Genomic DNA, 72,089 nt, shown 5'->3' with positions numbered 1-72,089 from the left:
GGTAAAAAAATTCCAAATGGGGTGAAATGGCAAAAAAAAAAAATTCAACCACAGTTTTACGGGTTTTTTATTTGCGATGTTTAATGTACGATAAAAATGATCAGTTACTTTTATTCTATAGGTCAGTACGAATCCAGTGATACCTTACATGTATAGTTTTTCTTGCATTTTGGCAGTGACAAAAAAATTAAAAAGTGGGGGAAAAATCTGTTTTATTTTTTTGTCACCATATTTTGACCCTTATAACTTTTTTGTAATTATGTGTATGGAGCTGTATGGGGACTCATTATTTGTGGGGCGATCTGAACATTTCATTGATACCATTTTGGGTTGTGTATGACTTTTTGATAACTTTTTATTACATTTTTTGTAGAAATGGCTAATCAGCCATTTGGACGCTTTATTCTGTTTTGCTGTTTGCTGTATGGGGAATATATTTTAATATTTTTATACTATGGGCATATCGCGACACCCATGATGTGTATTTAAAAAATAAATAAATTATTTTATTTTAATTTTGGGGAAAGGGGGTGATTAGAATTTTTAGGTTTTATTTTTATTTTTAAAAACTATTTTTTTTTACACTTTTTTATAGTCCCCAAAGGGAACTATGACATGCAATCATTAGATTACCATTCTCATAGACTCCAATGCACTAGCATTGGAGTCTAAGAGAAAATTGCTTGTTTCCTATAGAGCCCCATAGGGCTCCATAGGAAATACTATGCAGCAGCCTCCTGTCATTCACAAAGACAGGGGTTGCTGCACACAAGCTCTGGCTCCTCCGATTGCCGCACGGGGGAGCCAGAGCACCACCAGAAGCGCGCGCTTTCGTTTTTTTTGCGTGCTCAGGTGCCGTGGTCAGGATTGACCACGGCATCTGAGGGGTTAAATGTCCGCAATCTGCATTACTGCCGGTTGCGGACATAAGTCATGGGTATTTGCTATAAGAAGCAGGCGGCCACCCGTGACAAGAGCGGGCGCCATCTTTAAAGACCCGGCCAGCGCCGTACCATTGGTACGGTGCTGGTCAGGAAGGGGTTAAAGGTCTGCACATGTGAAGACCGGAATACCGGATGCGTCACTAATACATTCCAATGGGAAAAAATGCCAGATTCGGTATTCCGGCAAGTTTTAAGGATTTTTGGCCGGAGAGAAAAGTCTGCGCATTGTGCATTGTTTTACTAACTCTGGTATGCGAACATCTAAGTGCAAGACCCATATTGTAATGGCTTCACACTAACAGCAGTACAGCATACGTCATATATGAAACATCAGGGAGGAGGATCCTCTTGGAACTCGAGTGAATAAGGCGTTAGCTGAGAGCTGGAGGATATGGGGGCATCTTAGTCAATCAAGAATGATATCCACATCTCTATCAGTGGATGGATCGAGGTATGGCCAGGATGGCAGGTACTACACAGGTTGGGCAGTGGCAAACATGACACTAAAAAGCAGAGTCCTTACCACCACACATGTCTGCCCAAGAAGCAGAGCTAAGGGCTCTGGAGATGGCTTGCAGATGCGCAGAGGAAAAAAGCAGCCAGATATACTCAAGGATGTATGATTTGTGCCCAGAGCAACGTCGGCAAGGTGGTTAAGGTACTCCAGAAACACACGTCTTGCCCTTTGTATCTGTTTCAATGCTTTCAGACTGCATTTAACTACCCAAGGTGGGCATGTATGAGTATGTATTGGTGTGTGATGACTTGTTTTCAGGATGGCCAGAAGCATACATGGTAGAAGATTATGGCCAAAGTTGTATGCAGGTATGAGGTACCTGAAACTATTAAAAGTGACATAGTTGTTAACTTCTAGTGATGAGCGGAAGGTGCCATATTCAATTTTGTGATATTTTGCAATTATTCGATTGAATATTCATCTTATATTCGTCAAAATCAAATATTTGTCATTATTCTATTTATCGCGAATAATATGTGATTTAAGTATTCGCGTATTGCGATTTTCTTTTAACTGTATAAGGCAACTTTCCTATTTGTTGGCTATGGCTAATATGTGTATTTTACGAATATTCACTACATTGCTATATATTCTTGTTTTAGAATATGACGAATATTCTAAAAAATGAAGTTATAGCAATATAGCGAATATTCGTAAAATACACCTATAGACTGCAATTTAGCTAATATAGTGCTATAATCTTTTTTTTTTATAGTCTAATTTTTTTGTCTCTTCTGAACTTCAGTCTTGGAAAAAATGTACACTATAAAAAAAAATACCCATTCCCCAATCCTGTCAGTTCCCACGCATGCCCGATAGAGACTTATGGGCATCGGCCTCAATCGGACCATCTGCGCATGCGCCGGCACCCTCCCAAGCCTGTAATTGAATGCGCCTGCTTCCGATCTCTCCTCCAAGGCACTCGTATCCAGCGCTTCAGAGCGCTGATGTCATCAGAAATTCAGATAGAAATTCAGATAGTTAATGTATGAGCCGCCCAGCGCAGTGAATAATAATGAGCTGGGCGGCGGTAGGAATCGACAATTGAGGCGCGGCTGGGGACAAAGGTAGGAGAAAAAACGCCCCTTGGGCATAAAGAAATGTGATTGACAGATGAATATAAAGTTGTTTTTACAAGGTTTACAATGCGGACAGGGGGTACTCTTATATCATTGGAAAACACTTTAATAGATCTATGACTGGATAGGAATAACTAAATATGTTTATAGGGCCTGTCAGTGTCCCCAAAGCATGATGCTGCCATCAACATGCTTCACTGTGGGTATGGTGTTCTTTTGGTGATGTGCAGTGTTGTTTTTGCGCCAAACATATCTTTTGGAATTATGGCCAAAAAGTTCAACCTTGGTTTTCATCAGACCATAACAACTTTTCCCACATGCTTTTGGGAGACTCCAGATGTGTTTTTGCAAAATGTAGCCTGGCTTGGATGTTTTTCTTCATAAGAAAAGGCTTTCGTCTTGCCACTCAACCCCATAGCCCAGACATATGAAGAATATGGGAGATTGTTGTCACATGTGCCACACAGCCAGTACTTGCCAGATATTCCTGCAGCTCCTTTAATGTGGCTGTAGGCCTTGGTAGCCTCCCAGACCAGTTTTCTTCTCGTCTTTTCATCAATTTTGGAGGGACGTCCAGTTCTTGGTAATGTCACTGTTGTGCCATATTTTCTCCACTTGATGATGACTGTCTTCACTGTGTTACATGGTATATCTAATGGCTTGGGAATTCTTTTGTACCCTTCTCCTGACTAATACCTTTTAACAATGAGATCCCTCTGATGCTTTGGAAGCTCTCTGTGGACCATGGCTTTTACTGTGGGATGCGACTAAGAAAATTTCAGGAAAGGCCAACTAGAGCAGCTGAACTTTATTAGGGGTTAAACAGAGGCACTTTATATGATGGCAGGTATATGCTGACTCCAATTTAACATGATTTTAAATGTGATTATAATTCTGAACACAGCTGCATCCCCAGTTAATTTTAGTTTTTTTGTTTTCTTCCCTCCACCTAAAAGATTTCAGTTTGTTTTTGCGCATCATTAATTGCCGAAAATTCACAAGCGCAAATATATTGGATCACTCTATCTGCAAATAAAGCTATTCTGATGTTCTGCCGTGCCAACCATTTTCTCCAGTCTCAGGAAACTTATACCAGCTTGTAAAATGTAGCATAAGTGACCCACGCCGGTATTTTGCGCACATTACGTGAATAATACATTGCTGATTTTCGCAATCAAGAATATAATATCGAATTCGCGAATATATGATAAATATTCTTCAAAATATTCGCGAAATATCGCGAATTCGAATATTGCCCCTGCCGCTCATCACTAATTATGTGATTAGTTTGCATTTGACTAAAATACACTCGAGTTTTTGCTTCACTTCCAGATTTTGATAAAGTACCAGAAACCCACCCACTTGTGTATGGAGATTGGGTGCTGGCAAAAAGACACGTTAGAAAAGTTCTCACACCCATGATGGTCCATTCCAAGTGTTGCTGACCACAAGCACATCAGTGAAGCTCAAAGGAAAACCTACTTGGATCTACGCCAGTCATTGCAAGAAAATGTTGAGTCTTGTGTGCTGTTGTTTCCCCTTGTGTGACTGCTGATCCTGACTCAAAGAATATGTATTTCAAATGAGATAGTAAAAATAGGTTTCTGAGCTGTGAAAAAGTTGTGTAAAAGGAAGAACAAAGCTGTTACAGCCCGATAGCTCCAGCCCAGTGACGCATGGATAGCATTGCCCAAAGATTTCCAGTATTAATAGTTCACAATAATCGAGAAGCCACCACTCAACATCGCCCCCATATATTCTGTGTTAGGGATGGCTGGCCAAGATTAGGAAACAGGCAATCTAGTATCGGCTGTGTCCTTAAACATTTTAGAAGATTCAAGTCCTACCCCAATGATATCCCTCACTCTGGGTGATAAAGAAGTAGTACCATTTTTGATTGATACTGGAGCAACCAAGACAGTTGTGTACAGCAAATATGTCCTCCCCTGACTAAATCTCCAAGAACACCACTCCTTGGGTAGAAGTGGATGGGAAAGTAGTACACTCCCGTTTTAACAGAACCCATCCATATTAGATTTGCCCTTACCCAAGAAGTGCTTGCCAGGTTTCTGGTCAGTGATAATGCCCCCTGTTGCCTCCTGGGTGCAGGCTTGCTTGCAAAAGAACGTGCCAGCATCTCATACCAGGAGCATGGTGCTGTGAAGCTCACAGGTGCCCTCAATGACTAAGAACTTTGTTTGTTGGCCGTTAGTGATAAAACTCCATGGTCCATGTTTGTGTCAGTACTCCCCACAAAAAGAGAATGAATCCCTGCTTGTGGGACCCATGGATGTTGGCAAGCTCCCAGTTCCTCCTGTGGAAGTGGAGATAAATCCTGGTGCCCCACTTCTCAGGAATATGCAGTATCTCTTGAGTATGGAACAGTCAGATGCCATATCTCAAACAGTCCGAAACTTTTTGAAAAAGGGGTTATCAAGGAGATTGCATCCCCTTCTAACACTCTTTTTTACCCTGTGAAAAAGAAAAGTGAGAGGGGCAAACCCACCCAGTACCAGATGGCGAGTACAATGTCTGCAATACTAACAAACTAACAAGGCAATATATGTGAGGTACTGAGTGTGCGTATATGAAGCTCCATAAAATGTTATTTGTTAATAAGTTCAAAGACTCATGTGTGTTAATTTATAGGAAATGTTTCTTTGTCTGTTCTACATTGTATGTTATGTCTATGTGGACCAGAAATGTGACCTTGTGTGTTGCCAAATTGAAAACTGACTAGTAGAGGAAGGTCACACCGCCAAGTTTACTGTGAGCGAAATCACCTCTACTGATGTGATGATGAGGCCAAATAAGAGTTAAATCAAGAATAAATTTAAAAAAAAGAATCGTCACAAAGATATAGGGAGGTGTGTGCTCTGGCTTTAGGCCTAAAAGGAGTGAAATTATCACAAAAAGTTTCTTATTGGAGTGAACACCGGACGATCGTCCTTGAATTTAGAACATTCTTTTCTAGATATTATAAAAAAAACAATGCAAACACCAGCATGAAAATAATTAAGTATACGAAATTAGGCTGGACAGAAATGTATGACAAATAGACAAGTAATTATTTTTACATGCCGTTGATACTACTCTCCAAGATGGTGCTAAGAGACCCTACCACAACCCCAGCGGCCATCTTAGCTAAGGTAACTTCTTCACCAGTGGCCATTTTAACTAATCCAATTTCCGGCCTGGCTGCCATCTTACCTCCTGCAAATTGCGGTCGGCCCAGTGGCCATATTAACTGAGGGAACTTCCTGCCTGGCAGCCATCTCAGTTACTGGCTAATCTAAGTAGGTTCAACAATCTGTCCCAATGTACCTGTTGGTTGTTTCACCACTTTGGAGACAACCTATCCTTATTGGATAGATTCCCTTGTAATTGAGTTATACAATGGCAAGTCAGATTCTCACCTATCTATCACTTACTGAGTTCAGTTCTCTATGTAGTGCTACTTAGATCTATGTGTATTTTTCCTGATATGGCTACAAGCACGAGAAAAGACACATAGATCTAAGTAGCACTACATAGAGTTCTGAACTCAGTAAGTGAAGGATACACATATACCTGTAATTAGGTATTACTGGTAGTATTGTTTAATTAGATGAAATGACTTAACGTCTATGTTTTTGTTTCCTTTACTAGGATTAAGTCAGCACTTGGAGGCAACTTCATCTCAATTCAAAACAGGTTGTTGTGGTTGGTGCGGATGTCCAGGACTCCAGGTCAAGTGAAGTACTCGGCCCCAGGGGTCCTGCCCTTCTGCTAGAATCACAAAAGGAAGGGATTGGGATAAAAATGGTCTCCAGACAGATTCAGTTCTTAGAGAGAGTGTTGTGCTGTGTGTGGTACTCCTTGTCCACACCACATGAGAGGAATGTATTCTTTGTTGACCGTGCCCTGATCACTGTCCCCATAGACACCCACATTGGTAGGGACAGCGTTAGGCCAATTGAAATGGCTTCAAAGGGGGGTACTGATAGAGATGTGGATATCATTATTGATTAACTAAGATGGCCCTTATATCCTCCAACTCTCAGCTAACGCCTTATTCACTCAAGTTCCAAGAGGAACCTCCTCCCTGATGTGTCATATATGATGTATGCTGTACTGCTGTTAGTGTGAAGCCATTACAAAATGGCTTTTGCACTTAGATGCTTACATAGTTCACATACCAGAGTTAGTAAAACAATGCACAATGCGCAGATGCCAAGTGTTATCTCTTTTCTTGTTTTGGTATTTTAGCCAATGTAACAATGCCACGAGCCTCAGGGGGGATGCCCCCTCTGATGTACATATATACTGCTTAACTTCCTGTAATAAATAAGAAAATGCTGTTACCCTTGCCTGGTGTCAGTGTGGGTTCTTCCATGCATGTAAAATCCTAGAATCAGAACAATTTGGAGCAGTAGAGCAAACGTAATTAGCTTTTTTTCCTGAAATTCGTATCAAAGTCAATTCATTTTGCTTTGATTAGCTTAACACTAGTTATGATATAAAATTTTACAAATTCTGATTTTTTAAGTTAAAGTGGACAGTAAATATTCTTTCCTTTATAAAGAGATTATTCCAATCCCAATATCCAAAAATAGCAATTAAAGTTCCTGTGGCTCAGTTTACAATTTTTCATCTACAAATTGATTTTTTTCAGGGTTGATTAATATTGACTTATAATCCAATATTGCAAGTGCTCTGGGATGGAGTTGAACACTCTCTAGAGAAAGCTAAACTTAGGGATAACGATCAATTTGTTCTTGGCAAATAGAATAATTGTTCAGTTCATAGTACAACCTGGGAAATGTATATGAATAATGAGCCTATGCATGTAGTTTTGTCTTCTTTATAAAGTATTGAGGGTTTATAATTAATGGCTTAAGGGATGATTAAATAGCAGGTGCATAGCAATAAGTCTAATATTTGTACTGTTCTACAGTACCTCCATATGGAAATTTATCTGAACATAGCTTCAGGGTAAATATTCTAATATTTTTTGTAAAATATAAGAAAAAGAACTGGATCACACGTCCTCCTCAATACTATGCCTTTATCTAATAACTGCTTCTTAGCATAATTAACATCGCTTCTCAGCGCAATTGATCGTATACCTACCCCTATGCTGCATGCTGTACATGAGGCATTAGTATATAATTTGATCAAAAAGCATAGGCCCACTCACCGCGACAAGGTTGCCTCTTTGAATGGGACCGTAGTAGACCGTCCGATCCCCTGAAGACGCCAGGTTAGCTGGCAAAACATGTTGAGGAGCAGTCATTGAGGGTGTTTTTAGAGCAGGGTTGTAGCCTATAGATATCGAGTGTATTCAGCATAATGGAGTGCATTCAGCCTAACACAAGTGTATTCAGCATAATAATGGAGTGTATTTAGTGTCAAGTGTATTTGGTCTAAACACAAGTGTATTCAGCATAAGAATAGGGGGGAGTCTGGAGCGAGTGCACAGCTTCCAGACCCTTATTGAATTACAGTCCAGATAGTGAACTAAGTATAAATTGATCCATTAATAGAAAATAGGCAACACAACTGATAGTTTTTAATTGGGTCGATTTGATGGTCAGTAATAACGATTCAGCTGTAATAAAAGTTACGTTTTATGGGAGTGAAAGGCATATGTTAAGAAACAGTCTTAGAACTATAGGCAAATTAAGCAATGCCTTAGACACACACAGGGGCACACACACACACAATCAGGGACAGACAGACAGACATACACACTCAGGGACAGACAGACACAAACACAAGGAACAGACAGACACACACAGGGACAGACAGACAGACATAGACAGGGACAGACAGACACACATAGGGGCACACACAGGGAGAGAAAGACACACACACACACACACACACACAGGGGTACACAAACACAGGGACAGATAGACAGACAGACACACACACAGGGACAGACAGAAACACACAGGGGCACACACACAGGGATAGACAGACACACACACACAGGGACAGACAGACACACACACACAGGGACAGACAGACACACACACACAGGGACAGACAGACAGACACACACACACACACACAGGGGTACACACACACAGGGACAGACACACACAGGTAAAAGACAGACACACACACAGACGCACACAGCTAGGCCTCACCATATTCCAGCCTTGCTCTTCTCTGTACAGGAACACAGCTCTCTGCTCCTCCGGTTCCTCCCCCACTGGGCACATGGGAGGATGACATGAGGAAGGTCCTTTAGCCTGGTAGGAAACTCCATCTCCAGTGCACGTGGCAAAAAGTGTCTGCATTGCTGGGGTAATCTGCCCTAGAATTCAGAACAGGCTGTTTAATGAAGAGCAGCTGCAGGAGTAAGCGGGCACAGAGGGCCCTTGCCCGGGTGTGGCGGGTGCTGACGCCGGCCCTGTATCTATCTATCTATCTATCTATCTATCTATCTATCTATCTATCTACACAAAGCAAAAAACGAAGGCAGCACTCCAATTAGTGAAGAAAGTGGAAGGTTTATTCACCCAACCAGCAGCAACGTTTCAGCTCTCTCTATGGAGCCTTTGTCCAGCTGGACAAAGGCTCCATAGAGAGAGCTGAAACGTTGCTGCTGGTTGGGTGAATAAACCTTCCACTTTCTTCACTAATTGGAGTGCTGCCTTCGTTTTTTGCTTTGTGTCAACAATTTGGACCTTGGTCACAGGTCTTATAAGGAGGACTTTTTGCACCCGTTTATATTTCATCTGGAGTGCTGCTTCTTTTCTTATCTATCTATCTATCTATCTATCTATCTATCTATCTATCTATCTATCCAGAGCCAGTTTTAGACAAAGTGTGGCCCTGGGCAAAATTGAAAGTGGGGCCCCAAATCCTGAAATATTGGACCAGAAGTCTGACAGGACTTTGTAGGCACGGACAGAGGTTGCAACCACAACAGCTGGTTGCAGAATGCCACATTATCTGTCTTTAGTCTTTCCACTGTAAGCTGCTGATCCTGCAGCCTCTTTGGGTATGTTCACACAGAGTATTTTCTGTACTTAAAAAAACCTAATGCAGAATCTGCATCAGTTTTTTTTATGTGTTTTTTTCTGATGCATTTTATAAACACTTTTTGATGCAGTAGCTGTGGATTTTCATTAATGCCCATTTTCAAAGGAAATTCTGGACATGGAACCCACATAAGGAATGGCCAGGGCACTTGGTGCAGTTTATAAGCAGAAAAAAAAGGAGTTGTCCCATCTGGGCCCCTGAATTGAAGGGAGAGCACAATGTGCATGCATGGTCATCCTCAATTATGCTAATAGTGCTCTGAAAATAGCTGATCACTGTCCATTCCATAGTAGTGAATGGAGATAATGCTGCAAATGCACACTGTTATGGGGGATCTGCGGATGACACTGTTATGGAGGATCTATGGATGACACTGTTATGGAGGATCTGTGGATGACACTGTTATGGAGGATCTGTGGATGACACTGTTATGGAAGATATGTGGATGACACTGTTATGGAGGATCTGTGGATGACACTCTATTATGGAGGATCTGTGGATGACACTCTATTATGGAGGACCTGTGGATGACACTGTTATGGAGGATCTGTGGATGACACTCTGTTATGGAGAATCTGTGGATGACACTGTTATGGGGGATCTGTGGATGACACTGTTATGGGGGATCTCTGGATGACACACTGTTATGGGGGAACTATGGATGACACTTATTGGGGATCTGTGGATGACACTTATGGGGGATCTGTGGCTGACACTGTTATAATGTGTGACATAGCTTTACAGATTCCTTTATTAGCAGCCCTGGTCTGCTCCCCCCAATTACTGGAAGGAAAATGACGATGCTAATTTGGACCTCAGATCTATACTCCAATGCCTCAGCCCCCCCCCCCCCCTAATTAACAATGCAGACCACCTAAACAATGCCATCTTCAATAGTTTAACTAGAGCCTTCTATGGCCCAGACAGTTCAATTACCAACATGTGGTAATTGAACACAGAACGGCCACGTCACAAGCACCACAAGCCACGTCACAAGCATGATGTTTGGTGGTGTTCTAAAAGTTTTGCAGACCTAGCTCATACTGGGGTCACAGGGAGCACACCGGACACAAGGAGCTCACACACAGCTCACAGAGGGGGCACACACCGGGATCAGAGTGGACACAGGGAGCACACATGGGGGACACAGGAGGCACAGGGAGCACACACAACTCGCACAGGGAGCGTGCACAGAAGCCACAGGGAGGACACACAGGTGACACAGGAAGAGCACACAGGGGGCACAGGGAGCACGCACAGGGGTCACACGGAGCGCACGCAGAGGTCGCGCGGAGTGCACTCAGGGAGCGCACGCAGGGGGCGCAGGGAGAGCACGCAGGGAGTGCACACAGGGATCACACACAGGGGGCACAGGGAGGGCACAGGAGGGGGCACAGGGAGCTCACAGAGGGAACTCACATATCAGTGACCATCAATACTTGAGGGCAGCGCAGGGCTGTTACAATAAGAGTGACCACCAGCAGCCCTGCACCCTCCTCCACAGACACTGCTTCATGCTTGGACGGACTTAGGTGCTTTCATAAGACAGGGTCCTGGGATCTCCTGCAGTCCAGCAGCTGAGGTCAGAGCCAGCAGAAGGCCCAGTTATCCCAGTCTGATGTTTGGGCCTTGCTGCCTGGACCAATTGCAGGCAATGGATGGGGCGGAGCTACTCAAATCAAAGACAAATACTGCAGTGCTCACCTGTATAATCCTTCAAAGGAAGCACGGAAGAAAGACCTGGACGTGGTCAAGCATAGATTCCAAAAATCATATTGATCCAGCTTCCCATAAAAGGTGATCTTAAAGAAGACCTTTCACTACAATAAAAAAAATCTAAATTAAGCATACAAACATGGAGAGCGGCGCCCAGGGATCTCCCTGCAATTACTATTATCCCTGGGCGCCGCTCCGTTCTTCCTGTATCTTCAGATTTTTGGCTCAACTGGGAGGAGCCTGCCGGCGTCTCCTTCTCCTAGCCTGGAGTGCTGGCCAATCACAGCGCTCAGCTCATAGCCTGAGAGAAAAAAAAACCTCTCGGGCTATGAGCTGAGCGCTGCGATTGGCCAGCGCTACAGTCTGGGAGAAGGAGACGTTGGCAGGCTCCTCCCAGGTGAGCCGAAAATCTGAAGATACCGGAGCCTATACCTGGAGAACGGAGCGGCGCCCAGGGATAATAGTAAGTGCAGGGAGATCCCTGGGCGCCGCTCTCCATGTCTGTATGCTTAGTTTAGATTTTTTATTGTAGTGAAAGGACATAAGGAGGTGATTTATTTTAATTTTTGTATGTCATGATGAAGGACCAATATTCAGGAGGTCCGAAACGCGTAGACTGCATAATTGTATATTTTTGCTGTCTGGATTTTATTTTTAACTAATAAAGATCCCCTTTAATGCTGTGCAGTGACCAAGGTCGGGGGTGGACAGCAGCAGACTTCTGCAGCATGTTAGAGTGCCAGTCACAGGGAGCATGTGGAGGAAAAAAGATTACCACCATCAGCCCATTTAACTTTCAAACAGCAGGGGGCCCCTTTTGGAAAGGGGGCCCTGGGCAATTGCCCTGTTTGCCCCTCCTCTCCCCATAACGCTGGCCCTCTATCTATCTATCTCTCTATCTATCTATCTATCTATTTATCTATCTAATATCTATCTTTCTATCTATCTATCTATCTATTTATTATCTATCTATCTATCTATCTATCTATCTATCTATCTATCTATCTATCTATCTATCTCATATATATCTAATATCTATCTATCTATCTATCTATCTATCTATCTATCTATCTATCTATCTATCTATATCTTTTTATCTTTTATCCATCCTTATATAGACTCTACTCTGCTAGGCATTCCCCTGTCTTTCAGACAGAAACCTTAATGAAGCAGAGATGCATGCAGCCTTTCTGTTGCATAGCAACAAAACAATCACTGAGATGATAAGACGTAGCGTGCCCAGAATGAAAAGTGCTGCAGCTAATCAAGAAATGAAGGCCAAATACAGCACCTAAAATCAGAACGCTACATTGTATTTACAAGGTGGGTCAGAAAGATGCATGCTTCAAGCACTGAGTGATTAACTCATTATGTCTCATTAAACATGCTCTAAAACACATGCAACAAAATAATAAGCCTGCCGCATGCAGAATTAGTTTGCATTCCTGCTCCTAATTACTGATGTAGGTGGTTTTCTGACCATTGATAGGGATGACACATTGCTATGACTTTAGTGTTTGATCACCTCCGCGGTGTGGCAGTCTGTACACCTGAGGGGCTGTAGCCTTGGCAAAGCTCTTTTCCTGAAAAGTGCTGCTCACCTTCAAAGCTCTTTGGAGGAATTTCAGCAGTGCCCCTTTCACCTGAATGGGACTTTGTTGCACTACAAGAGATAGCACTTGGTCAAGAGCAATGTTGCATGAAGCACGGATGACTTGACAAAGCTGGAGTGAGGAGTGAATGAGAATCCTGAACTGTTTTCAGTTTAGCTGATGATTACTGCCACAGATTTTCAATGTTGTGGATTGCACATGTATTTGATCTGAGCTTTTAAAGTGGAATTTAGATGCATATTTTGCTGTGGAATTGTCTTAAGGCTATTTTATCATACTTGATTATGCAAACTCCATTTAACCAACTATGAGCAACATCATACTCTGCATGATGCTCTAAGTATATCGCCTTGTTAACCTTACACAAACTCCCAAAAAAGTCACCAAAATGTTAAAAAAAAGGAATGATTTCTAGGTCCAAGGGACCTATGTACTCAAATCTATATTCTGCTTAAACCATTCCGACTGCCCATGGAGAGGACCGGTTAACTGGAAAGAGTCTTCAATGAGCTGCTGATCTGGACACAACGCTTTGTGGAGTGGAATATAGATAAGGCCTCTTTCACACGGCCGTTGCCCCGCCGTGGCCATATTGCTGCCTGCATATGGCGGGTCCACAATAAACAGGGCACTGGCCGTGTGCATTCCACATCACGGATGCGGACCCATTCACTTGAATGGGTCAGAAAATCCAGAGATGCGGTGCGGAAGGGAATGGAAGCACGGAATGGAACCCCACGGAAGCACTACAGAGTGCTTCAATAGGGTTCTGTTCCGTGGTTCCGTTGCACAAAAAAAATAGAACTTGTTCTATCATTTTGCGGAACGGACGGATTGTGGACCCCATTCAAGTGAATGGGCAATTTGCCGTCCACAGCACGGGCACAGCCAGCACATATTCGTGTGAAAGAGGTCTAAGTGGAAGTTCTTCACTATAGATGAGCTAATAGAAGCAGACGACGTGGAATTCAAACCGAATTTTAGGAAAAATTTGATTCGCACCAAAGCCGAATTTCATCGCACTTCGTGGTAACGAACCGCATTTTTTTCCTAAAATGGCTGCTGCACGTGTGAGGACATGGAGAAAGGAACTCTGGGAAGGCGGAATCACCCATAATGCCATGCATGCAGCCAGCCAGCCCAGTGATGTTACAGCACTATAAATAGCCTCTTGGATTCTGCCATTTACCAGTGTACTTAGTGCAAGGAGAGATGTCAGCAGGCGCTAGCGACAGTGTTAGAAAAAACTTAATTGTGCTAAAAAAATGATTTACAAGTGCAGGGAAAGATTATTCAAGGTGTAGGGAGGAATTATTCCACAGCACTTATGTAGAACAGGGTTCAGTAGGGGAGGTTACAGCCTGGGTAATAGGAACAATCCTATTACACCTTGCAACACTGACTGGGGATACAAATTGTCAGTATAAAGCTATGTAATACCAGCAAACCGTTCTTGTTATTGGGGTGTTACAGCCATTAACAGAGTTTATTACAAGGAAAAAAGGAAATATTTCTACAACTTATTTGCCCTTGTGCGGTGCAGTTATATGTTCTAACGCATTTTTTTTAGCTTGTATTAGTGGGGAAAAAAGGGATTATTAGCCGTTGTGTGGTGAAATGAGAAAATTAGAGCCCTTTTTGTCGTATATTAGTGGCAAAAGTAAAATATATTTGCCGTTCAGCGGTGCAGTTATATGTTCTGAAGCCTTTTGTGGAGTGTATAAGTGAAAAAAAGAAAAATATATTTGCCAGTCAGCGGTGCAGTTATATGTTCTAAATAATTTTTTCTCATGTATTAGTGGAAAAAGAAAAAATATATTTGCCGGTCAGTGGTGCAGTTATAAGTTCTAAAGCCTTTTGTGGCGTGTATTAGTAGAACAAAATATATATATTTGCCGGTCAGAGGTACAGTTATATGTTCTAAAGACCTTTTTTGCGTGTATTAGTGGGGGGGGGGGGGGGGGGGGGGGCTTATTAGCCATTGTGTGGTGAAGTGAGAAAATTACAGACTTTCTTTGGGGTTTTTTAATTTCCTTTTTATTTATTTATTTGATCTAACAGTATGTCAGACAGAAGTGCCAGGCCCTGCACAGAGGAGTGGCAGATGCCTAAATGTTTCTGGCGCAGGCACAAGTCGCAGCAGAGTAAGGGGGCATGGCAGCAGGAGTCAGTTCGAGAGGCCTGAGCTCCCATTGTCAGCTAGAGGTCGTGTCGTGACCAGCAATCCAGCAGTTCTTGAATGGTTGACTTGATCTGCGACTTCATTGCAAGGGACATCAGACACCCCAAGCCAAGAGTCAGTGGGTTCGTAAAACACGACCCTTAGTTGGTATAGCCCGGGATCGGGCCCTGTGCCCTCACCTGTCCTCAACTTGCCTCTGTCCTTTTCTGTTTCCTCAGCCAGAGAAGTATTGTATGCTGTGGGCTCAGCTCCACTATACAATGAGGACGAGCTACTAGAAGACATTCAGCAGCTACTGGCAGGCCAAGATGTGGAGGAGACATCCGCCGCTTCCTCCACTAGGTGGGCAAGTAGTGATGAGGAGAGTGGCGTGGATGCTGGTGTGAGCAGTCAGGCTCCTGACCCAGAGACGGTAATAGAGGACATCAGTGACGTGAAGACAGTACTCGATGATAATGATGTAGCTGATCGCACTTGGAAGCCAGGTGATGAAGGGGCTTCATCATCATCGGGAGAAGAGGGTGGCAGCTTGCCCGTGAGGCAGCGGCAGAGCCAGCAAGTCGCTAAAGTGGCCGGGAGTCAGCAGGGTGGCAGCAGTGGGAGGTCGGAAGCCAAACGTGCCCGGGGTAGACCACCCGCTTCGCAAGAGCCTACCTGCCCAGGAAGTAGCGGTGCATGGGTTCATGGAAACAGTGGTGCTAGCAGTCAGTCAGTGTGTAGTGTTGGGGGGAAAATCACCTACTCGGCGGTGTTGCAGTTTTTTGTTAAGCCGCCAGTGGAGGTGAACATGGCCATATGTAGAATCTGTGGGCAGAAGGTGAAGCGTGGCCAGAGTGCCAATGTTGGCACCACTGCCCTGCATCAACATATGCAGCATCACCATAAAGTGGTTTGGGAGAACCGTGGCTCCAATGTGGTGGTCCAGTCTACCGCAGCAACCGCTGCATCACCCAGTGGCATGCACCCGGTTTCAGGCAGTCAAGGATCCACCACCTCAGCCGAAGGGAGCTGTCTGTCCTTCCCATCATCTGCTTGTCCTGATGCTCCTGCTCCTTTCCATTCTACTCCTCATCAGTCATTCTGTCAGCAATCGATCACCGAAGCGATTGCCAAGTGAAAACAGTATGCGTGCACTAATCCAACGGCGCAGACGCTGAACCTGCTCCTGGCCAAGTTGCTCGTGCTGCAGTCCCTCCCTTTCCTTTACATGCACTTCAGCCACTCGTACACCGCAAAGCACACCCTCCTTGAACTGCAGCGGCAGAACGGCATCCCCCAACATAGGCTGATATGCCACGTTTCCACCCGTTGTAATTCCCCCCTCCATATGTTGGACCGACTATACGAACAGAGAAAGGCCATAAAGGATTTCTTAATAATCCAAGCGGACAGGAGTACTCCCCTGTGTAACTTCAATGTCAGCCAGTGGAAGCTCATGCATGACAATTGCCGTTTGCTCAGGCCCTTTAAGGAGGCCACGTTATTTGTCAGTCGCCAGGACTACGGGATGAACAATGTCATTCCACTGCTTCATGTCCGGGAACAGATGCTGGCAAATCTGGCTGGTCAGGGGACTGGAGACGTGGCGCCTAGATCTTACGGCCACGTGAGCCCTGTGGGGGCTGAACTGGAGGAGGAGGAGGACATTGGAGCGCAAGCAATGTGTAGCGAAATGGGTGGTTTTTCTACATAGGTGACAGGAGAGGAGGAGCAGGAGCAGCCAGAGGAGCTACAGGGCGATGAGCAAGATGAGGCAGAGGACCCAGACACACCGTGGCAGAATGCAGTGAAAATGGAGGCAGGGAGTCCCTCTGAGTCACTTGCACAAATGGCCCAATGCATGCTCACTTGCTTGCGTAGTGACAGCCAAACTATTACCATTCCGCAGAGGGACTTCTTGCTCTCCATGTTGTTGTAACCTCGCTACTGGTGCAAAATGGGGGCCTTTTTTACACCCGCTGAGAGGGAGGACAAACTGAACTACTATAGGGACATCCTATGCAGTCAGTTGGCCACTGCCTATCTGCACCATCGTCCATCCTCTCGCAGGTCTGACCGGGGGGGCCCTCTGCACTCACGTTCCACTGCCATGGCTGCTGGGGAGGGGTGGGGTGGCAGGAGCAGTACCCGCTCCATCAGCAGCAGCCTGAGTCTAGAGTCGCTGATAAGCAGCTTTCTTAACCTGCAAAGTGAATAAACTACTCACCAGCAGCTAGACGTAGAGCAGAACCTGAACCAGCAGGTGGTGGCATACTTGGAGTGCACCCTGCCAGCCATCATTGAAGATCCGCTGGACTATTGGGCAACCAAACTGGATTTGTGGACGCAAATGGCAGAGTTTGCCCTGGAAAAGCTGTTCTGCCGGGCAAGTAGTTTAGTGCGGCAGGGACATAGTTACCCCAAGAAGAACTTGCCTTTCCACCCAAAATGTGGAGAGACTGACCTTTGTCAAGATAAATGAGGCATGGATCAGCTAGGATTTCCACCCACCAATGCCTAATACATCAGACTAGAGGATCCATGGTGCCACACCAACACTTTGACAAAAAAGACCGGTTTCTTCTGGCTACCTGCCTCAGCTACTATTCTGATGCTGCCACCCGCCTGATCCCACTAGAGATGAGCGAATCAAATCAGACGAAGTGGAATTTGACCCGAATTTTAGGAAAAATTTGATTTGCAACGAATGCGAATTTCCTCGCGCTTCGTGGTAACGAATCGCAATTTTTTCTAAAATGGCAGCTACAATGGTGGCTACATGTGTGAGGACATGGTCATGGTACTCTGTGAAGGCGGGCTGACCCATAATGCCATGCATGCAGCCAATCAGCAGCCAGCCAGCCCTGTGATGTCACAGCCCTATAAATACAGAGGCCATCTTACAGTCAGACATTTTCAAAGGTTCTGAGTGCAGGGACAGACGTGAGAAGGCGCTAGGGACAGCAATTGGAAAAACCTCATTGTGAAAAAAACCCTGAAAAAACGATTTATAAGTGCAGGGAAAGGATCGGGAGGAATCATTTCACAGCATCTTAGTGCAGGAAGAGACGTCTGAAGTCGCTTGGGACAGTGCTAGAAAAACCTCATTGTGAAAAAAAAAGCGATTTACAAGTGCAGGAAAAGATTATTTGGGGATCCAAATCGCCATTATACAGCTCTGGCATTCTAGCAATTTGTTCTTGGGGTGCAAATGCTATGTTGAAAAGCCTTTAATGGCTTATATCTTTTCAAACAAGAAAATATATACGTAATTCACTTCTGCAGTTACAGTGAGGAACAGAAGTTTTTGAACACCCTGCAATTTTGAAAGTTGTCCCAATTAGAAATCATGGAGGGGTCTGAAATTCACATTGTAGGTGCATTCCCACTCTGAGAGACAGAATAAAAAATAAAAAATAAGGAAATTACATTGCATGATTTTTAAAGAATTTGTCTTGCACTGCTGAACATATGTATTTGAACAGCTGAGAAAATCAGTGTTAATATTTGGTACAGAAGCCTTTGTTTGCAATTACAGAGGTCAAACGTTTCCTGTAGTTCTTGACCAGGTTTGCACACACTGCAACAGGGATTTTGACCCACTCCTCCACACAGATATCCTCTAGATCTGTCAGGTTTCAGGGCTGTCACTGAGCAACACAGAATTTCAGCTCCCTCCAAAGATGTTCTATTGGATTTAGGTCTGGAGACTGGCTAGGCCACTCCAGAACCTTGATATGCTTCTTACAGAGCTACTCCTTGGTTATCCTGGCTGTGTGCTTCAGGTCGTTGTAATGTTAGAAGACCCAGCCACGACCCATCTTCAATGCTCTGACTGAGGGAAGGAGGTTGTTGCTCAAAATCTCACAATAAATGGTCCCATTCATCCTCTCCTTAATACAGTGCAGTCGTCCTGTCCCCTTCGCAGAAAAGCACCCCCAAAGCATGATGTTACCACCCCTATGCTTCACAGTAGGGATGGTGTTCTTGAGTTGCAACTTATCCTTCTTTTTCCTTTAAACACGACGAGTGAAGTTTATACCAAAAAGTTTTAACTTTGGTCTCATCTGACCACATGACTTTCTCCCATGCCTCCACTGCATCATCCAGATGGTCATTGGCAAACTTCAGAGGGGCCTGGACAGGTGATGACTTGAGCAGGGGAACCTTCCGTGCAATGCATGATTGGAAACCATGACGGCATAGTGTTCTACCGACAGTGACCTTTGAAACTGTGGTCCCAGCTCTCTTCATGTCATTGACCAGCTCCTCCCTTGTAGTTCTGGGTTGATTCTTCACCTTTCTTATTATCAGTGATACCCCACAAGGTGAGATCTTGGATGGAGCCCGTCCGAGGGAGACTGACAGTCGTCTTTAGCCTCTTTCATTTTCTAACAATTGCTCCAACAGTTGATCTATTTTCACCAAGCTGCTTGGCAAATGCCCCGTAGCCCTTTCCAGCCTTGTGGAGGTCCACAATTTGGTCTCTGGTGTCTTTTGACAGCTCCTTGGTCTTGCCCATGGTAGTAGTTGGTGTCTGACTGACTGTGGGGTGGACAGGGGTCTTTAAAGAGCTCAGACAGGGGCTACTAAGTTAGATTAATGAGTGGAGTAGAGGTGGACTTTTTAAAGGCACAGTAACAGGTCTTTGAGAGCCAGAATTCTTGCTGTTTCTCAGGTGTTTAAATACTTACGTTTAGCAGTGCAAGACAAATACATTCTTTAAAAATCATGCAATGTGATTTCCATTTTTTTATTTTTTTATTCTGTCTCTCAGAGTGGGAAAGCACCTACAATGTGAATTTCAGACCCCTCCATGATTTCTAAGTGGGAGAACTTGCAAAATTGCAGGGTGTTCAAATACTTCTGTTCCTCACTGCATATGTGTTTAAAGCATGCAGACAGAAAAAAATATATGCACTGCACTGGTGCACTTATCTGTGGCAAAAGCATTTAGTGGCCTATTTCATTATAGAAAGAAAAAAATATACGCACTTCACTGGTGCACTTATTTGTGGCAAAAGAGCTTAGTGGCCTATTTCAGTACAGAAAGAAAAAAATATACGCACTTCACTGGTGCACTTATTTGTAGCAAAAGCGTTTAGTGGCCTATTTCATTATAGAAATATGTATATATATACACACTTCACTGGTGAACTTATTTGTGTCAAAAGCGTTTAGTGGCCTATTTCATTGTAGAAAGAAAAAAAATATACATACTTCACTGGTGCACTTATTTGTGGCAAAAGCGTTTAGTGGCCTATTTCAGTACAGAAATAAAAATATATATGCACTTTACTGGTGCATTTATTTCTGCTGAAAGCGTTTACTGTCCTATTTCAGTACAAAAAGAAAAATATATTCTCAGTTAACGTCGGCGGTTGTATGTATTGAAAGCATGGCGGGGAGTCAACAGGGTGGCAGCAGTGGGAGGTCGGGAGCCAAATGTGCCCGGAATAGACCACCTGCTTTGCAGCAGCCTACCTACCCGGGAAGTAGTGGTAAATGGGTTTACAGGAGTAGCGGCGGTGTCAGTCAGTACGGTGGTTATATGTGTTATTTTGTATTTCCGTACAAAAATAATTTTTTTTTCTCAGTTCACTTTGGCGGTTATTTGTGTTGAAAGAGTTTAGTGGCCTATTTCAGTACAAAAAGAAAAATACATTCTCAGTTCACGTCGGCGGCGGTTATATGTCTTGAAAGCTTTTAGTGGCCTATTTTAGTACAAAAAGAAAAATATATTCTCAGGTCACGTCGGCGGCAGTTATATGTCTTGAAAGCATGGCTAGGAGTCAGCAGGGTGGCAGCAGTGAGTCAGCAGGGTGGCAGCAGTGGGAGGTCGGTAGCCGAACATGCCCGGGGTAGACCACCTGCTTCTCAGCAGCCTACCTGCCTGGGAAGAAGTAGTGCAGGGGTTCAAGGGAGTAGCGGCAGTAGTAGTCAGTCAGTGCGGCGGTTATATGTGTTATTTTGTATTTCATTACAAAAATAAAAATATATTCTCAGTCCATGTCGGCGGCAGTTATATGTCTTTTAAGCATGGCTGGGAGTCGACAGGGTCGCAGCAGTTAGTCAGCAGGGTGGCAGCAGTGGGAGGTCAGGAGACAAACGCGCCCGGGGTAGACCACCTGCTTCGCAGCAGCCTACCTGCCCGGGAAGTAGTGGTGCAGGGGTTCATGGGAGTAGTGGCGGTAGCAGTCAAGTCAGTGCAGCGGTTATATGTGTTATTTTGCATTTCAGTACAAAAATAAAAATATATTCTCAGTTCACTTCAGCGGTTATTTGTGTTGAAAGTGTTTAGTGGTCTATTTCAGTACAAAAAGAAAAATACATTCTCAGTTCATGTCGGCGGCGGTTATATGTCTTGAAAATGTTTAGTGGCCTTAGTACAAAAATAAAAATATATTCTCATTTCACGTCGGTGGCGGTTATATGTCTTGAAAGCATTTAGTGGCCTATTTCAGTACAAAAAGAAAAATATATTCTCAGTTCACTTCTGCAGTTATATGTGTTGTAAGCGTTTAGTGGCCTATTTCAGTACAGAAATAAAAATATATACGCACTTTACTGGTGCATTTATTTCTGGAAAAAGAGTTTAGTGGCCTATTTCAGTACAAAAAGGAAAAATATATACGCATTTCACTTCTTCAGTTACAGTGCCTTTTAAAAGTATTCACTCCCCTTGACTTTTTTCCTATTTTGTTACATTATAGCCTTAAATTCAATGTTTTGTTAATCTGAATTTTATGTGACGAATCAGAACACAGTAGTCTAAGTTGGTGAAGTGAAATGAGAAAAATATATAAATAAAACTATTGTTTAGAAATATAAAACAGAAAATTGTCATGTGCATATGTATTCACCCCTAGAGATGGTCTTGCGGTTCAACCGGGGGTCGGTTCGCGATTCGCCGAACATGCGAACATATGGCGATATTCGCACCCGCCATATTCTTTTACATTGTGAAGAATTTTGACCCATGACACATCCATCAGGTTGTACAGGACAGCCAATTGAAAAGTTTCAGCACATGGACATACCCCCTACCTTATAAATAGACCTTATCTGGCTGCCATTTTACATTCTGTCTTTTGTCAGTGTAGGGAGAGGTTGCTGTGTGGAGCAGGGACAGACTGTTAGGGACACAAATCGCTAGCTAATAAGTCCACAAAAGTCCTTTTAAGGACTGGTATAGGTGTACTATTAATTGGTGTGCAGTACATAGGGGTGTAATACACTTATACTTTCTAACATAGAAAGCATATTATAGAGGATTTGTATTGTGCAGCATTGTGACTGGTGAGCGGTTCTGCAGCGATACTACAACTACAAAGAGTGACAAACGCAATTAGAAAAAATAATTATAACTGGTGTGATATACCAGTCACTCCCCAAATCGACAGATTGAAGCGGGGTGTTATATACCAATATACTTTCTTTATAGTGTATTTGGGTACTGCAGCATTTGTTTGCTGTTTTGCTGCATTCCCTCTGCTACACACAGTGAAAAACGGTACTGTAAAAAATTATTATAACTGGTGTGATATACCAGTCGCCACCCGAAAAAACTGATTGAAGCGGGGTTTTATATACCAATATACTTTCTTTATAGTGTATTTGGGTACTGCAGCATTTGTTTGCTATTTTGCTGCGTTACCTCTGCTACACACAGTGACAAACGGTACTGGAAAAAATTATAATTGGTGTGATATACCAGTCGCCCCCCAAAACAATAGATTGAAGCGGGGTGTTATATATAAATATACTTTCATAATACAGGGTGGGCCATTTATATGGATACACCTTAATAAAATGGGAATGGTTGGTGATATTATCTTCCTGTTTGTTGCAACTTAGTATATGTGAGGGGGGAAACTTTTCAAGATGGGTGGTGACCATGGCGGCCATTTTGAAGTTGGCCATTTTGAATCCAACTTTAGTTTTTTCAATAGGAAGAGAGTCATGTGACACATCAAACTTATTGGGCATTTCACAAGAAATTCTAATTTCACAAGAAAAACAATGGTGTGCTTGGTTTTAACGTAACTTTATTCTTTCATGAGTTATTTACAAGTTTCTGGCCACTTATAAAATATGTTCAATGTGCTGCCCATTGTGTTGGATTGTCAATGCAACCCTCTTCTCCCACTCGTCACACACTGATAGCAACACCGCAGGAGAAATGCTAGCACAGGCTTCCAGTATCCGTAGTTTCAGGTGCTGCACATCTCGTATCTTCACAGCATAGACAATTGCCTTCAGATGACCCCAAAGATAAAAGTCTAAGGGGGTCAGATCGGGAGACCTTGGGGGCCATTCAACTGGCTAACGATGACCAATCCACTTTCCAGGAAACTGTTCATCTAGGAATGCTCGGACCTGACACCCATAATGTGGTGGTGCACCATCTTGCTGGAAAAACTCAGGGAACGTGCCAGCTTCAGTGCATAAAGAGGGGAACACATCATCATGTAGCAATTTCACATATCCAGTGGCCTTGAGATTTCCATTGATGAAGAATGGCCCCACTATTTTTGTACCCCATATACCACACCATACCATAAATTTTTTTGTTCCAACAGTCTTGGAGGGATCTATCCAATGTGGGTTAGTGTCAGACCAATAGCGGTGGTTTTGTTTGTTAACTTCACCATTCACATAAAAGTTTGCCTCATCACTGAACAAAATCTTCTGCGTAAACTGAGGGTCCTGTTCCAATTTTTGTTTTGCCCATTCTGCAAATTCAGTGCGCCGATCTGGGTCATCCTCGTTGAGATGCTGCAGTAGCTGGAGTTTGTAAGGGTGCCAGTTGTGAGTAGCTAATATCCGCCGAAGGGATTTTTGACTAATGCCACTCTCCCGTGACATGCGGCGAGTGCTACGCTGTGGGCTCTTGCTGAATAAAGCTAGGACAGCCACTGATGTTTCTTCATTAGAGACAGATTTCATGCGTACACATTTTAGCAAATCTAACACGAAACTTAGCAAGCAGTTTGCTAACTGTAGCATGGGAGATGGGTGGTCTCGTAGGGTGTCTTGCATTGAAATCTGCTGCAATGACCCGGTTACTGCGTTCACCAGACATCAACACATCTATCCGCTCCTCACGTGTTAACCTCGGCGACATGTCAATGGCTGTAAACAAAGAGAAACTTGTAAATAACTCATGAAAGAATAAAGTTACGCTAAAACCAAGCACACCATTGTTTTTCGTGTGAAAGTCCCAATAAGTTTGATGTGTCACATGACCCTCTTCCTATTGAAAATAAAATGGCCCACCCTGTAGTGTATTTGGGTACTGCAGCATTTGTTTGCTGTTTTGCTGCGTTCCCTCTGCTACACACAGTGACAAACGGTACTGGAAAAAATTATTATAACTAGTGTGATATACCAGACGCCCCCCAAAACGACAGATTGAAGGTGGGGTGTTAAATACCAATATACTTTCATAATAGTGTATTTGGGTACTGCAGCATTTGTTTGCTGTTTTGCTGCGTTCCCTCTGCTACACATAGTGACAAACGGTACTGGAAAATAAATATTATAACTGGTTTGAACAGAAAAACGCCTGTTGGCTAATTTTTGGGGCCTGTACTGTCCGACACTTACTTATTTATCCTGTGAACGGCTAATGTACCTCCAGCCACAGAATACAAAATTCTTTGCTGTCAGGTGAACGCCTGTTGGCTAATTTTTGGGGCCTGTACTGGCCGACACTTACTTATTTATCCTGTGAACGACTAATGTACCTCCAGCCACAGAATACAAAGTTCTTTGCTGTCAGGTGAACGCCTGTTGGCTAAATTTTGGGGCCTGTACTGGCCGACACTTTTTTATCCTGTAAATGCCTAATTCTGTTGACTGGAATTGAAAATCAACCCATTTTACAGACGTGTGAATGGACCCTATATGTATTTGACATGTATTTACCGGCTGCTGTCAGTTCTGGCTGATTTAGGCCGAGCTATTACACTAAAACAGAGCAATATTACAAAAACCAAAATACACGTTATAACTGTATAAACGATTTATATAACTTATTAGAAAAAAAATTATCATTTTTAAGGCAACTTTTCCAATAGCAGGAGCATCTCCTGCACCCCCTTCATGGCCTGGCGGTGCCTCTCCTCCATGGCCTTCATCCGCTCCTGAATGGCCCGCATATCCTGGCGGTGCTCCTTCTGCATTTTTGCCACTTTGGCCTTCAATGTCTTCAGTACTGTTGGAAAAAAAATATATGAATATTATTTTCAATTTTTATTAGCCCCTTAAGGACACGGACACATTTCACCTTAAGGACCAGGCCATTTTTTGCAAATCTGACTAGTGTCACTTTACGTGGTGATAACTTTAAAACGCTTTGACTTATCCAGGCCATTCTAAGATTTTTTTTTCGTCACATATTGTACTTCATGACACTGGTAAAATTGAGTAAAAAAAAAAAATCATTTTTATTTATAAAAAAATACCAAATTTACCAAAAAGTTTGAAAAATTAGCAAATTTCAATTTTCTACTTCTAGAATACATAGTGATACCTACAAAAATAATTATTACTTTACATTCCCCATATGTCTACTTCATGTTTGGATCATTTTTTTTTTTGGGGATGCTACAAGGCTTCGAAGTTTAGAAGAAAATTTTCAAAAACCCACTTTTTAAGGACCAGTTCAGGTCTGAAGACACTTTGTGAGGCTTACATAATAGAAACCACCCAAAAATTACCCCATTCTAGAAACTACACCCCTCAAGGTATTCAAAACTGATTTTACAAACTTTGTTAACCCTTTAGGTGTTCCACAAGAATTAATGGAAAATAGAGCTAAAATTTCAAATTTCACTTTTTGGGCAGATTTTCCATTTTTATAATTTTTTTCTGTCACAAAGCAAGGGTTAACAGCCAAACAAAACTCTATATTTATGGCTCTGATTCTATAGTTTACAGAAACACACCATATGTGGTCGTAAACTACTGTACGGGCACACGGCATTGCGCATAAGGAAAGGAATGCCATACAGTTTTTGGAAGGCAGATTTTGCTGGACTGGTTTTTTGACACCATGTCCCATTTGAGGCCCCCCTGATGCACCCCTAGAGTAGAAACTCCAAAAAAGTGACCCCATTTTAGAAACTACACTTCTCAAGGTATTCAAAACTGATTTTACAAACTTTGTTAACCCTTTAAATGTTCCACAAGAATTAATGGAAAATAGAGATAAAATTTCATTTTTTTTGCAGATTTTCCATTTTAATATTTTTTTTCCAGTTACAAAGCAAGGGTTAACAGCCAAACAAAACTCTATATTTATGGCTCTGATTCTTTAGTTTACAGAAACACCCCATATGTGGTCGTAAACTGCTGTACAGGCACATGGCAGGGCGCAGAAGGAAAGGAATGCCATATGGTTTTTGGAAGGCAGATTTTGCTGGACTGTTTTTTTTACACCATGCCCCATTTGAAGCCCCCTAATGCACCCCTAGAGTAGAAACTCCAAAAAAGTGACCCCATTTTAGAAACTATGGGATAGGGTGGCAGTTTTGTTGGTTTTAGGGTACATATGATTTTTTGTTGCTCTATATTACACTTTTTGTGAGGCAAGGTAACATGAAATAGCACCGTTTTTAATTTTTGTTATTTACAACATTCATCTGACAGGTTAGATCATGTGGTATTTTTACACTTTTTTATACGGACGTGACAATGCCAAATATGACTATTGGTTGCTTGTTTCTGTTTTACATAACAAAGCATTATTTTTTTATTTATTATTCTGTAGTGTCTCTACATTCTGAAAGCCATAGTTTATATTTTTTTTGGGCGACTGTCTTGTGTAGGGGGCAATTTTTTTTGGGATGAGATGACGGTTTGATTGGCACTATTTTCAGGTGCGTATGACTTTTTGATCGCTTGCTATTACACTTTTTGTGATGTAAGGTTTTAATTTATATTTTTTTACGGTATTCACCTGAGGGGTTAGGTCAAGTGATATTTTGATAGAGCAGGTGATTACGGACGCAGCAATACTTGTATACTTTTTATTTATTTATGTAAGTTTTACACAATGATTTCATTTTTGAAACAAAAAAAATCATGTTTTAGTGTCTCCATAGTCTGAGAGCCATAGTTTTTTCCGTTTTTGGGCGATTATCTTGGGTAGGGTATGATTTTTGCGGGATAAGATGAAGGTTTGATTGGCACTATTTTCGGGTGCGTATGACTTTTTGATTGCTTGCTATTACACTTTTTGTGATGTAAGGTGAAAAAAATGGCTTTTTTTACACCGTTTTATTTTTTTACGGTGTTCATCTGAGGGGTTAGGTCATGTGATATTTTTATAGAGCATGTTATTACGAACGCGGAGATACCGAATATATATATTTTTAAAAATTTACCGTACTTAAGTTTTACACAATAACAAAAAAAAAAATGATGTTTTAGTGTCTCCATATTCTGAGCCATATTTTTTTTTTTTTTTAGGCGATTGTCTTAGGTAGGGGCAAATCTTTTGCGGGATGAGGTGACGGTTATGTTAGTACTATTTTGGTGGGCATAGGCCTTTTTGATCGCTTGCTGTACTTTTAGTGATGTAAGGTGACCAAAAAATTGTTTATTTAGCAGAGTTTTTATTTTTTATTTTTTTACGGTGTTCATCTGAGGGGTTAGGTCATGTGATATGTTTATAGAGCCGGTCGATACGGACGCGGCGATACCTAATATGTCTACTTTATTTTTTTCTCTATTTTTTACCATTGTTTTTTACTTTATTTGGGGGAAATGCCTTTTTTTTTTTTTTTTTTACTTGATGAAACTTAACTTTTTTGGGGAAAACTTTATTTTTTCAACTTTTTTTTTCACTTTATTTTTTGTCCCACTTTGGGACTTCAACTTTTGGGGGTCTGATCCCCTTTACAATGCAATTTAATTCTGTATTGGAATACATTGGCTGTATGAGTAATACAGTGTGTATTTCTCATACAGCTTCCTGCCTGTGAGATCTAGGGGGCTGGATCTCACAGGCTCTTCATCGGAAGGCAGTGCTGATGCCTAAGGAAGGCATCGCGCTGCCTTCCATGCCATCGGGTCCCCATTACAGCCGCACGGGGACCCGAAGGGACAGCCGCCCGCCCGCCGCAGCAACCCGTAAACGCAGCAAACCGCGGGTCTGAATACACCTGCGGTTTGCGGCGGGGGGGGGGGAGCGCATTGTCCCAGGGTGCCTGCTTATTGATTTCAGCAGGCACCCAGTTCCGCTCACCGCCCGCCGCGGTCCCTGACGAAGCTTGGAGCGAAACCCGGGTTGGGCAGATTTGAAAAAAACCGCTTTGACTGCTTTGTTTTACCATATGTTTTGGTGGTGAAGAGACGTGGATAAAGGAGAGGCGTGGAGCTATACTATGTGCCTATATATCAAGCTGCGCTTGTGAGTATATAGACACAAGGAATTTCCGGTTGATCTGCAGTGCTTCACTATATGCAAATTTTCTGTTATCCCACAGGTGCCTTAGTGTGCTGATAGTGGGGACCTGATTTACTTGCCTGTGTCAAAAATCTTAGATGCCTCAAGATTGAAGAGGTTTGACCTCCTGAATAGGGAACATGCGGTCCCTCAAAAACGCATGGTCTGAACTGTGATTTTTACCCACTTCACAATACCGCTGCGTCAATTTTTGTCATACAGATTGAGACTTTTTTCTATAATTTTCTGTGATATTTATGATGATTATTTAGTTTATTAGTTTGTGATATTTTAGTACAGTATAATTTTATTTAGTTTGTTAGTTAGTGTATGTTGTCCTCTCATTGTTGGCCCCTTTAATGTCTATGTACATGTTATGGATACATAATCATATTGCTATGTGCACATATTTACCTTCCTGGCGGAGTCTCGTGATCGCCTCCTCTTCCTCCGAGTCCTGAGATTGGCCAGGGCTGGAGTGTCCAGCACTTTCCACTTCTACCTCTTTCACTTCTCCCACATCTGGTGGGGGTGGCTCAATAGGCTGAGAGGTTCCGGCCTCCTCCTCCTCTTTCTCCTCAACCTCCACCACCTCCACGGCCTCCGCTGATCGCCTTCTCTGAATGGAGGGAATAGGAACTTCTGTAATAACAGAATGTTCAGATTTTAGAGAAACAACTCAGAAATCTTAACAACATTAGATATAAAGAAATTCCAATATGGAGGGATCTATATATAATTACAGTGGCTGCCAGATTTATGATGCATAACTCAATAAAAAATGAACAGCATGCAAAAAGACATCCCCTCCACAGTGTCTTGATGAAACAATAGGGAGAGAGGAGACCCATGGGATTGGATTATCTCCTGAGTGTATTATAGGATGATCTACTTCTCTACACCAGAGTCTTCTTAATCCCATCACTAACACAATAGAACAAAGGGACAAATAAACTAACACATTCATTGGGAGTCTCAGAGCAGAGTTAACCCTTATTGCGTTTATGGATTTACACCATGCAACTTTAATGGAGAATAGGAAAGATGTGGCCTATAAACTCAACCAATAAATCATGGTTTATAGTTCACTCTAACCCAAATAAGTCAGAGTGGGGGTCTCCATAGTCCGGGGTCCATAGCCCGTAGGAAGGAGGCTAGCCCTCAGGCTTCTACTGCAGACCCAGTGATGGTTCAGTCCGTCACGTGTATATATATACACTGCTCAAAAAAATAAAGGGAACACAAAAATAACACATCCTAGATCTGAATTAATTAAATATTCTTCTGAAATACTTTGTTCTTTACATAGTTGAATGTGCTGACAACAAAATCACACAAAAATAAAAAAATGGAAATCAAATTTTTTAACCCATGGAGGTCTGGATTTGGAGTCACACTCAAAATTAAAGTGGAAAAACACACTACAGGCTGATCCAACTTTGATGTAATCTCCTTAAAACAAGCCAAATGAGGCTCAGTAGTGTGTGTGGCCTCCACGTGCCTGTATGAACTCCCTACAACGCCTGTGCATGCTCCCGATGAGGTGGCGGACAGTCTCCTAAGGGATCTCCTCCCAGACCTGGACTAAAGCATCTGCCAACTCCTGGACAGTCTGTGGTGCAACGTGACGTTGGTGGATAGAGCGAGACATGATGTCCCAGATGTGCTCAATTGGATTCAGGTCTGGGGAACGGGCGGGCCAGTCCATAGCATCAATGCCTTCGTCTTGCAGGAACTGCTGACACACTCCAGCCACATGAGGTCTAGCATTGTCTTGCATTAGGAGGAACCCAGGGCCAACCGCACCAGCATATGGTCTCACAAGGGGTCTGAGGATCTCATCTCGGTACCTAATGGCAGTCAGGCTACCTCTGGTGAGCACATGGAGGGCTGTGCGGCCCTCCAAAGAAATGCCACCCCACACCATTACTGACCTAATGCCAAACCGGTCATGCTGAAGGATGTTGCAGGCAGCAGAACGTTCTCCACGGCATCTCAAGACTCTGTCACGTCTGTCACATGTGCTCAGTGTGAACCTGCTTTCATCTGTGAAGAGCAAAGGGCGCCAGTGGCGAATTTGCCAATCTTGGTGTTCTCTGGCAAATGCCAAACGTCCTGCACGGTGTTGGGCTGTAAGCACAATCCCCACCTGTGGACGTCGGGCCCTCATATCACCCTCATGGAGTCTGTTTCTGACCGTTTGAGCAGACACATGCATATTTGTGGCCTGTTGGAGGTCATTTTGCAGGGCTCTGGCAGTGCTCCTCCTGTTCCTCCTTGCACAAAGGCGGAGATAGCGGTCCTGCCGCCTGGTACTTGCCCTCCTACGGCCTCCTCCACGTCTCCTGATGTACTGGTCTGTCTCCTGGTAGCGCCTCCATGCTCTGGACACTATGCTGACAGACACAGCAAACCTTCTTGCCACAGCTCGCATTGATGTGCCATCCTGGATAAGCTGCACTACCTGAGCCACTTGTGTGGGTTGTAGACTCCGTCTCATGCTACCACTAGAGTGAAAGCACCGCCAGCATTCAAAAGTGACCAAAACATCAGCCAGGAAGCATAGGAACTGAGAAGTGGTCTGTGGTGACCACCTGCAGAACCACTCCTTTATTGGGGGTGTCTTGCTAATTGCCTATAATTTCCACCTGTTGTCTATCCTATTTGCACAACAGCATGTGAAATTGATTGTCACTCAGTGTTGCTTCCTAAGTGGACAGTTTGATTTCACAGAAGTGTGATTGACTTGGAGTTACATTGTGTTGTTTAAGTGTTCCCTTTATTTTTTTGAGCAGTGTATATATATATATATATATATATATATATATACACAGTACAGACCAAAAGTTTGGACACACCTTCTCATTTCAAGTTTTCTTTATTTTCATGACTATGAAGGCATCAAAACTATGAATTAACACATGTGGAATTATATACATAACAAACAAGTGTGAATCAACTGAAAATATGTCATATTCTAGGTTCTTCAAAGTAGCCACCTTTTGCTTTGATTACTGCTTTGCACACTCTTGGCATTCTCTTGATGAGCTTCAAGAGGTAGTCCCCTGAAATGGTCTTCCAACAGTCTTGAAGGAGTTCCCAGAGATGCTTAGCACTTGTTGGCCCTTTTGCCTTCACTCTGCGGTCCAGCTCACCCCAAACCATCTCAATTGGGTTCAGGTCCGGTGACTGTGGAGGCCAGGTCATCTGGCGCAGCACCCCATCACTCTCCTTCATGGTCAAATAGCCCTTACTTTCAAAGTTTTCCCAATTTTTCAGCTGACTGACTGACTTTCATTTCTTAAAGTAATGATGGCCACTCGTTTTTCTTTACTTAGCTGCTTTTTTCTTGCCATAATACAAATTCTAACAGTCTATTCAGTAGGACTATCAGCGGTGTATCCACCTGACTTCTCCTCAACGCAACTGATGGTCCCAACCCCATTTATAAGGCAAGAAATCCCACTTATTAAACCTGACAGGGCACACCTGTGAAGCGAAAACCATTTCAGGGGACTACCTCTTGAAGCTCATCAAGAGAATGCCAAGAGTGTGCAAAGCAGTAATCAAAGCAAAAGGTGGCTACTTTGAAGAACCCAGAATATGACATATTTTCAGATGTTTCACACTTGTTTGTTATGTATATAATTCCACATGTGTTAATTCATAGTTTTGATGCCTTCAGTGTGAATCTACAATTTTCATAGTCATGAAAATAAAAAAAACTCTTTGAATGAGAAGGTGTGTCCAAACTTTTGGTCTGTACTGTATATATACACAATACAACCACATATAGGTTGAAATGTTGGATGTAATTTGGTTAATTTGGGGTAGAAGCCAATTTTCCCCACTTTAGGGGAATAAAAAATTCCTTCCTGACTCCAATCAGGCAATCACACTAACTCCCTGGATCAACAACCCCTCTCAAGTAGCTATAGCCTGTAATATTATTATGCTCCAGAAATACATCCAGGCCCCTCTTGAATTCCTTTATTGTACTCACCATCACCACCTCCTCAGGCAGAGAGTTCCATAGTCTCACTGCTCTTACCATAAAGAATCCTTTTCTATGTTTGTGTACAAATCTTCTTTCCTCCAGACGCAAAGGATGTCCCCTCGTCACAGTCCTGGGGATAAATAGATGACGGGATAGATCTCTGTACTGACCCCTGATATATTTATATATATTAATTAGATCTCCCCTCAGTCGTCTTTTTTCTAAAGTGAATAACCCTAATTTTGATAATCTTTCAGGGTACAAATCTGTTGTAAAGGGATTAAATACTTATTTGCATTACTGTATATACAGTCGTGGCCAAAAGTTTTGAGAATGACAAAAATATTAGTTTTCACAAAGTTTGCTGCTAAACTGCTTTTAGATCTTTGTTTCAGTTGTTTCTGTGATGTAGTGAAATATAATTACACGCACTTCATACGTTTCAAAGGCTTTTATCGACAATTACATGACATTTATGCAAAGAGTCAGTATTTGTAGTGTTGGCCCTTCTTTTTCAGGACCTCTGCAATTCGACTGGGCATGCTCTTAATCAACTTCTGGGCCAATTCCTGACTGATAGAAACCCATTCTTTCATAATCACTTCTTGGAATTTGTCAGAATTAGTAGGTTTTTGTTTGTCCACCCGCCTCTTGAGGATTGACCACAAGTTCTCAATGGGATTAAGATCTGGGGAGTTTCCAGGCCATGGACCCAAAATGTCATCGTTTTGGTCCCCGAGCCACTTAGTTATCACTTTTGCCTTATGGCACGGTGCTCCCTCGTGCTGGAAAATGCATTGTTCTTCACCAAACTGTTGTTGGATTGTTGGAAGAAGTTGCGGTTGGAGGGTGTTTTGGTACCATTCTTTATTCATGGCTGTGTTTTTTGGCAAAATTGTGAGTGATCCCACTCCCTTGGATGAGAAGCAACCCCACACATGAATGGTCTCAGGATGCTTTACTGTTGGCATGACACAGGACTGATGGTAGCGCTCACCTTTTCTTCTCCGGACAAGCCTTTTTCCAGATGCCCCAAACAATCGGAAAGAGGCTTCATCGGAGAATATGACTTTGCCCCAGTCCTCAGCAGTCCATTCACCATACTTTCTGCAGAAGTTCAATCTGTCCCTGATGTTTTTTTTGGAGAGAAGTGGCTTCTTTGCTGCCCTTCTTGACACCAGGCCATCTTCCAACAGTATTCGCCTCACTGTGCGTGCAGATGCGCTCACACCTGTCTGCTGCCATTCCTGAGCAAGCTCTGCACTGGTGGCACTCCGATCCCGCAGCTGAATCCTCTTTAGGAGACGATCCTGGCGCTTGCTCGACTTTCTTGGACGCCCTGAAGCCTTCTTAACAAGAATTGAACCTCTTTCCTTGAAGTTCTTGATGATCCTATAAATTGTTGATTGAGGTGCAATCTTAGTAGCCACAATATCCTTGCCTGTGAAGCCATTTTTATGCAACGCAATGATGGCTGCACGCGTTTCTTTTCAGGTCACCGTGGTTAACAATGGAAGAACAATGATTTCAAGCATCACCCTCCTTTTAACATGTCAAGTCTGCCATTTTAACCCAATCAGCCTGACATAATGATCTCCAGCCTTGTGCTCGTCAACATTCTCACCTGAGTTAACAAGACGATTACTGAAATGATCTCAGCAGGTCCTTTAATGACAGCAATGAAATGCAATGGAAAGTTTTTTTGGGGATTAAGTTAATTTTCATGGCAAAGAAGGACTATGCAATTCATCTGATCACTCTTCATAACATTCTGGAATATATGCAAATTGCTATTATAAAATTTTAAGCAGCAACTTTTCCAATTTCCAATATTTATGTAATTCTCAAAACTTTTGGCCACGACTGTACAGTACCTTTTAAATGAATTCACCCCCTTGACTTTTTGCTTATTTTGGTACATTACAGCCTTCTGTTAAAGGTTTTGTTAATCTGAATTTTATGTGATGGATCAGAACACAATAGTCTAAGTCGGTGAAGTGAAATGAGAAAAATATTTAAATAAAATTATTGTTTAGAAATAGAAAACCAAAAATTGCGCGGACACCTGGAGGTTCGGCCGAACTTGAAAAAAAAGTTTGGGTTCGGGACACGAACTTGACCCGAACTTGAACCCGAACCCGAACCTCATTAAAGTCAATGGGGACCCGAACTTTTGGCAACTAAAATGGCTCTAAAATAGCCCTGGAAAGAGCTAGAGGGCTGCAAAAGGCAGCAAAATGTGCTTAAGAGCATGGCAAATGCTCTGCAAACAAATGTGGATAGGGAAATGAATTAAAAAACATAAAATACCTTAAAAAAATAATAATTAGGAATGATGTAGGAGGAAGAGGTTGACGAGGCGGTGAATGGGTGGATGTGGCGGTGTAGGCTCACGTGGCGGTCTAGGTGGAAGCGGCGGTGAAGGAGGAATAGGTAGCCAACATAGATGTGTGTTATTTTGCATTTTTACATAGGGGTATCCCCCAAAATATTGGGACATATAAAAAAAAAAAAGGAATAAGTGCACTTGAGTACAAGGATGGATGGTTGTGGCTGTTAGAACTGTCTATTCTGCACAAGGTGCAGACAAGTCTTGTGGGATCCAGGCCTGGTTCATTTTAATGAACGTGAGCTTGTCCACGTTGGCTGTGGACAGGCGGCTGCGTCTGTCTGTAATGACGCCTCCTGCTTTCTAAATACACGTTCAGAGAGAACACTGGCTGCAGGGCAGGCCAGCACCTCCAAGGCATACAGGGCAAGCTCTGGCCATGTGGACAATTTGGAGACCCAGAAGTTGAATGGGGCAGAACCATCAGTCAGTACGTGTAGGCGTGTGCACAGATACTGTTCCACCATGTTGTTCAAATGCTGCCTCCTGCTAACACGCTCCATATCAGCAGTTGGGGCCGGTTGTTGCGGTGAGGTGACAAAGCTTTTCAACATGTCAGTTATGCTAACCCTGTCTTCTGAGGTGCTGGCGCTGACACAGCTGCGTTGGCAAACTCTTCCTCCTCCCCTACCTTCGCCTTGTGCTTCCACTTGTCCCCCGGCGTCAGTCGGGAATGCTCTCAGGAGCGCGTCTACCAGCGTGCGCCTGTAGTCGCGCATCTTCCGATCACGCTCCAGTGAGGGAATTAAAGACGTCACATTGTCTTTGTAACGGGGATCCAGCAGGGTGGCCACCCAGTAGTCAGCACACGTTAAAATGTGGGCAACTCTGCTGTCATTGCGCAGGAACTGCAGCATGTAATCGCTCATGTGTGCCAGGCTGCCCAGAGGTAAGGACAAGCTGTCTTCTGTGGGAGGCGTATCGTCTGCGTCCTCCGTATCCCCCCAGCCACGCACCAGTGATGGGCCCGAGCTGCGTTGGGTGCCACCCCTCTGTAAACATGCTTCATCCTCATCCTCCTCGTCCTCCAGTAGTGGGCCCTGGCTGGCCAAATTTGTACCTGGCCTCTGCTGTTGCAAAAAACCTCCCTCTGAGCCACTTCTAAAAGACTGGCCTGAAATGATCCCTCTTCCTCCTCCTCGTCCTAGGCCACATCCTCTTCCATCATCGCCCTAAGTGTTTTCTCAAGGAGACATAGAAGTGGTATTGTAATGCTGATAACAGCGTCATCGCCACTGGCCATGTTGGTGGAGTACTCGAAACAGTGCAACAGGGCACACAGGTCTCGCATGGAGGCCCAGTCATTGGTAGTGAAGTGGTGCTGTTCCGCAGTGCAACTCACCCGTGCGTGCTGCAGCTGAAACTCCACTATGGCCTGCTGCTGCTCACACAGTCTCTCCAGCATGTGCAAGGTGGAGTTCCACCTGATGGGCACATCGCATATGAGGCGGTGAGCGGGAAGGCCGAAGTTACGCTGTAGAGCAGACAGCCGAGCGGCGGCAGAATGAGAACGTCGGAGGCGCGCACAGACGGCCCGCACTTTATGCAGCAGCTCTGACATGTCGGGGTAGTTGTGAATGAATTTCTGCACCACCAAATTCAGCGCATGCGCCAGTTAAGGGATGTGCGTCAAACCGGCTAGTCCCAGAGCTGCAACGAGATTTTGCCCATTATCGCACACCACCAGGCCGGGCTTGAGGCTCACTGACAGCAACCACTCGTTGGTCTGTTGTTCTATACCCCGCCACAACTCCTGCGCGGTGTGGGGCCTGTCCCCCAAACACATCAGTTTAAGAACAGCCTGCTGACGTTTACCCCTGGCTGTGCTGAAGTTGGTGGTGAAGGTCTGTCGCTGACCGGATGAGGAGGTGGTAAAGGAGGAGGAGGAAGCCGAGTAGGAAGAGGAGGCAAAGAATGATGCCCTGCAATCCTTTGCGGCGGAAGGACGTGCGCCAAACAGCTCTCCGCCTGGGGCCCAGCCGCCACTACATTTACCCAGTGTGCAGTTAGGGAGATATAGCGTCCCTGGCAGTGCTTACTGGTCCACATATCTGTGGTTAGGTGGACCTTGCCACAGATGGCGTTGCGCAGTGCACACTTGATTTTATCCGATACTTGGTTGTGCAGGGAGGGCACGGCTCTCCTGGAGAAGTAGTGGCAGCTGGGAATGACGTACTGTGGGACAGCAAGCGAAATGAGCTGTTTGAAGCTGTCCGTCTCCACTAGCCTGAATGACAGCATTTCAAAGGCCAGTAGTTTAGAAATGCTGGCATTTAGGGCCAGGGATCGAGGGTGGCTAGGTGGGAATTTACGCTTTATCTCTAAGGTTTGTGAGATGGAGAGCTGAATGCATCTGTGTGACATGATGGAGATGCTTGGTGATGCAGGTGGTGGTGTTGGTGGCTCATCCTCTGTTTGCTGGGCGGCAGGTGCCACTGTTCCTCCAGAGGTGGAGGAAGAGGCCGAGGCAGCAGCAGAAGAGGGAGCAGGAGGGGCCTGAGCCCTTTCTTGGTTTTGAAGGTGCTTACTCCACTGCAGCCAGTGTCTCGCATGTAGATGCCTGGTCATGCAGGTTGTGCTAAGGTTCAGAACGTTAATGCCTCGCTTCAGGCTCTGATGGCACAGGGTGCAAACCACTCGGGTCTTGTCGTCAGCACATTGTGTGAAGAAGTGCCATGCCAGGGAACTCCTTGAAGCTGCCTTTGGTGTGTTCGGTCCCTGGTGGCGGTGGCCAGTAGCAGACGAACTGTTTTGGCGACGGCTGCTCTGCTTTTGCACCCTGCTCCCTCTTTTGCTACGCTGTTGGCTCGGTCTCACCACTGCCTCTTCCTCCGAACTCTGAAAGTCAGTGGCACAACCTTCATTCCATGTGGGGTCTAGGACCTCATCGTCCCCTGCATCGTCTTCCACCCAGTCTTACTCCCTGACCTCCTTTTCGGTCTGCACACTGCAGAAAGACGCAGCAGTTGGAACCTGTGTTTCGTCAGAGACGTGCTGAGGTGGTATTCCCATGTCCTCATCAGGAAACATAAGTGGTTGTGCATCAGTGCATTCTATGTCTTCCACCCCTGGGGAAGGGCTAGGTGGATGCCCTTGGGAAACCCTGCCAGCAGAGTCTTCAAACTGCATAAGAGACTGCTGCATGAATTGAGGCTCAGACAGGTTCCCCAATATGCACGGGGGTGATGTGACAGACTGATGGGCATAGGTTTCAGGCGCCACCTGTGCGCTTTCTGCAGAAGACTGGGTGGGAGATAATGTGAACCTGCTGGATCCTCTGTCGGCCACCCAATCGACTAGTGCCTGTACTTTCTCAGGCCTTTCCATCCTTAGAACGGCATTAGGCCCGACCAAATATCGCTGTAGATTCTGGCGGGTACTGGGACCTGAGGTAGTAGGTTCAGTAGGACGTGTAGCTGTGGCAGAACGGCCATGTCCTCTCCCTGCACCAGAGGCTCCACCAACACCACCACCACGACCATGACCGCGTCCCTTATTAGATGTTTGCCTCATAGTTAGCGTTCACCAAGCAAAGTAAAAAGTGGTTGAGTCTGTTAAAAATAATTATCCGCCAATAAAAACCCTGATGTAGGGTATTGCACTCTTTTTTTTTTTAACTCTTTATGACAGCGGCATTTGTGGCCTAGATTTCACAGTAACTTATGTACCTCTAATCCCAGATGTGCAGTATATCAGAGTTTTTTTTTTAACCCCAGTAAGCAAAAGCCGTATTTGTGGCCTAAATTTCACAGTAACTTATGCACCTCCCAGATGTGCAGTATATCAGAGGTTTTTTTTTTAACCCCAGTAAGGCTACTTTCACACTAGCGTTCGGGGCTCCGCTTGTGAGTTCCGTTTGAAGGGGCTCACAAGCGGCCCCGAACGGATCCGTCCAGCCCTAATGCATTCTGAATGGATGCGGATCCGCTCAGAATGCATCAGTCTGGCTCCGTTTGTCCTCCGCTCCGCTCAGCAGGCGGACACCTGAACGCAGCTTGCAGCGTTCGGGTGTCCGCCTGGCCGTGCGGAGGCAAACGGATCCGTCCAGACTTACAATGTAAGGCTACTTTCACACTAGCGTTCGGAGCGGATCCGTCTGATGTTTCATCAGACGGATCCGCTCCGATAATGCAGATGTTTGCATCCGTTCAGAACGGATCCGTCTGCATTATTACTTAGAAAATTTTCTAAGTCTGAAAGTAGCCTGAGCGGATCCGTTCAGACTTTACATTGAAAGTCAATGGGGAACGGATCCGCTTGAAGATTGAGCCATATGGTGTCATCTTCAAGCGGATCCGTCCCCATTGACTTCCATTATAAGTCTGGACGGATGCGTTCGCCTCCGCACGGCCAGGCGGACACCCGAACGCTGCAAGCAGCGTTCAGGTGTCCGCTCACTGAGCGGAGCGGAGGCTGAGCGCTGGCAGGCGGATGCATTCTCAGTGGATCCGCCTCCACTGAGAATGCATTAGGGCCAGACGGATGCGTTCGGGGCCGCTCGTGAGCCCCTTCAAACGGAGCGGACACCCGAACGCTAGTGTGAAAGTAGCCTAAGTCAATAGGGACGGATCCGTTTGAAGTTGACACAGTATGGCTCAATTTTCAAACGGATCCGTCTCCCATTGACTTTCAATGTAAAGTCAAAACGGATCCGTTTGCATTATCATGAACAATGCAAATGTTCATGGTAATGCAAATGTTCATGGTAATGCAAATGGATCCGTTCTGAACGGATCTAAGCGTTTGCATTATAGGTGCGGATCCGTCTGGGCACATACCAGACGGATCCGACCTAAACGCTAGTGTGAAAGTAGCCTAAGCAAAAGCCATATTTGTGGCCTAAATTTCACACTAACTTATGCACCTATAATCACAGATGTGCAGTATATAAAACACAGTGTTTTTTCCACTCCGGTATGCGAAAGCCGTATTTCTGGCCTAAATTGAACAGCCACTTATGCAGCGATAATCCTAGATGTGCACTATATGAAACAGAGTTTTTTTTTTAACCCCAGTGTCTCAAAGCAGTATTTCTGGACTTGCAGACATGCAGATATCCTGTGCTGGTGCACTATCTTTGCATAAAATGGCTGCCGATTATGTATTGACTAACTGAAGGAAAAAAAAATCATTTTCAGTAGTAGTTGGCTCAGGGCAGGCTTAAAACAATTGTGCACTGCACCCACAAAACACATTTGCTGTAGATCGCTGAGTAAAGAAACAGTTCTTAATAAGATTCCTTTCTGATCTCCCCCCCACAGCAGATGCAGCCTATCCCTACACTAATCCGAGCAGAGTGACGGGCGGCGCTACGTGACTGCTACGTGACTCCAGCTTAAATAGAGGCTGGGTCACATGCTGCAGTTGGCCAATCACAGCCATGCCAATAGTAGGCAGGGCTGTGATGGCCTCTTGGGGCAAGTAGTATGGTGCTTGTTGATTGGCTGCTTGTCAACCTTTCAAAAAGCGCCGTAAAAATCGCCGAACACCGAACTCGAACTTTTACGTAAATTTTCGGGTCCGGGTGCCGAAAAACCTAAAGTTCGGTACGAACCCGAACTTTACAGTTCGGGTTCGCTCGACTCTATATTCAACCCCTTTGTTCGGATGCCCATAAAAAGCTCTGGTGCTACCTATTACTTTCAGAAGTCACATAATTAGTAAAATGATGTCCACCTGTGTGCAATCTAAGTGTCACATGATCAGTCATTATATATACACACCTATTTTGAAAGGCCCCAAAGGCTGCAACACATAAGCAAGAGGCATCACTAACCAAACACTGCCATGACGACTAAGAAACTCTCCAAACAAGTAAGAGACAATGTTGTTAAGAAGTACAGGGTTAGACTATAAAAAATACTCAAATCTTTGATGATCCCCAGGAGAACCATCAAATCTATCATAACCAAATGGAAAGAACATGGCACAACATCAAACCTGCCAAGAGACAGCCGCCCACCAAAACAGGGCAAGGAGGGCATTAATCAGAGAGGCAGCACAGAGACCTAAGGTAACCCTGGAGGAGCTGCAGAGTTCCACAGCAGAGACTGCAGTATCTGTACATAGGATGACAATAAGCCGTACGCTCCATAGAGTTGGGCTTTATGGCAGAGTGGCCAGAAGAAAGCCATTACTTTCAGCTAAAAACAAAAATGGCACGTTGTGAGTTTGCGAAAAGGCATGTGGGAGACTCCCAAAATGTATGGAGGAAGGTGCTCTGGTCTGATGAGACTAAAGTTGAACTTTTCAGCCATCAAAAAAAACGCTATGTCTGGCGCAAACCCAACACATCACATCATCCAAAGAACACCATCCCCACAGTGAAACATGGTGGTGGTGGCATCATGCTGTGGGGATGTTTTTCAGCAGCCGGGACTGGGAAACTGGTCACAGTTGAGGGAAAGATGGATGGTGCTAAATACAGGGATATTCTTGAGCAAAACCTGTACCACTCTGTGCGTGATTTGAGGCTAGGACGGAGGTTCACCTTCCAGCAAGAAAATGACCCCAAATTCACTGCTAAAGCAGCACTTGAGTGGTTTAAGGGGAAACATGTAAATGTGTTGGAATGGCCTAGTCAAAGCTCAGACTTAAAGATTGCTGTTCACAAGCGCAAACCATCCAACTTGAAGGAGCTGGAGCAGTTTTGCAAGGAGGAATGGGAAAAAAATCTCAGTGGTAAGATGTGGCAAGCTCATACTGACTTATCCAAAGTGACTTGGAGCTATGACTGCTTCAAAAGGTGGCTCTACAAAGTATTGACTTTAGGGGGTGAATAGTTATGCACATTGACTTTTTCTGTTATTTTGTCTACTTCACTGGTGCATTTATTTCTGCTAAAAGCGTTTGCTGGCCTATTTCATTACAAAAAGAAAAATATATACGCATTTCACTTCTGCAGTTATTATTTCAGTATAAAAACAAAATATATAAAGCGTTCACTTTTAAAGTTATATGTGGTAAAACATTTAGTGGCGTATGTCGGTAGAAAAACTAAATATATTCAGCGTTCACTATTGCAGTTATATGTGGTAAAATCTTTATTGACGTATTTCGGTCGAAAAACAAAATGTATAGAGCGGTCAGCGCTGCGGTTATATGCGGTAAAATCTTTAGTAACGTATCTTGAAGAACTTAGCGACTCTTCCGGGCTCAAAGCAATCCTGACGCTTTGTCTTCTCATTGTCTGTAGCTACTATAGGCCTGTTCATGCCAGGCAGGTTCACCCAGAAGTATCTGGGTGGATGAGCAGCCAATACCGCACTTGCATCAATCTTGACAGGATTCGTCTCCAGGGGGAGAGAAATTGTTTTTTTTAATGCTTTCTCCATCATAACCACGTCGTCAAATAAACTTAAGACTGTCTTAGGCAACACTTAATTTTTATCATTAAACTTATTAAATATTGAATATTAAATTGAACCAAAACTTTATTAAAATTATAAGAAAGTAAACTTAAATTCGCCAATGTATTATCCCAATCTTCGAGGGAAATTTATGGACAATCAATTTGCCAAGCCTTTTGTGCCAAAGAACGTGTATTATTAAATCGTGTTTTAAGCAACACTTTATAAAGTTGAGAAATTTCAACCTTCTGTTCTGCCACTCTGTCATTGCGCAACTCTGTGGTCTCCTGATGCTGCTGCCACCTCCACACTCTGTCATTGTGCCACCCTGTGGCCTCCTCCTGATGCTGCTGCCGCCACCACCTTCAGGCTCTGTCATTGTGCTACTCTGTGACCTTCTATTGATGCTGATGCTGCCGCCACCTCCAGACTCTGTCATTGTGCCACTCTGTGGTCTCCTGATGTTGTTGCACCTCCACACTCTGTCATTGTGCCACTCGGTGGCCTCCTCATACTGCAGCAAAGTCCAGACTCTGTCATTGTGCCACTCAGTGGCTTTCTCCTGAAGATGCTACTGCTGCTGCCGCCACCTCCAGACTCTGTCATTGTGCCACTCGGTGGCCATCTCATAATGCTGCTACTGCTTCTGCCGCCACCTCCAGGCTCTGTCATTGAGCCACTCAGTGACTTCCTCATACTGCTGCCACCTCCACAGTCGGTCATTGTGCCACTCGGTGGCCTCCTCATACTGCTGCCAACTCCAGACTCTGTCATTGAGCCACTCAGTGGCTTCCTCATACTGCTAGTAACAAGAAAAAAACAAAGTGTAACAGCACAACGGAGAACAGGGGTAAATACCGTTCCTTATTGTGGTGGTGCCTGCCATGTCGGAAGTCAGTCCTGAACTCCCCCAAACTTAGATGCACTTGTAAAGAAACCGCAGCACTATCCAGTCTTGAATTTCCGAAGGTTTATTGACCAACACAATGCGACATTTCGACCTGTGTGGTCTTTTTCAAAAGACCACACAGGTCGAAACGTCGCATTGTGTTGGTCAATAAACCTTTGGAAATTCAAGACTGGAGAGTGCTGCGGTTTCTTTACAAGTGCATTCCTCATACTGCTGCAACCTCCACACTCGGTCATTGTGCCACTCGGTGGCCTCCTCATACTGCTGCCAACTCCAGACTCTGTCATTGTGCCACTCGGTGGCTTTCTCCTGAAGCTGCTACTGCTGCTGCCACCACCTCCAGGCTCTGTCATTGAGCCACTCAGTGGCTTCCTCATACTGCTGCCACCTCCACACTCGTCATTGTGCCACTCGGTGGCCTCCTCATGTTGCTGCCACCAGCAGACTCTGTCATTGTGCCACTCGGTGGCCTTCTCCTGGTGCTGCTACTGCTGCTGCCGCCACCTCCAGACTCTGTCATTGTGCCACTCTGTGGCCTCCTGATGCTGCCGAAACCTCCAGACCCTGTCATTGGGCCACTCTGTGGTCTGCTCATGCTGTTCCCACCCTCCCCACTTTATGACTGGGCCACTATTTTACCTTTTGGCCTGGCTGACATCATAATTTTTTTTACCCTTCTTCTGATCTGTCAGAAGGAAGGAAAAATGAGACTCACAACAGATCCTCTCTGTTTAGCAGCTGTAAGGCTGGTAAGGTCCCATCAAAATTTGCTTATGGCTTAGTAGCCAAAAGCAGGAGTGGGTACAAAACACAGAAGACATGCAAATATTCCATTCATGTGTCATCTCTGTTTTAGATCCAGTCCAGTTTTTTTTGGTCATTAGCAATACACATGGATTATTGAGCAAATGCTGACCGAGTGAAGTCGTATGCTCCACAGACAGGATCCGTTTTTGTGGGTTATTGTTCTGATGGATCAGAGGAAGGGCAAATTTATCAGTGACGTCAACACAAACTTTCTGCTGACTTGCATAAGCGTTTAATAGAACAGGTTCTGATAACCTCTATGTGGAATCAGCTGGCGACAGTGTAAACAGAGTGTGCTTATCTTGGCACTAACATCGACCTGTAAGGTTGAGTTCATAATTGAGTTATTTGGTCAGTTTTGGCCCCGTGACTGCCCTAAAGTGAAGTGTGCAGTGATTCTAAGAGCGACGCCTGTCATCTGCATGTCATACGAACTCACAGTATTATTTAACTACCTAAGCAGACTCCCTATGTGTGTTACTACAAGGCACAGTGTTCTACACCACTATAAAGGCTCTCAGCAGCCAGGAAATAGCAGTTTTTTAACGTAAGTCGCTGCAAATATATTCGGATCGAAAAAAAAAATTCCCGAAATATTCGGCGAACCGGAGAATCACATTTTTGAAAAATTCGCTCATCTCTAGAAGGCACACATCTGATGCCAAGTGCTCCTTATTTCACCCACCATCTTCAGCTAGTACTGGAATTGCCACCCACCTCCACACTATGTCACCTTGCCACTCTGTGGCCTCCTAATGCTGCTGCCACCTCCACACTTTGTAACCTTGCCACTCTGTGGTCTCCTGATGCTGCTGCCACCTCCACACTATGTCACCTTGACATTCTGTGGTCTCCTGATGCTGCTGCAACCTCCACACTATGTCACCTTACCACTCTGTGGTCTCCTCATGCTGCTGCCACCTCCACACTATGTCACCTTGCCACTCTGTGATCTCCTGATGCTGCCGCTACCTCCACACTGTCATTGTGCCACTCTGTGGCTTCCTCCTGATGCTGCTTCTGCCTCCATCTCCACACTCTGCCATTGTGCCACTTTGTGGCATCCTGATGCTGCTGCCACCTCCACACAATGTCACCTTGCCACTCTCTGGTCTCCTCATGCTGCTGCCACCTCCACACTATGTCACTTTATTACTCTGTGGTTTCCTTATGCTGCCGCCACCACCACACTGTCATTGTGCCACTCTGTGGCCTCCTCCTGATGCTGCTGCTGCCGCCACCTCCACACTCTGTCATTGTGCCACTCTGTGGCCTCCTGGTGTTGCTGCCACCTCCACACTATGTCACCATGCCACTCTGTGGTCTCCTGATGCTGCTGCCACTCCACACTATGTCACATTGCCACTATGTGGACTCTTCATGCTGCTGCCACCACCACACTATGTCACCTTGCCACTCTGTGGTCTCCTCATGCTGCTGCCACCTCCACACTATTTCACCTTATTACTCTGTGGTCTCCTGATATTGCCGCCACCTCCACACTGTCATTGTTCGACTCTGTGGCCTCCTCCTGATGCTGCTGCCGCTATCTCTGCACTCTGTCGTTGTGCAACTCTGTGGCCTCCTGGTGTTGCTGCCACCTCCACACTATGTCACCTTTCCACTCTGTGGTTTCCTAACACTGCTGTCACCTCAACACTATGTCACCTTGCCACTCTGTGGTCTCCTGATTCTGCTCCCACCTCCATACTATGTCACCTTGCCACTCTGTGATCTCCTCATGCTGCTGCCACCTCCACATTATGTCACCTTGCCACTCTGTGGTCTACTTATGCTGCTGATACCTCCACACTATGTCACCTTGCCACTCTGTGGTCTCCTGATGCTGCCACCATCTCCACACTGTCATTGTGTCACTCTGTGGCCTCCTCCTAATGCTGCTGCTGCCACCCGCTCCACACTCTGTCATTGTGCCACTCTGTGGCCTCCTGATGCTGCTGCTGCCACCTCCACACTGTCATTGTTCCACTCTGTAGCCTTCTCATCTGCTTCCACCTCACCACTATTTCATAGGGCCACTTTGCGGAATTTCTCATGCTGTTCCCACCCTCCCCACTTCACGAATGGGCCACTATTTTGCCTTTCGGCCTGGCTGCCATCATCATTTTTTTGACCCTTCTGATCTGTCAGAAGGAAGGAAAAATGAGATGCACAACGGATCCTTTCTGTATAACAGCTGTAAGGCCTGTATGGTCCCATCAGAATAGTCTTGTGATTTGGTAGCCAAAAGCAGGAGTGAGTACAAAACACAGAAGACATGCAATTATTCCATTCATGTGTCATCTCTGTTTTGCATCCACTCTTTTATTTTGTTGGCATTAGCAATACTGATGGATTACTGACCAAATGCTGACCAAGTGAAGACGGATGCTTAACAGACAGGATCCGTGACGTAGATGCAAACTTACTGCTGACAACCTCTCCACTAAACGCTTGTATAAGCGTTTAATGCAACAGGTTCTGTAGGCATCTATGTGGAAACCGCTGACAACAGTGTAAAAGGAGTGCGCTTCTTCTTGGCTCTAACATTGACCTGTAAGGCTGAGTTCATACTTGAGTTATTTGGTCAGTTTTGGCCAAATAAGTGAAGTGTGCAGTGATTCTAAGAGCGACACTTGTCATCTGCATGTCATATTGACTCACAGTATAATTTCACTACCACAGCAGACTTCCTATGCGTGTTACTGCAAGGCACAGTGTTCTTCAGCCAGGAAATAGCTGTTTTTTAACTAAATTCGCCTCAAATAAATTCGAATAGAACTGAATTTTTGCAAAAAATTCGCTCATCTCTAGCCTTCACCCATGCACTTAAGTTGCATAATTCCACAGTAGATGTCATGAGACCAGCTTTTGTGTTCTGCAAATTTGTCCAGGATTGCAACACTACCAACGTAAAAGTGGAGAAAGAGTTTGATTTTCATAACAGCATCCACTGGGGCTCTGATAGGCCATTCAGCCATGGTGTACAGGTGAGAGAAAAAAAATGGTGGCCTTTTCTTTGAGTCCTGAAGACACTGTGTTGTAGGAAAATGCCTACCTTGGTGATCAGCAGCCTATTCTCTTTAAGATTTTGTATGTACTGTATGTTGTTTGGTTATTTTTCATATTGACTTGCTTGTTCTTAAAGATGCATTTCTTTAAATGTTCTTTATCCTTAATCATGTTTCCAACATTAAAAGGAGTCGTTTTTTTTATATAGTTGAAACAGCAGGCCAACCTCTTCTTTGGATTATTTAACTATGGTAGGCCAAAATAAAATAGTAATCCTCAATGCAACGGGGAAAGTAATACATTTTACATATATTATTTTACATGATTAAACATTGACAAACAAAGTATTCTCATTATTTTGCAGTAACACGTTACTGCCACAGCTCAAGAGGTGATCTTTATAAAATAATGCATTTTCCATATACTATATATCAATATATCCACTAGCACATGGGGTAGCTCAGAACTAACAACTCTATGGCCCATGGTCCACCTATGTCATGCTAAGGTTTATAAATATTTATTTTTGGTTATGGACTAAATACTAAATTCATTAACCTAAATAAAAAATAAAATTGACACACTAATCAGAATATCTAATCCAGAATTATTTTTTTTTTAAACCCTAAAACCTAGTTCTAATTAAAAATATTTACTCTTTCACCCTGATCTTATAACCAAGAAGCTACCCCAAATCTTTTTCCATGCAAATATCCCATGTAAATATTAAATATGAAAAACACAAGTTAACCCTTTGAACTCTGGGCCAGTTTTCACCTTCCTGCACAGGCCATTTTTTGCAACTCCGACATGTGTCACTTTATGTGGTAATAACTTTAAAACGCTTTTACTTATCCAGGCCATTCTAAGATTGTTTTTTCATCACATATTATACTTCATGACAGTGGTAAAATTGAGTAAAAATTTTTTTTTATTTATAAAAAAGCTTTTATAATAGATAGTAATAACTCCAAAAATAGTTATTACTTTACATTCCCCATGTGTCTACTTCATATTTGGATAATTTTGTGAATGCCATTTTATTTTTTGGGGACGTTAGAAGGCTTAGAAGTTTCGAAACAAATCTTGAAATTTTTCAGAAAATTTCCAAAACTCACTTTTTAAGGACCAGTTCAGGTCTGAAGCCACTTTGTGAGGCTTACATAATAGAAACTACACAAAAATGACCCCATTTTAGAAACTACACCCCTCAAGGTATTCAAAACTGATTTTGCAACTTTGTTAACCCTTTAGATGTTCCACAAGAGGTAATGGAAATGGAGATGACATTTTTGGCAGCTTTTTTATTTTAATCATTTTTTTTCCACTAACAAAGCAAGGGTTAACAGCCAAACAAAACTCAATATTTATTGCCTTGATTCTGTAGTTTACAGAAACACCCCATATGTGGTCTTAAACTGCTGTACAGGCACACGGCAGGGCGCAGAAGAAAAGGAATGCCATATGGCAGATTTCACTGGGATAATTTTGAGGCTGCCATGTCACATTTGAAGACCCCCTGATGCACCCCTAGAGTAGAAACTCCAAAAAAAAGACCCCATTTTGGAAACTATGGAATAAGGTGGCAGTTTTGTTGGTACCATTTTAGGGTACATATGATTTTTCGTTGCTCTATATTAAACTTTTTGTGAGGCAAGGTAACAAAAAATAGCTGATTTGGCACCATTTTTATTTTTTGTTATTTATAGTGTTCATCTGACAGGTTAGATCATGTGGTATTTTTATAGAGCAGGTTGTTATGGACGCGACAATAACAAATATGACAACTTTTTTTATTTTTTGGTTTCAGTTTTACATAATAAAGCATTTTTGAACCAAAATTTTTTTTTGTGTCTCAATATTCTGAAAGCCATTGTTTTTTTGAAAATTTTGGACGACTGTCTTATGTAGGGGCTAATTTTTTTCAGTGTGAGATGACAGTTTGATTGGTACTATTTTAGGGTGCATATGACTTTTTGATCGCTTGGTATTACACTTTTTGTGATGGCTTTTTTGACACACTATTTTTTATTTTTTACAGTGTTCACCTGAAGGATTAGGCCATGTGATATTTTTATACAGCAGGTTCTTACGGATGCGGCGATACCTAATATGTCTACTTTTTTATTTATTTAAGTTTTACACAATAATATCATTTTTGAAACAAAAAAAATCATGTTTTAGTGTCTCCATAATCTGAGAGCCATATATTTTTTTATTTTTTTGCCAATTTTCTTAGGTAGGGTATCATTTTTGTGAGATGAGATGACTGTTTGATTGCCACTATTTTGTGGTGCATATGACTTTTTGATCGCTTGCTAATACACTTTTTGTGATGAAAGGTGACAAAAAATGGCTTTTTGACACCGTTTTTATTTTATTTTTACCTAATATGTATACTTTTTTTGTTTATTTAAGTTTTACACAATAATATCTTTTTTGAAACAAAAAAAAATCATGTTTTAGTGTCTCCATAGTCTTAGAGCCATTGTCCTAAGTAGGGGCTAATTTTTTGCGGGATGAGATGACTGTTAGATTGGTACTATTTTGGGGGGCATATTCCTTTTTGATCGCTTGGTGTTGCACTTTTAGTGATGTGAGGTGACCAAAAAATGTATTTTTTGCACAGTTTTTATTTTATTTTTTTGACTGTGTTCACCTGAGGGGTTGCGTCATGTGATATCTTTATACAGCCAGTCGATTATGATGCGGCAATACCTAATATGTCTACTTTTCCTTTTTTTCCCATTTTTTTTAATTTTTTTGTTTACTTTGGGAAAATTACACTTTTTTTACTTGAGAATTTTAATTTTTTTTAAAAACTTTAGTTTTTTTTTTCACTTTTTTTTCACTTTATTTTTTGTCCCACTCTGGGACTTTAACTTTTGGGGGTCTGATCCCCTTTGTAATTCATTACAATACTTCTGTATTGTGATGCATTGGCTATAAGTGTATTACAGATTGTAATACACTTACAGCCTGCTTGCCTGTGAGATTCAGGGGGCTGGATCTCACAGGCTGTCACGGAAGGCAGTTATGATGCCTAAGTCAGGCATCCGGCTGCCTTCCCTGCCATCAAGTCTCCGTCACAGCAGCGAAGGGACCCGATGGAAGCTCTCTGCACATGCCTCGGTCACCGATGCTATCTGTGGCTGTTGTACCTCTGCTGCTGATCGAGCGGGCGCAGCTCCTGCACCCGCCCTATCAGCGCGCCGTAATAGTACTGCGCTGGGCGGCAAGTCACATCCCGCTGCGCCATACTATTGTGGCGCTTGGCGGGAAGGGGTTAAAACTATGTACATTATGCCACTTGCTCTTATAAATTAAGCTGAAAACTAATGATATCAAAATTTTAAATGGTAATTGATAATGTGCATAGTAGAAGGGGAGAATTCCAGGGGCCCACAGCTGGTATAGGGGTGGGTGGATAAAGATAAAAATTTAAGTGTACACACTGAGGCAGAACTACCAGATAGGTACAAGAGGTATAATCTGAGCATGAACTGTACAAAGATAGCAACAGCTCATCAAATAGCTCCTGAATATTGAAGGTTGCGGATAAGCAAATGGTAACCCCTGAGACCACAGCAATCAATAATCGAAAACTATATTAAAGGGGGTTTCTGATGCTTTGATATTGACAGCCTATCCTCAGAATAGGTCATCAATATCAGATCGGTAAGAAACCAACACCAGACACTCCCACCAATCAGCTGTTTCAGAACAACTGCTGGTGCAAAAACTATACATTAGTTGGAACCAGAATGTAACCAGAAGCACTCTTCAAGGTCTGTCCATTGTGTAGTGGCTTTGATAAGGTCCTGCAGCTCAGCTCCCATCCAAGTTCCTAAGCTGACCGATGCTAGTGCCAGAAACTACATAGTGGACAGAGGCTTATGTCCACTGTAGAGTTTCTGGCACTGCCATCTGTCCGACACAGCTGATCAGTAGGGAGGCCGAATTTTGGACATGTGTGAACATAGTGTTAGATGGTCAGACAAATAAACCCTACAGGGTAGAAAGAGGACTTAACATACTTGGAATCTGTGTAGCTGCATAGAAGCTATAGAAGCATGGAGACCCACTGCCACCATAAAAGTGCTTCTCACTCTCAATTAGAATGCATATAAGAACTGCAATTATTGTTACTATACATATCAAATTTGCTAATTCATTATCATCCACCAGAGAAATTGCTAAGTGTCCCATTAGCGAATCTTGCATGTGTGCATGTCAGCGGCAGATCTTGGTACCTACTGTATTTATCTTTATTCAGTGTTGAAGGATATAGTATGGTAGACAACATATTGCATTAGTGGCCCAGAGAATGTTTTTTCATATTAATGGACTGTGCCCTTCACTGCAGCATATCATGTACTGCTCTAATGGTAGCTTTTTTGTCTGAATAGTTAAAAAAAAATATAACCACTAGATGTTACACATATCAACTCTTTTTCATAGCCCCTGTAACAAGTTCTTTTCATGGATGCTTTGTTTTGTTGGGCAACCTTTTCTCGATAAATTTCCATCTGTCTTATTTCTTGACAGCGCTTGGAGGATAGCAAAGACCTTTCAAGTTATATTATGTTTTTTTCTTTGAAAAATTGCCTTTTAGTAACTGTTTTCCTATAAGATGACCTTCATAATGCAGTGAATGTTTAGAAAAGCATTGACCAACTGTGGAATCTTTTATTGTTAAGGTAGATTTATTTTGAAGTCACAGGAACCACAGTGGCCTTCATGACTGTTCAAAGATCTCAGGACATAAACAGGCAAATCTGTATTTAGGACAAAAATAATTCTTCATAAGGCTAAGCCTCTCTGCTGCCTGAAATGAACAATGAAACTGTTAAAGGGGGCCTCAACCAATGCTATGGATGGAGGGGAGGGAACAGATAGCAAAAACAATTCAATATTTTTGTTCACATGTTATGGAAATCTGTTTACTACAAATATATAGGGTGCAGCATAAACTCTTCAGCATGTAAGTGGAGTTATCTGAACCCATATCCCTCCATCCCCTCTTAGTTATGACTAGCTATTGGTTGAGCCATCACATTTCCCATGTGTCAAGAAGTACCAGTAAGTAGAACAGAGGGGACCCAGGAGGCATAGGAACTGGAGCAGTAGGGAAGTGAGCTGTACTTCCAATCTTTATTTTTATGGCATTCTGATACTCCAAAAAAAATTAAAAGTGTGTGAAAAAAAAATCATAGTTTCACTAAAAAGTGTCTGTGACATTCCTATTCAAGTGTTTAAATGTTTTTTTTTTTTTTTAAACTATGTTACTCTTATAGGCAGTGATTGTAGAACCGCTGTGCTAAACATAAGGTGATTACCTGCTTTTTATCCTTTAACCCCTATATAATATATCTTGTCTTCGTTGCAGGGAATTCACCAGGCTGCTACCTTATATACTTGTCTCTGTGTGGCTGGCTGCTGACACACAAGGGTCAAGAGACACCGATGCAAAGCAACAAAGAGATAGGCAAACTCGTAGTCAGTAACAGGCTGAGGTCATTGCAGGTAGAGTCTGTGTAAATCTAAGAAGCAGGTTCAAGGTCAGAGCAGGCAGCAAAGGGTCAATACGATAATCAGGAACAGGTCAGTCAACGGAGGGTCAGAATCCGGGAATCCGGCAGAAGTCGGTACACAAGCAGACAATAAGATACAGAACACCTTAGGCTACTTTCACACTGGCATTTTGAATTCCGTTTGTGAGATCCGTTTCAGGGATCTCACAAACGGTTCAAAACGATTCCGTTAAGCCCCAATGCCTTCTGAATGGATAAGGATCTGTTCAGAATGCATCAGTATGTGCTTCGTTGCGTCTGTAATCCGCTCGTTTAGCGGTCACCAAAACGCTGCTTGCAGCGTTTTGGTGTCCGCATGATGATGCGCAGCCTAACGGATCTGTCCGAAAAAACTATTGAAGTCAATGGAGACGGATCCGTCTGTGATGGCTCCGTCAGAAGCGGATCCGTTTCCATTGATTTGCAATATCTGAGAATGCTCAGAATGTATTTAACCTCCCCCTGCATGTCCCCTCCCCCTGCAAACCCAGCAGCCATCTTGGATGCACATCACAAACCGGTATGTACTGAAAAGTTCTGTCTCTCTCTCTCTCTCTCTATTTTTCGTTCCTTCATTCTGTACATTTTCATAAAATCTTTCAATCTATGAAATGGGGCATGTAATGGCACTTGCATGGGCGTGTTTTTGCAGATGTCAGCGAAGTGGTGTGGGGTAATGGCATGGGGGGGTGTTTGGTTCATTGAGCATGGGCCTGATTATTGCAGGGGTGGGAAGGATGTCAGAGGGGTCAGATTCAACAGCAGTGTCGCTGATGGTGGGGTGGGGGTTTATTGTGCGGGGGTTGGTTTATGAAATTTTGGTGCGGTCATGTAATAGGTGGCCGATTGTCAAATAGCGTGGGGGGGGGTTTGGGCAGATGGGTCAGCGGTAGGGATGATGGCAATTCTGTGCGTGAAATACGCACGTTGATTTAGTCAATGATTAGCGGCACAATTATTGCACGTGTTGGGTTGGGAAAATATGGCAGTAATTGTGAGACGATTGACTACAGGTGTGGCCGAGCGCAGGAGTGTGATTGTTTTCGCGGATATTGAAAAGGGGGCTGATTAGTGCAAGTTTATTGGAGTGGGGGGGGTTGGCTAGTCATGGCTCCGAGTTTTGGTTGATGGCAATTGGGGGCATGACCGACGCACTTTGCCTAGGTCATTGAATAGGTTGCAGATTATTGCACGTGTGGGGTGGGTCAAATATGCCATGGAATTGGGGCGGATGGTACAGGTGGAGGCAGATGGCAATTCAATTCAGCTAGTGGCAATGGGAGTGGGCAGACGGCAATGAGTTTTGTTATCTACAAAATTTCATGCGTGTTTATAATAGAATATTTTTCTTTCTTTTTTTTAGCATCTACGAGTCAAAAAAATAATAATTTTTTCATCTACTGAAAAATTTGCCAAAAGTAAGTACCAAAAATTTGGGATATCTATGTCAATTATGTTGTTTTGCATGTTAAAATATAACTTTTGCATTATATCTATACAGATGTCCGAATCAGAACAAGGAGCAAGACCAAGGCCTCCTAGAAGGCGTTGCCGTATTCAAGAACCGGTAAGTGCATGCTAGGGTTGAGGGATATACCGTTGTCTACAGTATACCACAGTATTAAGAAACAGCGATATGGCGATATCACAGTTTCCTAATAACCACAGTGTTTAATGACGTCATAGATACGGTCACATGTGTGCCGACCGCTCCTAAAATGTCCACATCCTGCCACCTGCGTCAGTTCACGCAGCAGCCGCATCCTCCTAGTTCTGACACCTCCGGGTGCAAATTGGCTATGTACAGGGAGGTCACGGTGGGTTGGCAGTGCTCAGGGTCCATTTCCTGCTGCGTATTACGGTGTTGGGATAACGGCTGGTGCAGGCGGCATCTCTGGGCACGGGCGCTGTGCAATCACTGACCTCTGCCTCCTGCTTTACCACTAGAGCGGTTGCAAGTGCAGCTTTTTTTTTTACATTAAACATTATATATACTTTTTCAAAACAAGTTGCAGTAATGTAGGCTGCTCAACCCGCGGACACATTTAACATAAACTGCCGCGCAATTCGCTTTGGTTTTACGTGAGGTGAGGTCTGTTATTTTTTCCCCTTAGAAAGCATTTTTCACATAAAGCCCATCTAAAGCTATTGGTCATATCCTGCAAAGCAGATAGAGCACAAGCATCACAGTGCCAGCTTGGGTGCCCCCAAAATAGTGTATATCAAATTACAAGCATGACAGCATGCAGTGTAATGTCTCCTTGGCCCCCACCCCCCAATGCAGTATAATGTTACCTTGGCCCCCACCCCCCAATGCAGTATAATGTTACCTTGGCCCCAGCTGCCCCATGCAGTATAATGTCACCTTGGCCCCAGCTGCCCCATGCAGTATAATGTCACCTTGGCCCCAGCTGCCCCATGCAGTATAATGTCACCTTGGCCCCAGCTGCCCCATGCAGTATAATGTCACCTTGGCCCCAGCTGCCCCATGCAGTATAATGTGACCTTGGCCCCAGCTGCACCATGCAGTATAATGTCACCTTGGTCCCAGCTGCCCCATGTAGTATAATGTCACCTTGGCCCCAGCTGCCCCATGCAGTATAATGTCACCTTGGCCCCAGCTGCCCCATGCAGTATAATGTCACCTTGGTCCCAGCTGCCCCATGTAGTATAATGTCACCTTGGCCCCAGCTGCCCCATGCAGTATAATGTCACCTTGGCCCCAGCTGCCCCATACAGTATAATGTCACCTTGGCCCCAGCTGCCCCATGCAGTATAATGTCACCTTGGCCAGAGCTGCCCCATGCAGTATAATGTCACCTTGGCCCCAGCTGCCCCATGCAGTATAATGTCACCTTGGCCCCAGCTGCCCCATACAGTATAATGTCACCTTGGCCCCAGCTGCCCCATGCAGTATAATGTCACCTTGGCCCCAGCTGCCCCATGCAGTATAATTTCACCTTGGCCCCAGCTGCCCTAAGCAGTATAATGTCACCTTGGCCCCAGCTGACCCATGCAGTATAATGTCATCTTGTACCCAGCCGCCACATGAAGTATAATGTCTCCCTGTGTCCCCCAATACAGAAAAATGTCTCCTTGTGGCTGCCCCATACAGTATAACGTCTCATTGTGGCCCCCATACAGTATAATGTTTTATTGTGGCCCACCTCCCCATACAGTATAATGTCTCCTTGTGGCCCCAAGTGTTTTTTTTTAATTCTAAATGGGCATTTATCATGAGATATATTGTTATTGCGATAAATTTCTTAATATCGTTATCTTTGGAATATTTTTGATATCGCCAACCATAGTATACACAACAATAGTTTTTTATTTTCTAATAACATTCCTTTTTATTAAATATTATTTCAATTTTTTCTAGTCTTCATCCTTGACCAGCTAAGCTGCCACGCCAGCAGCTTCACCTCCTGGCACCCGGTCATCACGTGCCTCAGAGTCTATATATTCGCTATATCGAATATTCGTCATTTTTTAACATCTGAAAACATGATTCCTCCCTGCTTCTTGATTGTGGGCCAATGAGTCATTGGCCCACAAGCAACTTAAGCAGGAAGAAATCATGCTTTCATATGGAAAAAAATGTATACGAATTTTAGACGAATATTCTAAAAAACAAATATATAAGCAATATAGCGAATATATTCGTTATTTAGAATATACATTTTTTTTCAATCTGTACAGTTGTTCGGCATACTCCTCACCGACAAGCGTCCCTGTCACCATGGATACGCCTGTGGGTTAGAATATACCATCGGATCAGAGTTTTCACGATCGCAGGGAAAACTCTGATAGTATATTCTAACCAGGCGTTTCCATAGTGACGGGGACGCTTGTCGGGGAGGAGTATGCGAACAACTGTACAGATTGGGGGGGAAAAAAAGGCGAATATTCGAAATAACGAATATATTCGTTATATTGCTATATATTAGTTTTTTTTTTAAATATTCGGCATATTCTAAAACAAGAATATATAGCACGAATATTCGCTAAATACAAATATGGAGCAATTTAGCTAATATAGTGCTATAATCTTTTTTTTATAGTCTTATTTTTTTTTTCTCTTCTGAACTTCAGATTTGGAAAAAATTTACACTATTAAAAAAATATATCATAGCACTATATTAGCTTAGATAAATTGCTCTGTTTGTATTTTCTCAAATATTCGCTATATTGCTATATATTCTTGTTTTAGAATATGACGAATATTCTTAAAACGAATATATAGCACTATATTTACTGCTATATATTCTTTTTTGATCAACTTCACATTACGCGATTTTTACATTTTAGATTAATCGCAATCGCAAAAATAATCTAGAATACAAATATTCGCGAATCTGAAGCGAATATTCTAGCGAATATTCACAAAATATTGCGAATTCGAATATGGGACCTGGCGCTCATCACTACAGCTGAGTTTGTGCATTTTACACACACAGAAATATATATATATATATATATGTGTTGTGAGACAGTGACAGGTCTCACACAGGTTAGAGGCAAGGAAGGGGTGGATAGTGCGGTCCACACCCCTGTTCCACCACAGGTGAGATAAGCTGGAGGCAATCAGGCTGGCATAAGACACCTCCCAGAGTGTCAAAGGGGGGAGTGTGTTACCTGTAGACTCTGTCTGTGTGGTCTCAGCTGGGCTAGGCTGAGGGACCACAAGGCTAAGTGGCAGCCTGGAATTTGGGGGATGCAGTGATGCCTGCGGTACAAGGGCCACAAGGTCAGAGTCGGGAGGACTGCTGGACCACAATCCCCCAAAGGGATTTGCATTTGCTACAGCCTGGAGGCTGCTGGGCTAGCTGAGAAAACTGCATGTTGTAACCGTGTCTGAACAGCACTCTATAGGTGAGTCAGGGATTCTGCACGATGTTTAGTTAGAGCCCAGCCGGGCAGGTATTTGTTTTGTATTATGTTTGTTTTGCTAAGGTGCCAAATAAAAGCGAAGTTTGGACCTTAAACTTGGTGTCTGGCAAAGATATTTGTGTGAATGACCCCTGGAGAAGAGCTAAACCCCTACAATTGGTGTCGGATGCGGGCAGGTGTCCCTGCTGATAAGTAAAAGTGCTGGGAGCCTGCTAGTTTGCAGGAGCAGAGACTGCTGGTGGTAAACTGGACATTTTTTTTTTCTGTGGTGCAAACAGTGCAGGATTTAAAGGGCCAGAAGCCCAGTACAAGAGACTGATCAGTGGAAATGGCTGCAAAATGGTATAGCCTGTGGGAGAAATCCTGTGAGTTAGTGATCGGGGAAATCCCGCTGGGGGTCATTCTAGACTCCCGCCAGCAAGTGTCTCGGGTCCTGCCTGAAATTCTGGACTTTGTAACAAGGGGGCCAGAGACAAAAACTACGGTGTCACTGACCTTTGTGACGGACTATGGCTCTGTGCAATGGGAGCTGTTAAAATGTAAGACACTGGAAGTGGAATTTGTACTGGGCAAGGACTTTCCATTGTTTGGGCAGTTGTGGAGTGGAGTTCCTGATAAAAAGCAAAGATATGCCGTTGCCAAGGGCAACCTTCGGGAAGACAAAGAGGCCGAGATTGCTGAACCCGTGACAACAAAGGGTAAGACTGTTCCTGTTATTAACTATGTGGCAGAGCCAGTGACAGTGAGCCGGCGGCAGTTGATACCTGCTGGGCCAGTAGGTAATAAGTTACACAGAAAAAAAACTGTGTCTGAACAGGCGGATAAGCCTGCTGTGATTGCTCCCTCGCAGAAATCTACAGAGGAGAAGGTTTCTGTGTTACCTCAGTTGCCCATGACCAAAGCTAGTTTTGGGATGACAAGGATCCGGGATCCCATGCTAGCCCGGGTAAGAGATAGCACAATATTGAAACCTGAGACTGGTAAAACAATGAAGGTGCTGGACAGTTGTGCGGATAAGGACTATCCGCTGATTTTCACTGAGTGTGAGACTCCAATGAGAACAGGGACTTATGAATTTGATGTTACATATACACTCATGCATGAGGGAGTATTGGGCCGGGATATCAGGGTGTTGCTGTGGGGTAAGGTAGACACTTCTGCATATAGTGATGAAACTCCTGCAGAACCTGTACCTGTCCCTTTAAATGAGGATCTAAGGGACCTGCATGGGGAAAGAATATTGACCATTGGAAACAATGGTGCTGGTCAAGTGCAAAGTGATGGTGACAAAAGTGCGGAAATGCATAAGGAAAATGTGATGTCGTATGAAATATGTGGGGACAGTGATATATCTTTTCTGTTGCAGGTTGTGGTCAGGGGAGAAGCGCCCCCTGGTGGTAAAAATGTAAATGAGGATGAAACTTTATTTTTTGCATCTGCTATGTTTCATGAAGCACGATATGACTTAATCAAAAGGTTTGAAGACATGCATATAAGTAGTGTGGAGCAAAGCCCAGCTCCAGCTCAGTGTTTGAAGGTGCAGGAAAATATGATCAGGTTAGAGGGTGTACCGCACGTATAAGAGGTGGAAATGCAGTCTCCACAATGTTGGTTGGTTACTAAGGAAGTGTCCCAGGTGGGGATTAGCTCATCGGTGCCCCTAGAGGTCAGAATTAATAATGACACGAGCGGTATAGGTGACGTATGTGCTGTGACCGATAGCAACCCAGAGAATGAAGCTACCATGTCAAGGTCCTGCGAAACAAAGGTGATGACTAGTAGCGACCAGACAGTTATATCTGACGAGATGAGAATTAAGTCGGGTGACATCAGCCTAGGGTCTGAAGCCCATATCCAGACAGCTGTAGGTGACCTGACAAGACAGTACATCTGCAAACAGGAGGATGATCTCTCTATCTCTCTCCTCACGCTCCCTAGAAGCGTTAGAGACGGGACTAGCTGTCTTCACAGAGCAACTGAAGAAAGTTTCAGAAAGGGCAAAGAAGGAGAGCCAGAAAGAGAATGGTGATACTCCTACATCTGCTGCAGCAGAGCCGAGCAAGGAGCAGCTGGAACCGGAGGCCCAAAAGCGGGCACTTCCCACAAGCTTGTGCAAAAAGCTGAAAAGAAACTGCTGAAAAACATGGAGTTGGTGGTTCAGCGCCTGGGGAAACAGGAGAAGTATGACTGGCTCCTAGCTGAAGAGAACTACATCTCTGCTCGATATGGTGAAAAACGTGACCAAACAGAGACTGATGCTTGGGAAAAGGAGACCAAGGCCCTCTCATTGGCTAGAGCCCTGGAAGAAGCGCTTGAGGAGCATGCTGAATTGGAGAGGCTGAACAAGCAACTCAGAGCAGAGATGGAAAATCTCATGAGCTTAAAAGATGAGTTGGAGAGATCTAAGTGTGCTCTCGAGCAGCAGATGGAAGGTGAGAAACCTGAAGAGGAGAGTTCTCTGCAAGATGTCAAGAAGCCAGAGCCTGTTAAAAATGGGACTGGAGAGGGTGGCACTGTGGTGCTGGCTGTGGCAGAGAAGATGGAAGATGCTTCTGCTAAACCAGTTGATGGGGCTGATGTGGATGCCGAAGACCACAGACCCGTGGTAGCGTGTAACCTAGGCCTGGAAGATGTCCCCTCTGCATACAGGGCCTTCCAAATAGCCAGCAGGCTGCTGGGGAAGAAGTACGAGGAGGTGCACGATCAGTTTTTGGATCCGGGCTATTACGATAGGCTGTATCTCCTGACTCCTCCACAAAAGGAGAACAGTGTCCTGGGTGAGCCTCTGGAGAAAATGACAGAAGACGAGGAGTCTGCTGAAGACTCTGGTGCCTCCTGCCTCGATGAGAAAGAGGTGGAGGGGTTAACAGGGCAAGTGTATGGTGCCATGTCCGAGAAGGATGAGAGGGCGGTCAAAGAGACTGGAGACTTCAAGAAGACAAAGACTGAAAAAGTTAAGGCCGATGTGTTGGTTGACGTGAAGTCCCCAGGTGCTACAGAGACCGAAGTTAAGCCAAAGGGAGCCGCAGCCGAAGTGGAAAAAGCCGCTAAAGAAGCAGAGGTCTCTAAAACTGCCATAGTAGCTGGGGTAACTACTTCTGGAAAGAAGGAAGAAGTGACCCAGATGCACGTAAAAGAAGCAAGTAGGGGCAAGCATGCTCTGCTGAAGGAGCCCTGCAAAGCAAAGGAGAAAGTGTCGGGATATGACCATGACTGGGAACAGTTCAGTCCAAGAAAGGACGTGAGGCGCATGTACAGGAGCCAGAGGATCTAAAAAGAGAGAGAGATCAAAATATACGACAGCGCATCATTATCACTCGGGAAAGAGAAGGAAAAGAGTATCTGGCCATTAGATGGGTACATGAGGCCGTTAGGCAGTTTCTGTTAGGCAAGATGTTGGTTTTGGTGATAAACCAAGCTCTGCTGGCGTGGGTCTGGCAGAACAAAGGGAAGGTACGTGTCACTGAGGTTCCTGGCCTCTGTGAAATAAGAACCGGTAATTTTCTGTGTCAGCGGCAGCTAGTGCTCGCTGACACTGGGTTACTTAGTGTGGCTGTAAAGCCAATCTGGGCCGGTTCTTATTGGGAGCAGCGAAAGAACAGGGTGGGTGGCTGTTCCCCACGTCCAGGCCACCAGGTCTATACCCTCTCACCAGCCTCCCATGGTTATGCAGGTGTTCACCCTCACAGGCTTGAACAAAGGGGGAGGGATATGTGAGACAGTGACAGGTCTCACGCAGGTTAGAGGCAAGGAAGGGGTGGATAGTGCGGTCCACACCCCTGTTCCACCACAGGTGAGACAAGCTGGAGGTAATCAGGCTGGCATAAGACACCTCCCAGAGTGTCAAAGGGGGGAGTGTGTTACCTGTAGACAGAGGCCTGGAGGCTCTGTCTGTGTGGTCTCAGCTGGGCTAGGCTGAGGGACCACAAGGCTAAGTGACAGCCTGGAATCTGAGGGATGCAGTGACGCCTGCGGTACAAGGGCCACAAGGTCAGAGTCGGGAGGACTGCTGGACCACAATCCCCTAAAGGGACTTGCATTTGCTACAGCCTGGAGGCTCCTGGGCTAGCTGTGAAAGCTGCATGTTGTAACCGTGTCTGAACAGCACTCTATAGGTGAGTCAGGGATTCTGCACGATGTTTAGTTAGAGCCCAGCCGGGCAGGTATTTGTTTTGTATTATGTTTGTTTTGCTAAGGTGCCAAATAAAAGCGAAGTTTGGACCTTAAACTTTGTGTCTGGCAAAGATATTTTTGTGAATGACCCCCGGAGAAGAGCTAAACCCCTACAGTGTGTATATATACATAAACTGCAATCAGTATTCTGTATTCCAGTAAAAGGTCCTGTACATCATTACATTAGATACATCCCAGACTTAACTCCTTAACGCCCAATGACGTACATGTACGTCAGATCTGGACATGACTTAAATCCCAGTGAGGTAAATGTACTGCATGGTGGTTGGGGCGGGTGCAGGAGCTGCGCCCGCTGATTGGGGGCAGGGATCCGGCATTCACTGATAGCCGGACCACTGCTGTATGCGCCGGCTTTGGTGAAATCGCCCATGTCGGCACATTAACCCCTGCACGGCCGCGGTCAGCGCTGACCGCGGCATGTGCAAGCTTTTTAAACATGTGCGGGGTGTCCATCGGGTCCCAGCGCTGCTGTGACTGGGACCCAATGGCAGGGAAGGTAGCCCGACGCCTTCCTTACGTATCATGGCTGCCTTCAGGGAGGGCCTGTGAGATCCAGCCCCCTGTATTACACTGGTAATACACTTACAGCCAATGCATTACAATACAGAAGTATTGTAATGCATTGTAAAGGGGATCAGACCCCAAAAAGTTGAAGTCCCAGAGGGGGACAAAAAATAAACTGAAAAAAAAGTAAAAAAAAATAAAGTTTCCCAAAAATATTTTTCAATTAGAAAAATAGTGTCCTTTTCCCAAAATAAAGTTAAATAAAAATTGGAAAAAAGGGAAAAAAAGAAAATTAGAGATATTATGTATCTCCGCGTAAGTCTCTATAAAAATATCACATGACCTAACCTCAGGTGAACACCGTTCAATTTTTTTTTTTTTTTTTTATAAAAACTGTGCTAAATAAAAAAAAAATTTGGCACATTACATCACTAAAAGTGCAGCACCAAGCGATCAAAAAGGCGTATGACCCCCAAAATAGTACAAATATAACCGTCACCTCATCACGCAAAAAATTAGCCCCTACCTAAGACAATCGCCTAAAAAATAAAACAAATATGGCTCTCAGAATATGGAGACACTAAAACATGATTTTTTTCGGTTCAAAAATGGTATTGCCACGTTAGTAATAACTAGCTGTATAAAAATATCACATGACCTAACCCCTCAGATGAACACCATAAAAAAAAAAAATTTTAAAACTGTCAACAAAGCCATTTTTTGTCACCTTACATCACAAAAAGCGTAGCTCCAAGTAATCAAAATTTTGGTTAATTTGTCTTTTTTTTTTTTTTATATAAAAATGAAATTTTCTGAATGAATTTTACCACTGTCATGAAATACTATATGTGACGAGAAAACATTCTCAGAATGGCCTATATAAATAAAAGTGTTTTAAAGTTACTACCACATAAAGTGACAAATGTCAGATTTGCTAAAAATGGCCTGGCCAGAATGGTAAAAAATGACTCGGTCATTAAGGGGTGAATTTGCATATGTTATGAGTTCTGAGTTGTTTGTCTAAATTCTGAACATTGTGTGATTACAGGGGTTCCACTTCCCTCAGTCCGTCGCAGAGCCTGATGCACCACCACCACCTGAAGTGGATGAGGAGGTGGAGGTGAAAGAGTCTGGTCCCTCCCAGGAGCCATATTTCTCACACCCGACTCCTGATGAGGAGGAGGTTGTCACCAGCTCCCGCCAGGAGGGTAAATATGTTCACACAGCAAGATCATTCGGTATCCATGTATCTTAATCTGAATTGCAATTAATTTAGATTTTTTTTTATTTTTTATATCCTAACAGTACTAATTCAATTAAAAAAAATGGGCCAGCTGCAAGCCCAACACGATGCAGGACATGCAAAGGTGGCTGCAGGACATCCGGAGGCAGCTGCGCAAGATGGAGGTGCTGCAAGGAAAAAGAATGAATGAAATGTCAGACCTCCATGAAGTGTTGAAAAAGTTGCCTTAGAGGCCTGTTTGTAAATAAATATTGTTTTCCTATTATAACGTGTGGTTACATTTTTTAATTTGGTTATGTTTTCATGTAACTTAAACCGATACGGTTGCAGTAAGGACCCTTTAGTCCTGGGTAAAACTTATCAGGACCAGGATAGGCAGCAGCAGAAGGTAAATGGTAACGTGGTAGTATAAGGCCTACACATAGCTCTGCCAAACTCAGCAGGATCAGGACAACAGCAGCAGGTGAATGATAATGATCGAGTATAAGGCCTACAAATAACTCAGCAGGGTCAGAAAAACAGCACTAGGTAAATGGTAACACTGTAGTATAAGGCCTACACATAGCTCTGCCAAACTCAGCAGGATCAGGATAACAGCAGCAGGCAAATGGTAATGGTGTAGTATAAGGCATACACATACCTTGACCATCAGGACAGACAGCAGCAGGTTAATGGTAATGGTGTAGTATAAGGCCTACACATTGCTCGGCCAAATACATCAGGACAGACAGCAGCAGGTAAATGGTAATGGTGTAGTATAAGGCCCTACACATAGCTGGGCCAAACTCAGTCAGAACAGACAGGAGCCATTTCTTTGTTTGTAGGATAAATATGTTCCCACGAATTGGCCCTTGCCAGACCGGGGCAACCGCAAAAACAAAAATTATACACCTCTCCACCTCTGACAGCAGCATGTTCTTTGTTGGCAGCAGGAATGTGTTCCCATGCATACAAATTTCAATATATTCCTTTGACAATTTTTATATTAAAGAATTTTTCATTTTGTAAAGCACACAAAAAAATAAAATCATTATCATTACATAGTTGTCAAGAAGTAACATCAAATAAAAATGTATATATAGATATATACATGTGGCAATAATGCTCCATTCCCAAAACAGGATTACCACACGAATGAGTATAAAACCAGTCACACCCAACCATGTGGAGAGGTCAACATGGAAGTCAAGCATCCTGTTCAGGGTGACAAACAATACCATGTTGGAACCCATATGCTGATTAAAACAAACAAGACAATAATTACATAAAACTTTTGACAAGGGAAGCCTACATTCGTCCCCCACCTAATTTTAGCAAGAACCACAACTAGGGCCGCCCAAAACCCAAGTAAAGCAAAATTATAACCTATAAAATAAATTGAAAAAACTTTTTTTGGTGAATGAAGCGTAACACCGCATGATTATATTTTATTCAAACGAATCTTAATATATAAATATTGACAATCTATGATGAACAGAGCACATGCTCAAAAAATTAAGCATGCACAACAGTTTAAGAGAATTCCAATACTCGATAGTTGATAAAGTCCAAGGGCGAATAAGTGGTCCATGCTGGTAGTCCTCAGCATGATCAGGACAAACAGAAGCCGCAGATAATTGTTAAGGGTATAGTATAAGGCCTACACCTAGATAGACCAAATAGGAGCAGGTCAGATTGCAGCAGGTAAATGGTAACGCTGTAGTGTAAAGCATACACAGAGCTGTGCATAAATCTGTAATATCAGGACAGATAGCAGCAGCTTGAAAATGGTAACGCTGTAGTGTCAGGCTTACACATAGCTGGGCCTAACTCAGCAGAAACAGAACAGACAGCAGCAGGGAAATGGTAACGCTGTAGTATATAGCATACACATAGCTGGCCCTAACTCAGCAAGAACAGAGAGCAGTAGGGAAATGGTAATGCTGTAGGACAAGGCTGACTTATAACTCATCAAGATCAGGACAAACAGGAGCAGCAGGTACATGGTAATGGTGGAGTATAAGGCCTACACATAGCTCGGCCTAACTCAGCAGGAACAAACCGCAACAGATTCTTTGTTTTCAGCAGGAACAGAACAGATTGCTGCAGGAAAATGGTAACGCTGTAGGAGTCTAAGGCCTACACATAGCTCAGATTTTATCAATAGAGTGAGGGCTTAGTCCATATGTTATGCTTGCATCTATTATTATAGTGCATTATTTTCTGTGACTGTATAAATGTAGCCATGTACATCCGCAACATTAATTATCATAGCAGGATGTTTTATATAATTTTTTTCCGATTTCTTTAACTTGTCTTGAAGGAGTGGCCCCTTCATTTGTGAATACGCTCCTATCTTGGGAGTAGTATTCATGTGCACTTTTGCCCCACCAATCTAATAGGCGACCTTGATTAAGGTGGTACATATATTTTTGTGTGCTCCTCCTCCCACCGGTTGCTGCTGTACATGGCGATAACTAGGAGCAGCACACTATATGTGTGGGGTCTGTGCTCCGCAACATTAATGCATAATGCCATAGGCAGGTTTAGTGTAGACCCGCCTGAACTGAGACCACCTTGTCGCTTGGTAGGTGTGCTTAAATGTGTTTTGATCAAAATGTATTGGCCAAGTGTCTCAGATTTTATCAATAAAGTGAGGGCTTAGTCCATATGTTATGCTTGCATTTATTATTATAGTGCATTATTTTCTGTGACTATATAAATGTAGCCATGTATATCCGCAACCTTATCATATCGTGCAGGATGTTTTATCTATTCGTATATTTGTGGACTTGACATAGAAAATCAGATCCTGTAGGTTCCAGAAAAACTTGCAATAATCCGGTTCTCTACAATGCAGATGTCTGGAGGAGGAGAAAATGTCAGGGCTTCCAGGGACAGATGGGGTAGATAGATATGTACATGTTGTCCATCATGCTATAATCTATCTAACCCATCTCGCCCTGGATCCCTGTATTATTCTCCCCCTCCAGACATCTGAATTGTATAGGACCGGATTACTGTACGTTTTTCTTGAACCTACAGGATCAGATTTTATATGTCAAGTCCACAAAGATGAAGCAAAGCTGCATTTGTTTTGTGGGGTAAGTTTACCGGCTGTTCGATGTAACTCGAGAACACATGGTGCCTTCAAAACAGACTACAAACTCCGCTCTGCTGAATGACAGTGTAGGTGCTCCCCAGTGCCTGTCAGCCCTTTCCTGGTGAATTCTGCCCTGGGCTGTGTGACACTACCCCCCGTGTGTAGCCTAGCCTCGCAGCTAAAGGCTTATTCAGCAGCCTGACCTGCAATCGATGATCCGGGCTGCGCACTGGAGGCAGCCGCCAAGGGCCCCGCCAGCAGCCGGGGACCGTGACCGAGTCATTACTGAGAGGAGGGGAACTGATCCCAGCGGCAGAGCCTTCCACTCCCGGGCCGAGGCAAGCTTGTTCTTCACTGGCTTCTGTGCTCTGACTGGCAGAGGATGGCTGGGTGCTGCCGATGGCTGAAGTCCGGCTTGTGTGTGGCGCTGATCATTTATGGGTTGTGCGACAAAAAGAGGATGACAGAGCCGCTGCTAACCCCACCAGTCCTGCTGCCCTCTGGCTTGGAGGAATCAGCACACGGCACTGCAGGCTACGATACCGTAGTGTTCTTCAGACTCGATGAATCCGATATGGAAACTGAGAGCAGACAGGTGTGGGCAGCGTGTGGAGCGCTGTGTGCCAATTGGTATCTGAGAGGTCTATTTTCCAATATGGTTTATGTATGGAAGGCAGTGTCTAGAGATCACACAGAGGAATAAGGGTTACACTATACTAGGGCTGAAGCGATTAATCAATTGAATCGAGTTATTTGACACAAAAAGCCAATGTGGTAAAGTTCCCTTGACACTTAAGATATAATGTTCCTACTAATTTTTATGCACTACTGTTATAGCGCCCATTTTTCAAAAAGGCTTAATGTGTAATATATATATATATATATATATATATATATTTAAAAAATTAGTTAAATTAATTAATAAATAAGAGGTTTAATAAATCAATAAAAATAAAGATAAATAAACAAAGATTTGAAAAAAAATATATCAAAATATTTAAAGAAATTCTAAAATAGAGAAATATATAAAGTCATCAATAAAAAAAATCATAAATAAGTTCATCAATACAGAAGTATATAAATAAATTTATGAATAAATAAATATATTTAAAAAATCATCCATAAATAAATAAATACATAAATAAATTCATAAATACAGAAATATATAAATAAAGTTATTAATAAATAAATGAATAAATTTCATCTATAAATAAATAAATTCTCCAAAAACAAAGTAAATACTGCAGCGCTCACCTGTGTAATCTGTTAAGGGAGGCACGGATGAAAGACTTGGACAGGGTCAGACAAATCCCCAAAAGCACCAGATCCAGCTTCCCATAAAAATAATTCTTTATTTCTAGCAGATAAAATCCAAACATCAGTGTAGTCTACGGGTTTCGGACCCTAGACATGTTGGTCTTTCATCATAAATTATTAAAACTAAAACAAATCCACTTCTTCTAGACCAGGGTATGATCACATATAATCAAACGATTCCCAACACCTGTTCCTCCAATAAAGGAAAAAAAAAACTGTGCTGAAAACAGGGGTGGAATAAAGAAAAAAAAGGGATTGTAATGATCTGGAAGGGATCCAAGTTTCATAAAAACATTCATTTATACTGAAGAACTAGATCATATTTTCTATTCAGACCCTCTGGAACACAAACCCCTAATCTGAACATCCAGAAAGCATCCCTACTTAGGAGCTTCTGTCTGTGGTTGCCCCCTCTAATAGGTAAAGAAACCCAGTCCAAACCCTGCACTACAAACGCAGTAATACTGCCTTTGTGAACAGTGGCAAAGTGGAAAGTGGCCGCTGAAACATTCCGTGTTTTGTAATGTGGGATGTCAGACAAGTGTTTCCTAATTCTGACCTTAATCTGTTTAGTGGTGCAACCTACATATTGCAGCAAGCAATCTTTGGAAGTAATGACATAAACGGCATACTTAGTATTACAATTCATATATTGTTTTATCTTATAATTAGTGCCATTTGCTATAGAAGTAACAGTCTGGCAGACATTCATATAATTACAGCAAACACATCTATTGCTGCCATATTTAAAACTTCCCTTATAAGTGAGCCAAGTAGGTTTATTCTCTGAACGATTATGAAATAGACTAGGACTAACTTTCTGACTTATAGTAGGGGTCCTCCTTGCTGCAAATTTCACACCCGCTGAGACTATATTAGCCCATTCTTTGTCATAGTTAAGCACAGGTAAATGTTGCCGAATAATGTTACAGATCTGTGTATATTCTCTGCTATAACCTGTAACAAAAGTAATGGGTGTATTATTTTAAACATTAGTAGGGTTAAGCGAACCCGAACTGTAAAGATCGGGTTCGTACCGAACTTTAGGATTTTTGGACCCCGGACCCGAACCCGAACCTTTCAGTGAAAGTTCGAGTTCGGTGTTCGGTGAGTTGATGGCACTTTTTGAAAGGCTTCAGAGCAGCCAATCAACTAGCATTTAACTCGAGTGCCCTTAGAAGCCATCACAGCCATGCCTACTTATGGCATGGCTGTGATTGGCCAGTGCAGCATGTGACCCAGGCTCTATATAAGCTGGAGTCACGTAGCGCTGCACGTCACTCTGCTCTTACTAGTGTAAGAAGAGGATGCTGCTGCTGTGAGGGAGAGAATAGGAAAGAATCTTTAATCAGAAGTGCTTGTTAACTCAGCGATCGACACAGATTTAGTTTTGTGGGTGCAGTGCACAATCTTTTGACCCTGCCCTGGGCCCAGTGGCACAGAAAAATAACTTTTATCAGTCTGTTAGTTAGGTGGGCGGCGGCAGCCATTTTATGCAAGCTCACTGCACCGGCACAGAATATGTGCATTTGTGACAGTCAAATAGAAGCTTGAAATACTGCAATTATATTCTGGGTTTTCAAAAACACCCATTTTTGGCAATACCCTACATCTGGGGCCTTTGCTGCATTTGTTAGTGTGACATATAAGCTAGAAATACTGCAATAATATTCAGAGTTTAAAAAAACACAAATTTTGGTCAAAAAACTAAATTTGTAGCCTTTGCTGCATCTGTCAGTGTGAGATACACGCATTAGATACTGGTGTTCTATTCTGTTATTTAAAAAAAACACCTATTTTGGGCCAAATACTAAATTTGCCGTCTTGGCTGCATCTGTCAGTGTGAGATACAAGCTAGAAATACTGCAATAATATTCTGGGTTTAAAAAAAACACCCATTTTGGGCAAAATACTTAATTTGCAGCCTTTGCTGCATCTGTCAGTGTGAGATACATGCGTTAGATACTGGTGTTCTATTCTGTTACAGGTTATAGCAAGGAATATACACAGATCTGTAACATTATTCGGCAATGTAACGGAACGCCTAGCACCCCGACCGGGTACCTCCGTCGATAGATGCTCCTAGTGCTTCCCGAGGACTCCAAGCACTCCACTTGACACCGTAAGCACTGCAGACCCCACGAACCGCCGAAGCTTGGTTGAGGTCTCGCCGTCTCCTACCCACCCTGGACCTACGACAAGGCTCCAGTGGGTGAACCTCTCCTAAATGCAGAGAGCAGGAACCATGATCAAGCTCTTACAAGAGCTTATACTCTAGCATTGATTTATACACATCTTCCAACAAGGTTACCACCCACAGGGTTTTGTAAAAACAGCCAATCACATGCATTTCCAGTATTCAAACCTTCCCAGCAATTGTACACAAAATCCCCTTCCCTCTGTCTGTAACGCAATCAACAAAATACAATGAGCATTGTCTGAGACGCAATTAACTAACACACTGGCATTGTCTAAGACGCAATCCACAAAATACAATTACCAAACGGAATGGGCTAACTTAATCACTACCAGACTGAAAACACAAATTTTTCCCAACACACAGAAAACACCTCAAAACCCCACACATCCCCATAATGTATACAATTATGGATAGCTCTGATCTGGGTGAACAATATATCCAAAAATCACCCAGATCCGAGACGGGGTTCCCGAATTCCATGGAAGTCACATTTGGCCGGCTGCAAGCATGGCTTTCCTGCCCAAAACAGTTCCACAGATTTAAGCTGTGCGGCTGGTCTGTCTTCTCCTTCAAAGTTAGTATGGGCCATAATCCTGGGGCAGGAGGCTGGCAAACAGCCCCCTCCAAAACACCGTGGTGAGGTTGGTTTCGCCACACATCTCCCCCTCCCCGGGAAGACTAACCAGATACCTGACCTCACGACGGTCAGTACCTGAGTTAGTCTGGCAGTCCACCCACAACCCAATACTGGACCTGTTGAATTTTGGGGCCTGACTCTGTTCTGTATGTCCCCAGCTGTTTAGTGGGCATCTGCTACTCCTTGCTTCCTTGTGGTTCTCTAGCTTGAAGCTGTAGGTACTTAGTGGGCAGAGGCCGACTGCGCTCTGCCCAGATGCCAGCTCTTCCGCTGGGGTAGCCAGTGGGGAGTCAGCCTCTGGACAAGAGGATAGGGGAGGGCAGAGGCCAACTGCGCTCTGCCCAGATGCCAGCTCTTCCGCTGGGGCAGCCTTTGGGAAGTCCGGCTCTGGAGAAGAGGATAGGGGAGGGCAGAGGCCAACTGCGCTCTGCCCAGATGCCAGCTCTTCCGCTGGGGTAGCCTTTGGGAAGTCCGGCTCTGGAGAAGAGGATAGGGGAGGGCAGAGGCCGACTGCGCTCTGCCCAGATGCCAGCTCTTCCGCAAGCGTATCCTGTGGGAAGTCCGGCTCTGGAGAAGAGGATAGGGGAGGGCAGAGGCCGACTGCGCTCTGCCCAGATGCCAGCTCTTCCGCTGGGGTAGCCTGTGGGAAGTCCGGCTCTGTAGAAGAGGATAAGGGAGGGCAGAGGCCGACTGTGCTCTGCCCAGATGCCAGCTCTTCCGCTGGGGTAGCCTGTGGGAAGTCCGGCTCTGGAGAAGAGGATAGGGGAGGGCAGAGGCCGACTGCGCTCTGCCCAGATGCCAGCTCTTCCGCTGGGATGGGGTCAGGGAATCCTGCCCCCAGGACCTTGTTGCAGATCAGCTGTGGAGAGGAGGGATCGTTTACCTCCTCCTCCTGGCATTCCTTCAGGGTTGGTGGGGGATCTGTACCGGCCATCCAGCATCCCGGTAGGCCTGGTGCAGAGACTGCGGTCCCATCTGCACCATCGGAGTTAGGGGTGCTGTCCCCCTGTGGTTGGGGAGAGAGACCGGTTGTCTCCTCTCCCTTCAAAGTACACTGCCGCTGGGAAGTGAGACCGACTGTCTCCACTACCCGTGATGCTGGTTGTTGCAGGGGTGAGGGACCGACCATCTCCTCCCCCTGGGATGCTACCTGCCGCTGGGAAGAGAGACCGACTGTCTCCTCTCCCTGTAGAGTATACTGCCGCTGGGTAGTGAGACCGACTGTCTCCACTACCAGTGATTATGGTTGTTGCAGAGATGAGGGACCGACAATCTCCTCTCCCTGTACTCCCAGTGGCAGTTGGGGATCTGGGCCGCCTCCCCAGCCACCCTGTTGGGCCGGTGGAGTGACTACGGTCCCATCTCCACCTGCTGACTGGGGTTCCTCCCAGTACCAGTCTATGAAGTCCCCTACCTCCACAGTTGGTGAGGAAGTAGGGGATACCTCAGCTGTGACTTGCC

The sequence above is a fragment of the Bufo bufo genome, chromosome 3, assembly GCF_905171765.1.
Source record: "Bufo bufo chromosome 3, aBufBuf1.1, whole genome shotgun sequence".
Classification (NCBI taxonomy): Eukaryota; Metazoa; Chordata; class Amphibia; order Anura; family Bufonidae; genus Bufo; species Bufo bufo.
Note: the sequence above shows the minus strand (reverse complement) of the source record.